The sequence below is a fragment of the Lithobates pipiens genome, unplaced genomic scaffold (genome assembly GCF_037356315.1).
Source record: "Lithobates pipiens isolate NorthernLeopardFrog02 unplaced genomic scaffold, aLitPip1_a1.2 Scaffold_13, whole genome shotgun sequence".
NCBI lineage: Eukaryota > Metazoa > Chordata > Amphibia > Anura > Ranidae > Lithobates > Lithobates pipiens.
The window spans coordinates 61,140,069-61,212,157 of NW_027507718.1; positions in this window are offsets into that span (position 1 = coordinate 61,140,069).

Genomic DNA, 72,089 nt, shown 5'->3' on the forward strand with positions numbered 1-72,089 from the left:
CTTTGGCAAAGATTTTAACATCGGAACATAACAAAGAGATTGGCTGATACAAGGAAGCCTCGTGTTGGTCTTTCCGCTCTTTAGGTATTAAATTAATATTAGCTTCTAACATCGAGGTAGGGAGTTTTCCTGCGTCCAATGCCCACTTCAATGTTTATAAGAGTTCAGGCAATAGTACTTCACCGTAACGCTTATAGATTTCTATTGGCAGCCCCAATTTTGGTAATTGTATAAATTCAATTTGTAGCCATTGGAAGGAACGTTTAAGGTTTGGGATAGCTTCTAGTGGGAGTCTTTACTGCTCTACAGTGGTTGTGTAGTGCACAGACAAGATAAGAAGGGGCATAGGTGACAATCCAATGCTCTGGCACTAAGGTAGTCATGATGGACTTGAACTAGTGACAGGGGTCTTGGACACAGTATGCCATCATTGGGAAGAGAGCCTGAGGCAGATACAGAAGTGAGTAAGATTTGCATAAACCATTTTCATCTGGCTAAGTACCATGTTTGGGCCATTTAGTCTTTTCACTCTGAGAGGCTTAATCCTAAATTTTTTTAAAATAAACCCAAATCCACTGAATGAGAGATTTGGGAATCAGTAACCTGTACTGACATAACAAGTGTTCATTGGTCCAAGATTGTTTGTTCAGCAGCTTTATCTACTCTGATTCTCTCCAGCTAAGGGGTTATCTGCCTATGTATGAGCTTTTACTTTAGGCTGGGTTCACACTAGTGCGAATTGGATGTGGGTTTCCCAGCATCCAATTGGCACAGCAGGAAATTGTGACCGGCTCTCTATGGAGTCAGTTCACATATCTCTGCAGTGGCTTTGGTGTGATTTGCACAGGAGCCCTGTGCATCTTTTGGTCTGTTTCAGGTCTGAATTCAGCCAAAAATTCAGGCTGAAATCAGACATAAAACAGTGAATGAGGACACACCGGACTCCTGCTGTGAGTGGCTGCATGATGGCCACTCCAGCGGGGGGGGGGGGGGGGGGGGGAGGTTCAAAACAGCCATTTGATTCACTTTGTGTGCTTGATTAGCTTGCCTGCTTCTATAATAAATGTCAAGATTTTTAAATAGGGTCAAAATCATGAGCTACTGTATTCCAAAGACAGAAAATGATGCTCACTCCCTAGACCCATGGTCTCATCAAAAATGGACAACAGTGTTGATGGATTAAGTGTGGTACACCTCTTTATAGTTAAGTCTTTAGTTGTGATCAATGGCACTTCATATTAGCTTCTTTATAGTTAGCCCTGCATTTGGCAAATATTTAGTTTGATTTTGATTTGGTAACCCTTGGATCATATGGGGTAAAAGTAGGGTTGGATTAATGGGCGGTCAATAGCTATGTTTTTCACCTTGTCCAAAATTCAAGGCAGATGCTGCTATAACCCTGAACATTTTTGGAGACCCTTTAATAAAAGGGTCTAGCTTACAAGGATCATACATATGTGGCATTTTCTTTCAACTGTGATTATGTGTTGTGACTACAGTTGCATGTCTGTTCAATTCATAACAAAATAGCAAGAGAGGTTTGTAATAATCTGTTAAGGACAATGCAGGAGCAGAAGTCACTGTCTTCAATCAATTCCTGCATCCTTTTTTGGTGCTTAGGTTCAAATTGAAATGACTGTTGGGTTGTAATTATACAGTGCTGTGAAAAAGTATTTGTTCCTGCCTGATTTTTTATGTTTTTGCTTATTTGTCTTACTTAAAAGATTCAGATCATCAAACAAATGTTAATATTGTACAAAGTTAACCCAAGTAAATCCAAAATGCAGTTTTTAAATAATGACTTTATTTATTAAGGAAAAAAAGCTGTCCAAACCTGCCTGCCCCTATTTGGAAAAGTAATCTTCCCATTACCTCTCCACCTTGCTAAATAATGAATAAACTGCGATTAACCACATTTTTTGAAAAGCTGAGTTAATGTTCACTTACCATACCCAGGCCAGATTGCTGCCAGACCTGTTGAATCAAGAAATCACTTAAATAGAAGCTGTCTGAGAAATTGAAGAAAAAGATCGGAAAAAGCAACACATCATACTGCGATATAAATACATGCCAGAACAGAGGTGAAACAAATTTATTGAATGTACAGTAGACCCCCGCTCTATCGCGGTTCAGTTTTTGCAGTCCCGGTATATCGTACTATGTTAATTAGGACCTGTTATTCTGATATCGTGGTAATATTTCGCCATTTCGCGGTTATGTAGCGGTGAATCAGAGTGAGGCTGCGGTGGAGCGCATGCCTCGCTCGTGGAACGCACCAAGTGTGGTGACGTTAGAGGGGGCGGTAACTTTGCCCCAAGCAAGGATAGACACAAGGATGCCACCCAAACATCCATTATCTTAGGCTATGGCTTCTGGTGAGCCAAAAAAGAAGAGGAAGTTCCTTACGATTCTGGAGAAGGTGAAACTTCTTGATATGATAAAGGAAGGACAGAGTTATGCTGCTGTAGCCCGCCATTATTGTATGAATGAGTCAACGATTCGCTACATCAAGAAGGATGAGAAGAATATCAGGGCAACTGCTGCACTGTCCATCAACCAAGCTGCAAAAAGAGTTGTTTCCTTCCACAATAAATACATTGTGAGGATGGAAACTGTGTTGGCCATTTGATCCAAGAGCATCGCATTGGATGGTAACACCATCAGGACTCAGGCAAAGAAGCTGTATGACACTTTTGCCAATCAAGGAGGCTCTGAAGGAGCCGCTGCCGCAGCCGAACAGTCAGACAGCGACAATCCTGATCAGCCTTCTTCATCAGGAGGTTTTTCTGCCAGCAAGGGATGGTTTGACCGCTTCCAGAAACGCTATCAGTTGAACAGCGTCTCATTGCAAGGCAAAGCTGCATCTGCCGACAAAGAAGCTGCTACAAGGTACACCAATGAGACCTTCAAGAGTATCATCAAGGAGGGTGGGTACCAACCAGTGCAAGTCTTTAATATGGATGAGACCGGCTTGTTTTGGAAGAGAATGCCCAAATGGACCTACATCATGAAGGAGGAAGCCCGAGCCCCTGGATTCAAGGCTTATAAGGACAGAGTATCCTTGGTTATGTGTGGAAATGCTGCTGGGTTTATGATCAAGCCAGCCCTGATCTACAAGGCCAAGAACCCCAGAGCACTGAAGCATAAAAACAAGAACCAGCTGCCAGTCCCTTGGATGCATAACACTAAGGCTTGGATGACTAAAATCCTCACAACTGAGTGGTTCCATAATTGTTTCATCCCAGCCGTCAAGGTCTTCCTTGCCCAATTTGGCATTGATTTTAAGGTGCTTCTGCTGATGGATAATGCAGGAGGCCACGCCATGGATCTATTGTGCGAAGGCATGCAAGTTGAGTTCCTTCCACCCAACACCACATCTTTAAGTCAGCCCATGGACCAGGGTGTGATACGAGCATTCAAGGCGCTGTACACTCACAACTCCTTGAATCATCTTGTAGAAGCCATGACCAATGATGAAAATTTCAATTTGAAGGACTACTGGCGTAATTACACCATTGCAACCTGTCTGGAGAACATACAAAAGGCCCTCAAGGAGATGAAGAAGGAGACTGTGCATGCCTGTTGGAAGAAGCTTTGGCCAGAATTTATTCACGATTATGAAGGGTTCTCTCCTGACAAAGTTCATCATTCAGCTGTGGACAAGGCAATTAGGCTGACGAAGTTGCTAGGAGGTGAAGGTTTTAAGGATATGACCCAGGACGACGTCAATGACCTAATTGAAACCAATTCAGCTCCACTAACCGATGAGTATCTGACAGAACTCACCAAGTCAGCGAGAGAGGAGGAAGTGGAGGAACAGGAGGAGGAGGAAGAAGAGGAAGGCTTGTCAATTGAGCACCTTGGCAGGGTCATGTGTACGGCCAATGACCTGAAACAGGTGTTAGCTGAGTGGGATCCTGACATGGTTCATTCACTGCAGTTCCAAAACAGCATTGATGGAGCCATCCAGGTATACAAGGACCTCCTCGCCCAAAAGAAGAAATACGCCCAGCAACTGCCTATATGTTCTTCACAAAGCAGAAGAAGGCCGCATCCACCCCAACTACCTCCACGGCCACCTCTGATGTAGAAGTGGAGGTTCTGGATCAGCAAGAAGATGAGCCACCTACACCTGAAGAAGTGCCTGCTGAACCTGCGCCTTCAGAAGAACAGTAGCTGCTCTTATTTGCTTACATTATTTGCTTATTTACTGCTTATACTGTAGTCATCTTCTTTTCTGTGTGAGTACAGCACATACAATACTGTACTGTACTCTATTTTTTTCCTATACTGTACAGTATACTGTTAACACAATATTTTTGTGTTTTAAAAATCTTCTTGATCTCTCTCTCTATCTTTTATGTGTTTCTATTGCATAAAAGTGTGTTTAAAGACCTTTAAATGCTATTAAAAAATTAACAAAACATGCCTAGGGTGTATTTAAATAGGGTCTTTCTATTTCGCGTTTTTTCACTTTTCGCGGGTGGGTCCCGAACGTAACCCCCGCGATGGAGGGGGCTTTACTGTATTAGTCTGGAAAGGGTTACTAAGCCATTTCTAAGGCCCCTTTATCACAGCCATTCCGTATGTCCATTTTTCATCCATTCGTTGACGGATGAAAAACAGACATACATATATCTCTGTGGGATAGCGGATGTTAGCATATGATCATTCACTGACATTCAGATATGTTAAGCTCAGTTTTTTATAATGGAAGAAATCCCTATTTGATCTGTGATCTGCTGTTTTTAAACCCTTCTTTTTTTTTCTCATTAAAACACACTGTATATAGCTGGTTGCTAAGGAGGGGGCCAGCTGCCGCATCCTTAACAACCGATGGGTCATCAGCGGGGTTCCCTGCTGACAGCTGAATGTAAAAAAAAAAGATTGATGACAAAAAATGGTGCGAGGTCCATACCAGGCCCTTCAGGTCTAGTATGGAATCGAAGGGGACCCCCCAACATGGCGTGGGGTCCCCCCAACATGGCGTGGGGTCCCCCAAAATCCATACCAGACCCTTATCCGAGCATGCAGCCTGGCAGGTCAGGAAAGGGAGAGGACAAGCAAATCTAGCCCTCCCATGTGAATGGGTATTGAGTATATACTACCCCTGGCAGCGGAAGGAGAACACGTTGCAGGAGGAGAATGCATTAGGGAAGATGGCAGTGGTAGGAGAAGGCAGTGACAGGAGGAGAAGCCGGAAGTGGGAGAGAAGGCACCTGCAATTGCCGGCAATTTTTTTTATTACACTCAGCTGCCCTCCTTAGCAACCAGCTATATATATATAGTGTTTGAAGTTCAGTCACTTTTTTTTTTTTGTAAAAAAAACGGATGTCAATGGATATGAAAACAAATGTAAACATTTACATCCGTATCAGTTTTAAAAAAAAAAGTGACTGAGCTGAACAATAAAACGGAATGTCCGTGTGAGCTAACCACATTGAGAGCCATTATCCACAAATGGAGAAAACATGGAACAGTGCTGAACCTTTCCAGGAGTGGCTGGCCTACCAAAATTGTTGATCCGAAATTCATCAGCAAGTCCACCATAAAAGGCTCAAAAAAACAAAATTAAGGTTTCTGAGTGGCCTAGTCAAAGTCCGGACTTAAATCCGATTGAGATGCTGTGGCATGACTTTAAACAGGCCATTCCTGCTCAAAAACCCTCAACGTAGCTGAATTAAAACAATTCTGCAAAGAAGAGAGGGACAAAATTCATCCACTGCAATAAGAAAGACTCAATAACAGTTATCGCAAATGCTTGTTCGCAGTTGTTAACACCAAGGGTGGCACAACAAGTCATTAGGTTTAGAGGTCAAATACTTTTTCATATAGGGCAGGCAGGTTTGGATATCTTTTTTCCCTTAATAAATTAAATTATCATATAAAAACTTATTTGGGTTATCTTTTTGTAATATTACAATATGTTTGATGATTAATTAGGGCAGATAGGTGCAAATACTTTTTTGCAGCACTGTATACAGCAGATCCATCAGCTGTGAGGCATTTTGAGATCCACGCTAGCAATAATACGCAAGGCAAAAAGGGTACTGTACTTAGTTGTCTCACATTTTTGGCATACAATATTATTTTCAGAAGAAAGAATCTATAATCCCACAATCTGGTGATAGTCCCTTACTGGACATATGTGACATGAATTTTATCAAACAATCCTGAATAATGATCACATCTGTATAAATTTGATTGGAAGAAGAAAGTTTGTTGCTGGGGGAGACACCGAATCTCATGCTACTATGGCCTATTTAAATATATCTATGGAGTCTATATGGTTATGCTAACTGTGGGCAGGTATAGGAGAGTTTGATATATCCAGTTTGGAAGGAATGCATATCTGTCCATATGCATTATTGCCGAATCACTTGTTACTGTGGACTGATAACAGGTGGAAGGGTATTGTTTGTTCTACCCTTCTCCTCTCTATTACCCTTCCCCTTTAATTATTTGGATATTCACAGTGTATCTCCTTCCTCCCTTGGTGAACCATATGAGTTTATATTCATATCTATATATCCTTACATATCCTTATATATCCTTACGCCATCAGCCCTATACACGGTTGCCGGTATTAGTAAGAAACTGCCTTCTGATTTACACCGTGATTCCTGTGTGATCATCTGGGAGCTTTCCATGTGGAGATATTTCTATGTTGACAAGTGAGACCTGTTCCTTTTCAACTGCCCCCAAGTTTGGCCTGACAAAGCATAAAAAAGAAAAACGAGTTGATGCACAGGGGCTCACTGTCGTTTATTTGGTGTCAATTCTCTTATTTACACTAGCTACTCATTACTATCATATGCCTATCATATGTTTTTAATTCTTTTTTACTACTACTTATTGTTAATAAAATATATTTTTGTACTATATCATTGTCCATTTTTACCTGTAAAGTCTGATTAAGGGCCATGTGGCCCTTTAACTCTTCTCTCTTCCTGTATAATGATCAACATTGTGTTTCAAATAAAATAATTCATACTGTTATACAAAAGAAATTTTCTCTGTGAAACAAACAGATAAAGTGCAAATGCTGTTGAAAAAAGCGGAAAAGAAAAACTGTTTGCCGACACAGTAAACAAAAAAGTGCTTAGTGTAAAAAAGGAATGTTCATTAATAAAGTGCATACATCAAAAAATGCACATGTATTTCAAATATTTAAAGTCCATTTTGCAGTTCCAGAAAAAAATCCCCAAATAAATGATCAGATATAAATGTCTTCATCATGTGACAAAACACCCAATGTTCTCCTTCACCATTTGTCCAGAAACAATGGCTGGTCAAATTATAAACCAGCAGAAGTGCTCTGTGTTTTGTGTCAGGCTGATAAACTCTCCACTCTGATGCTCCTGATGTACCCTCTTGTCAGTTCATCTCCCAAGTTAGACAGTCATACATAGAAATTTCATTGGAAAGGAAGAAAGATCTCCATAGTGTAATAACGTTTAATATTCTTATTTATAAAAAAATAAAAATTGTAAGAATACTCACATTTTTTAAGTGTCATCCTGACACTAGGTAACAAACGCCTGTGGGTGCAACACAAAAGCTGTGAGCTCGATCACGGCTAAGCTCAATGGTATCAACAGCCTAGCTCTACCCTACTACTTTTGTCATTCAACATGCTCACGGAGTGGTAGGACACATGACATTGCCGTGCCATCTTTATAGTGGGAATTATCCAACCCATACTTTAATCAATGTTTACACTTTATACATCATAATAGCAAAAACTTAAACACATAATTTTAAAATATAAACATTGTAGCTAATATCTCCATCTTTATTATGTGGTATACAATGTCAGCCTGATCTATATGGCATAAAGTTCCCCTCCCAGTTTGTGAAGGTACATATACCCTGAACCTGACTGACCTAAAAATATGGGAACTCCATAAATAATTCTAGTGTAAAAGTACAGTTATCCCTATGTCCTATATGGATCACTGGTCTCTATATGCTCTATACTTACCTACTAATACCAGCCTAAGCTTCGTAATTTTTAAAGGAAAGCTTATCTAAAACATTTAAAAAAAAATTATTTCCACTGCAGACAGAAAAGTAGAAAATGTTTCCCTCCATACTGTTATGACTCCTCTGATTATATTATCAATCAGAAATTGGTCAAAAAACTATTCAGGTCAATGTCAATATTCAACCCAAAAGGATGCAGAGTACCCAATTCATACATCCAGTGGGTTTCTTTGTTGGACACCTTCTTCACCTTATGCATCCCTCTCCAGTGTCGCTCTATCCCATAAAAGTTGAGAATCCTTGGTTCCTTTCTGTGTTTCAGTTTGAAATGTCGGGAAACACTGTGCTTCTCAAAGCCCTTTTTAATACTATTAATATGCTCGCCAATTACGATTTTTAACTTCCTTGTAGTCACCCCCACGTATTGGTGCCAACACGGGCACTCCAGCACATACAAAACGTGGGTTGAGTCACAAGTGATCAAACATTTGATACCATATCTTCTTTTTGTAGTGACAGGTTCCAACTCACTCCTCCTTCTATTTTCTTTCTTTGTTGAATTATATGCTGTACATTGATTCTAAAAAAAAACTTTCAATTTTGAAAGCATTTTAACCTGTTGGGGGGAGGGGGAGGGGGTCCAGTATGTTTTTAACAATCCTGCTCAATACAGATCTGTTTTTTTGTATAAATAAATCTTGGGTGGGACGTAAGTATTTTATTTAATGTTTCATCCTTCAACAAAATCGGCCAGTATTTTTTTTTTGTTTAACTCATTTTTATTATTTTGAAAAATTTTCGTCACTTCAAACAGGGTTTACACATCGTTTGAAATGGCACTTAACAAAAGAAAATATAACAATATTTAACACAAATTACGGGCTATCATATAAAGCATACAAAAATTGTATAATAATGATATCGGTCTCAGATTCAAATTACTCTATCAATCGGTCATCAATAAACTGAACAATCAATCTTTCTAATCTCAAGTGTGTCTACATCTTCCACTAACTTCGACCAGTATGATAATGGATATACATGAAACAGTCATAGAGCAGATTATCACCTATAACCTATAAGCAAAGAATTGTATTACCTTGTTGTGCTACTTGGATAACAGAGAGGGGAACATACAATTGCACTATACTACCCCTGTAAACGCATTCCAAGGGGACCAGGTGACATTAAATTTCTCGGTGTTGCCATCTCTATATGCCAGAATTTTTTTCGTATTCCCTCACTGTGTTCACTCTCGCTACTAGGTGTGTACCAGAAGGAGGATCCGGTGTTTTCCAGTTGTTCAGTATCAGGGATTTGGCCGCTAGCAGAATATGCATGGTTACTGATCTAAGTTGGGGTGGAAATGCATCCAGGTCTATATGTAGAAGGGCTAATTCTGTCTTAGGAACTACCTGTCTTCCCAAGATTTGCGATAGCATCGAAAATACCTCTAACCAGAAGGGTTGTAAACATGGGCATGCCCACAGCATGTGTACCAAACTCCCAACTCTCCCACAGCCCCGCCAGCATAGATTAGAAGTATTTTTAGAAAATTTAGCCACAATATACGGAGTGTAGTACCAACGCACCATAATCTTTTGCATTAATTCGTCATAATTCGTGCATTTGGAGTACATGTGGGTATGTTTTATTGCGGTTTTCCATTGAAGATCTATAAAGTCTTTGCCTAGTTCCCTTTTCCCAGCTAATGGAGTATGAAGATTTCGTAAAGGCATCCTTGGAATCTAAGGCATTATAAAGTATCGAAATGCCCTTTGGTCGTGGAGAGTTTGAGTGTAGGCGGAGCCAGAACTTTTCAAGAACTGGAATACTCAGTACTTTAAGCATTTGAAAGTATGAGGCTAGTTGTGTGTATGTCAAAAATTCAGAGTTGGGAAGATGGAATGTCTGTTGTAAAACATGGAAGGGAACAATTTTGCCCTGTGAGGTTATGTCTGACCAGTCTCTCAGCTCACGAGAGAGCCAGTTTGTCAATCTAATATGTGGTATTATCCATTTCGTAACTTCTAGGGGAATTGGTATGGATTTCGATGGGTAGAATTCATTGCCTTTAGTAGCTATTTCTTTCCAGGCTATCACTGAGGCTTGGATGGTAGGGTGGTTAGGGATTTCCGTACGTTTGTCAATGCACGCTGCAATTAGGAGGGCATCCGGAGACGAATCACGTAACCAAAGCCTCTCCAACCTGCACCATGGCTTAACCTCCCCCTCCGTGAACCAGCACCTCAATTGATCTAATAGAAATGCAATGTAGTAGTCTTTTAAAACCGGGATTCCCATACCCCCTGTGGATTTATGTCTATATTGCATATGCAGGGAACACCGAGATTTCTTTCCTTCCCAAACAAAGTGCAACAACTGTTTTTGTAGCCGAACGGAAAAAGATTTTGGTAGAGGGATGGGCAAGGCTCGAAAATAATAAGTTAATTTAGGAAGCACAAACATTTTATATGCTGCTATGCGGCCTGACCAGGAAAGGTAAAATTTTTGTAGTCTGTTAATATCTTGTTGGAAGATACTTAGCATGGGTGCATAATTCTCTCTATAAAGCGAGTTTGTAGGGAATGTAAGATTCACTCCCAAGTATTTAATTGAAACGTCGGTCCAGGGGTAAGGGAATGTTTGCTTAAGGTATAGTTCCACCGACGGTTTAACGTTCATTCCTAAAATAAGTGACTTAGGCGTATTAATTTTATAATATGAAACATTGCTAAACTCAGTTAATACTGAATGAGCTGCTGGTAACGAGATTGCGGGATTAGAGAGGGACAGTATAACGTCATCTGCAAATAATGAGACTTTGTACTGCTGGTCACCTGCTCGGATGCCCTCAATAAGATGGTTCCTCCTTAGTTTTTCCGCTAGCGGTTCCATGACGAGGGCAAAGATAATAGGGGAAAGGGCGCATCCCTGCCTAGTCCCATTTGTTATAACAAAGGGCTTCGAGTACAAGCCCTCTGTATACACATGCGCTGACGGGTATGAGTAGAGGGCTAGAACTGCATCACGTATCGCTCCGTTTATTCCGAATTTAGTAAGTACCCCCTTTAGATAACCCCAATGAATCCGATCAAAAGCCTTCTCTGCGTCTAATGAAAGAAGCAGAGAAGGCTCCTTTTTGTGTTCGGTTAGGGAGAGCAGATTAATCAATCGTCTGGTAGTGTCGGTGGTGTGGCGACCCAGAACAAATCCCACTTGGTCATAATTAATCAATTTGGGGAGAATAGTTTTCAATCTGTTTGCTATTAATTTGGCATGGAGTTTCACATCCACGTTGAGGAGTGAAATTGGCCGGAAATTTTGTGGTGCGTTAGGCTCTTTCCCTGGTTTAGGTAAGGTAATAATCGTCGCTATAAGCATCTCTTGGGGGAATGATGCTGCCGTGGTCGCCGCATCAAACACCTGCGATAAGTACGGAGTTAAAATATGATTAAACAGTTGATAGTATTCTGATGAAAAGCCATCAGGGCCTGGAGCCTTATTTCGCGGGAGAGAGGTGATAGCTTTGGAAATTTCTTGTAGTGTAAAGGGCACATTCAATTGGGTGAGGTCATCGGTTGAAATCTTGGGTAGTTCGATTGAAGCTAAAAAGTCGTTAATAGAGGACTCGGTGGGTTGAGGCGTGGACGCATCTGCATGTAGATTATACAGTGATTCATAAAAATCACTGAAAATGTCTGCTATTTCTTTTGGGTTGGTATGTTTTTTGTTAGTTCTAGGGTCCAGTAGGAAGGGCAGTTTTTTCTGGATAGTTTTGTTCCTGACCTGATCCGCCAATAATCTACCCACCTTATAACCGTATCTATACGTCCGGGCTTTCAGAGCTCTGTACTGTTTGTCATGTTGAGCAAGCAACAGTAATCTCAATTCCTGCCTAGTCGTAAATAGGGTCTCTATGAGTAACCGAGAAGTTTGCCGCTTATTTTCAGTTTACAATTGTTGTATCTTATCTAATAAACCATTTAGTTTCTCCGTCCTTTGTTTCTTGAGTTTACTGCTCAACTGTATAAGTAAGCCCCTAATAAAGGCCTTGTGGGAGTTCCACAAGATAAATGGATCGGACACAGGGGGGGCATTCCGGGTAAAATAATCTGTAAGTTCTTTTTCTATGAACTGTTTGTGGCAGGGCTGCGACAGGGTATAAATATCATTCCGCCATCTATTAGCCCTCATTTCCAGGCGGCGATCCACTACATCGATTGAAATCGGAGCATGGTCTGACCATGATATGCAGTGGATCTCCGACCTGGAAATTTGCTGCAAGGTAAACTTATCTACCAAAAACAAATCTATTCGAGAGTAGCTCTGGTGAACATTGGAATAAAATGTAAAATCAACTTCGGAAGCATGTTGACAGCGCCATACATTGAATAGTTCAGATTGGGCAAGGAATCTCTCCAAGGACACCCTGTTGGTCTGTGGTCTACCGTGTCTGGAGACATCCATTGCCCCTCCCGCAATTGCATTAAAGTCACCACACCACAACACTCGACCTTGTTGCACCTTAGATACCCTCTTTCTCAATTTGTTGATAAAGGATAGTTGTTTGGTGTTGGGAGCATAGACATTGATCAGGGTGAATCTTACATTATTAATTTCACAAATCAGGATGATATAGCGACCTAGCACATCTGAAATCGTTTCTATACATTTAAATTGCACCGTGTTTTTAATGGCTATAGCCACACCTCTCTTTTTGGATGAAAAGCTGGCCAAATACACATTGGGGAATTGTCTGTTTTGGAACACTGGAGTTTTCTGGGCTGCAAAGTGAGTTTCTTGGAAACATATTATATCACTACGTAGTCGTTTGGCTTCCTTCCAAGCTAGTTGCCGCTTGAAAGGGCTATTAAGGCCCTTTACATTCAGGGAGGTTATACGGAAGGGCATGGCAACAGGGAACTCCTTGTATCCATGTCAGTTGGGATAAGTAGTACCGAATACTGCTTGAATGTGAAAGTAGAAGGAGTTCCCTATGTGCACTGGGCTCTTGAGAGCGTCTCGGTGGGAGATATAATCGTGTATGATCCGTATGTTATCCCCAAAAAGAGAGGTGCGCTCAACACTGAAACCTGAAAACAGTAGTAAAGAAAGGAAAAACAAACTGATAAACCACAGTCCCACTTATGGGAGTCGAATGTGAACATAAATCTGAGTATAACAGAACCGTAATGAACGAATAACTCAAATCGGTCAGTAGAGACAATTCGCTATCTTAACCAGCGAATCGCCGTATGACCTGTGCGGTGAGCTCACCGCTCTACTCGAGGGGGTAATAATGTAACAGTTATAGTCTGCTAACGTTGTCGAAAGTTGTAAATGGCTACATAGCGGCCGGGCACTTAAGGGGGGGTTATAGGGGTGTGATCCCCTTGTAACAAACTTGCTCGTGTCCATGGCTGACACCTATGGAGTGGCGCAAAGTCATCCTTGATCTGAGTCGTCTTCAGGCTCTGGGTTCAGAATCTTCCAATCCTGCAGAAGTCGCATACCATCCTTCAAAGTAGAAATGAGATGTGTGGCATCTTCTCTAACAATTTGCAGTCTCGCAGGTTATATCCACCGATACGTAATTCGATGGTTGTTTAACACTTTTGTGATCGTGGAGAGCTGCCTGTGCTGTTGCATTGTAAACGCCGATAAATCAGCAAAGAAAGACAGGTCCTGAAGGTCATCTGGTAGGGAGTCTCTGCGCCTGGTCGCTGCCATGAATTGGTCTTTAATGTGGTAAAAGTGGATGCGAGCAATTGTGTCCCTGGGGAGATGAGCCGCCACATGTTTGGGTTTGGGAAGCCTGTGGATGCGATCTATTACAAGATCTTCCAGCGGTGCATCTGGCAGGGCCGCTTGCATTATGTGCAGAAAATGCTGTTTCAGATCAGGAGGTTTAACTGACTCAGGTATACCCCTGATTTTGACGTTATTTCTCCTGGACCTGTCTTCCAAATTTGCCAGTTTAAGCTTCATAAGCATCATCTCTTCTTCCCTGTCATTATGGGCATCCACTAAATCATTGAAAGTCATAGCAAACTCCCCCATTTTGGTCTCCACATGTGTCACTCTGTTAGAAACTGAGGCTATTTCTGACTTGAAGTTTCTAGTGAGAGCCTGAATATCAGAGTGAATAGTGGATCTTAGAGACACTAGCAAGTCCTTTAAAGTAGTATCCAGGATAGGGGCATTAGTAGTGGAAAACTCTGAGAGGGAGTCCTGTAGTTCTCTAGTATCCTCCAGCGAGGAATCTAGGCTTACCTCAGCCTCATCTTTGTCCGTGCTGTCCACTCTGGGCTTGCTCTTTGCTGGGCTATTCTCTCCTGAAGGCGGAGGAGTGCTGGTAGCTTTCCTCATAGAGCGGTGTGGAAGCGCAGTGGGGTGGGAGACAGGCTGTTGCTTGCTAGGCTTCTCACGTCCTCCTTGTTCTCCTCCGCCACGTGTGCCGCCGCCATCTTGCTCAGGGTACTGCTGCTGTGTGAAGAAGTAATCCGGGAGTCTGTTCGGTTTGCCACCGCTTTTTCGTTTTCGGTGAGGCATCCTCTGGCTTGCCCGCACCTCCTGGTAGCAATTGCGCCGAAAAACGAGGCTTGTAAGCTGTTGAAATACCCCCTTTTGGCCCGTAGCTAAGAGGAGCTCTTCACTGAGCATCCATCCGCTCCGCCGGCTAGCCACGCCCCCCCCCCGGCCAGTATTTTTTAATGATACTTTCCATCTTTTTAGATTGCATATTACAATCTGTAATAAAACGACACCCTATATCCGTTTGTTTAATCTTTTAGTTATTCCTCTTTTAAAGAAAAATCTGATCTCTTTCACTAATCAAGAAAGATCTAGTGTAGCCCTTCTCTAAAAAGCTTTCAATCAGTTTGTCAGTCTGATCGAAATAGCTTGAGTCCAGTAAACAATTCCTTGTAATTTTGGCAAACTGACTACTAGGAGTATGGTGGCGGCAACTGTTTGTGGGGATAAAACTGTTCCTATCTGTTTCTTTCAATTTTGTTTTCATACCAATATTCCCATTCAACTTAAAAAGAGTAAGGCCGCGTACACACGGGCGGACTGTCTGCCCAACTTAGTCCGCTGAACAGTGTTTTAGCGGACAATCCGCTCGTGTGTGGGCTTCAGCGGACTTTTTCATCGGACAGTCTGACGAACAAAGTCTTACGGAATTTCCGTAAGACAGTCCGTTCAAACTTGGTTTTGTCCGTCCAAACTTGGTTTCAGCGGACAGTCCGCTCGTGTGTAGGCAAGTTGGACGGACTAAGTATGGCGCATGCTCAGAAAGGGTTTACACGGCCGAAAGTTGCATTGCAGTGTATAGGACGTCGTTTTTCTAGTCCCGTCGTATGTGCTGTACACGTCATCACGCACGCTTTCAGCGGACTGTCTGCTCATCGTGTGTGGTCAAGACCGTTCATGCTAATTTTGAACGGACTGTCTGTCGGATTGTCTGCCGAACTTAGTTGGGCAGACAATCCGCCCGTGTGTACGCGGCCTTAGATCAAGAAAGTTAATCTGTTTATTACTATATTCTCCAGTGAACCTTTGCGCTGCTTGCTTTTCTCTTCTTGCCAAATTAACTGGTGATTTACTGGTACTCACGTGGTAGCAATCTAATTTCATTCCTCAGTCTTCCATTAGTATCTTTGACACTCATTTTTTTTTCTTTCGTTCCTGATATTATTTTAAAGCCTTTCTTCTGTTGGATGCTTAGTTCCCTGTGAATGATAATTTCCTAAAAAGGCAACCTTGGTTTGACAAAATTCCATGTTTTCTTTAGTTGCCTTGTTATTGGTTGTTGCTAAATGGCATAACAAATCATTTGTTTCTTTTTTGTTTGCTAATCAATTTTCTTGATCACTAACAAATCATTAGCATTTTGTCTCTCCCTCTCTGACTCACTTGCACTTTTTTCTACTTCAAATATAGCACCCACATACTGTAACATTACCTTTCCTCTTTCATTTTCTACTTACACCAACTGATAACTTTCCATAAATTCCTTTCACAACTTAACATCAAAACACCCTTCGGGTCTAATGTTACATTGTCTGTCATCCTTTTTCCAACCTACCCACCCAGATATTAGGAGGTCCTGTAACCCAGCCATCATGTCTGTTTTTCAGTGGAGCCCTTTCAACAACTTGTTATTCTACATATACCTGTTACCCATGAAAAAAGAAGACATTTCCTTGATAACCCTGCTATCCAATAATACTAACTAGGCAGTCAATCTACACCCTTAAAAGATAATGAGGTAGCTGGCTAACACACTATTTATTTTTTATTTTTCTTGCTATTACAGATTTCAATAAATAATCAGCCAAGCTAGTCTCAAACGGATCTGGAAACTCTCAAAAGTAGAAAGAACAAACAAAGGATTTAAGAATTTATGTCCCTCCAACATCTCCTGGAAGTTTTTGGGATTCAGGTGTTCAGCTATTCCTCTCGGATTTTAGCACCATTGAATGTCCTGGAAATATGAGGTTCAGCAGTAAGCATTAAAGTGGAATTAAACCCCCCAAAAAATTGATTATATTTCCGCTTACCAATTCTTACATGTGATAGCTGCATTACTTTTCTGCTTAAGCTTTATTTTCTTTAATTTCATATGGTAATCCAGTCATTGAGTTTTTTTTCAACAGAGCAAGCTCTCCTGCAAATGTAGTAGTCACAGCGATATAAACCATTTACCATTGACAGGAGAGCTTACAAAACCTTTATCCCAAAAGAAAAAAAAGAAAAATAGTTGCTGTAACTGCTTGTATAATTATAGTGTGAGTTGGAGTTTGGCTTTGATGTTTTAGTGTATCTATATCTGCTAGCAGTCCATCTAACATTACCTACATCCCAGACTTACAATGCTGTTGTCTAAAGGTGTGCCTATGCTGCTTCATCCAGAGTTTGGTAACAGGAGGAGTGTTACTTGCCAAATCAACAGGTGAAACAGAGGGAAAACACCCTAAAAAAAAAAGAAAACGAATTCAGTCACCACATCTAAGGATTGGTAAGCTGCAATATATTACATTTTTGGTTTTGGGTTTAAACTGCTAATCAATTAAGCCCGATTGCTAATCAATGGAGAATTTTCTACAGCAAGGAACATTCTTCACACAGGCACCAGTGATGTTTAGCAGCTGTTCAGTTTAATAAGAAGGAAGGCAGAGGTTATATGGAATGCAGAGAAAAAGAAAAAGGACAAAAAAAATATAGTTGAATATTTACAGAGTAGTTGGCGGTATTCCAAGATCTCATATTATTTGCTTATTTTATTTCTCTTCTCCTGTTAACCCTCTTATCCCTTTTGATTTGGGTTAGGTCCCATGTTGTTAGTGCATTTAGGGTTTCCTGTTATCTATTGCCAATACTTAGGACCCGCACCTTAGGTGAGTCCATGTAATCTGCGAGGGTGACTTGCTTGTATACTTGTGCTTGGCATTGAATAGAACAGTACCTTTTTGTGTTGTATCATATATTACCTCTCCTGCACCACGCTCCATGAAGGCGTTTGTTGACTGTCATTGGCGGTGATTACCTTCTGTCTCCAAATTGGATGCTTATATAATTTTGGATGGATGAAGTTATTAGCATGAATCGCAACAATATATATGCAATATACCTGAAAAGACCCAAAGGACATGGTATGGATTTGGGGGGGCACACCATTTTTGTTTTCTTAATTCTGTCATAGAGTTCCCCTTAACCACTTCAATACAGGGCACTTTCACCCCTTCCTGCCCTGCGTATTGGGGATGGATGTCAGGGTGGAACCGCAGGGGGTGTTGTCCGTGCAAGGGCTGATGGGTTGTCACTCTGGAAAGATCTGTTGATTGAAGAGTTGCTTCTGTTCCCTGTGGAAAGAATAACAGACAGGATGAGCGACATGGAGGCCTTATGGGACCAGGTCAGGGCTGCAGCTGTAGTACGGGGTCCACAGTGGCTTCAGCAGCAGCTGATGGGCATGTTAAGGGGGTCGGGGGTTGATTCAGCTCCTCCTGGACCCCCCCATTATCTAAACGTGCTAAGAGGGTTCGCCCTCCTGAGCGCTTGAGCACGTCTTATGCCGCGTATACACGGTCGGAGAATCCGTCGGAATGCGTCTTATCGGACCGTGTCGACAGATAATCCGACTGTGTGTGGTATGCATCGGACTGATTCCGTCCGAATCTCCGTCGGACCCAATTTTCCAACATGTTGGAAATATTTCCCGACCAACTGGGCCGGTCGGACGTAATCCGATCATGTGTAGAGAATTTTGATCGGACCAAGTGCCACGCATGCTCAGATCAAATTCCTACATCAAAGCTATTGGCTACTAGCCTCAATGTAGTCCCATCGTAACGAAATTACGTCATCACGTTCTGAAAGATCGGATTTTTCGACAACTTAGTCAGACCGTGTGTATGCAACAGTTTCGGACACAATCCGTCAGACTAAATCTGACGGACAAAATCCGACGGATTTGGTTGGCAGAATCGCCGACCGTGTGTACAGGGGCTTACACCCCCCGGGTCTGGCTGCTGCATGGGAGCTCCACCAGGAACTCTCCAGTGTCCCCTGCTGTGCCACTTGCCTCTGGCTCCAGTGGTGGGCCTGGGAGGAATCCCCTCCACCGGCAGGACCCGTGGGAGGAGGGGACACCGTGCTCTCACCCCCCTCCTCCCCCTCTTCGCTAACTCAGGAAATGGCATCCGGCTCTCCTGCTGATGCGCCTAGCAGGAGGTCCACCCGGCGTCGGAATCTTACGGCTGCGGGGAGGGGCCGGAGCCCTGTCCCCTCTGGTGCTGGGATGTCTACTTGTGGATCCGGAGCCCGCCGTGATATGAGACACTGCAGCTTTTTGCCTGAAGTACCTGAAGTGGACAAAGATATGTTGGGGCACTCTGGGCCTGAGTCTGCAGCGAGAGGGGTGCCTGTGGCAACTTCCTTCCTTCGTCCGAATCCAGCAAGGTATGCAGTGATGACGGCGACAGGCAGTAAGTGGCTGTGCGCCCTGCTCTTCAGAGCCAGCTGGGATCCGGAAGTGCAGCTGCTCAGCGTCCGAGATGCAAGCATTCTGGTAAGTCACGTTTTGTACCTACTTCTTTAGCTCAGGGTGTTGGGGTTGGTGCAGGAGAGCAGGGTGGGTCCCAGGGAGGTGTTACGGTAGGTCTGCCGGTAAAGGACACTGGGGTTGCGTTGGGCTTGGCAAAATTTAATGATTTGTTGGATCGTTGTGCTCCGCCTGGGCCTACTGGGCCCATTTTGGGGCCGACGGGGGCGTGGATCCCTACCGTGGCAGCATCTGATGGCTTAGACTGTGATGTCTCCATAGTATCTAGTTCTGCTCTGCCAGCGACGGTGAGCGCGGCGTCACAATATGATGAGCTGGGGAGGAAGGACACAGCAGTGGATACTGAGGTTGCTTCATCCTCAGCTGTAGTCGAGTCTGCTTCCCAGACAGTGAAGGCCAGCGGCTCTGAGTCGCATAAGGCCAAGAAGTCTGCTGATGATGGCGTTTGGTGGATAAGGAGCAATGCGTTGTCTATGTGTGCTTTGAGGGTCCGTTGGGGGTTCATCTTAAGCCCGAAATTGGGGAAAAGATTTGGCGAGGAGAATATGTGGAAATATTCTCCCTCTTGCCCTTAGAGAAGTTTAACATAGACAAGGGAAAGGCAGACGAGAGCAAGAAGGAGGAGGAGGAGAGCCGTCGCTGGCGGCTTATCCCTGTGACTTTTTCCAATTGGCTTCAGGCCTTTGCTATATTGGCGAGCGTCACTGATGAAAGGGAACTGGAGAACTGTTCTCTGCTCTTTTGCTACTTGGACGCTATTGGGGAAGCCCATAGGGTCTACAGGGAATTGGCGTGGCTTCGCTATGACGAGCAATTTCATCAGTGGAAAGCCGTGAGGCTTTCCCTATGCTGGGATCATAAGGATATTGGGCTTTGGATGAAGCTCATGGTGCAGGTATGGGCTTCGGGACAGCCCTTTTGGGGAGGGGGGGGGGGCGATTCAGGTGTCGCTGGAAGTCTGCCATACACCGAAAAAAATACTGTTGGCAGTTCAACGAGGCTACGAGCCATTTTGGCGCGACCTATCGTTTCTGCCATGAGTGCTCCGGCTGCGGGGGCTACCACAGTTATGCCTTTAAAAAAGGGAAGCAACAATCAGGGGATACCGCTTCGAAAAGGGAGGACTCCAGTAAACCTGTCCGAGATGCTGCCATACCTAAATAGGTATCCCAGGAGAGCGGAGGCGATTTTCCTTGCCGCTGGCTTTACCAATGGCTTTCGGATTCCCTGTTCGTTACTTTTGACTGGACCATCTGTGCCCAAGAATTTAAAATCCATGTTTCAGTTTCCGCAGGTAGTGACTGAGAAATTGGCTAAGGAGGTCGATATGGGCAGGATGGCCGGCCCTTTCGATCAACCACCCATACCTTTGTTGCATGTGTCACCTTTGGAGGTGGTCCCTAAAAAAGAACCCCACAAATTTCAGCTGATTCATCATTTGTCATATCCAAAGGGAGCTTCGGGGAATGATGCTATTGAGCCTGATTTAACTTCTATGTCCTATACCTCTTTTGATGTGGCAGTCAGTTGGGTTCAACGGTATGGCTGGGGGGCATTGTTGACAAAGACAGATATTGAATCCGCTTTTTGTTTTGTTGCCGGTTTATCCGGAGAGCCAACTGTTGCTGGGTTGTTTTTGGGGTGGGCAGTTTTTTGTTGACCATTGTTTTCCCATGGGCTGCTTCATTTCTTGTTCCTATTTTGAGACTTTTAGCACTTTTGTGGAATGGGTGGTATGGGAAGAATCGCAAATGCCCTCCGTTCTGCATTACCTTGACGATTTTCTTTGTATCGGACCCCCTAAGTCCACAGTTTGCATAGTTCTGTTGCAGACGTTGGAAGGCATCGCTCAGCAGTTCGGGATCCCTCTTGTGCCGGAAAAAACAGAAGGCCCTTCCACAGAGATTAAATCCTTTGGTATAATCATTGACACTCAGGTGATGGAGTGTGGCTTTCTGATTGCAAAATTGGAGGACCTGCGGTTGATGGTTGGTGCGGCACTGCAGGTGAAAAAAGTTAGGCTGAAACAGTTGCAATCCTTGTTGGGGAAGCTTAATTTCACCTGCCGCATCATACCTATGGGGCGCATTTTTTTCCGTTGCCTTAGTGCCGATACTTCTGGGGTATGATTGCCGCATCACTACATTAGGCTTTCGGGTGAACACAAGGCTGATCTGCAGGTGTGGAATGAGTTTCTGTCTTCTTATAATGGGAGGTCCTTGTGGATGGCCACGGTGGTGTAAGCCTTTGACTTTGACCTGTATACCGATGCTGCTGGCAGCTTGGGTTTCAGGGCTTACTGTCAGGGGGTGTGGTGCGCGGCTGCATGGCTGGAGGAATGGCGAGCCGTGGGATTTTGGAGCAACCTGGTACTATTGGAGCTTTTCCCAATGGTGGTGGCGGTAGATATTTGGGGTCCTCGCTTTCAAAATCATCAGGTTTGCTTTCATTGTGTCCCGCACATCTGTAGAGATTAGCATTGGAATAGCTGGGGCCCTAGTGTAGCGCTCGGTTAGTGAGGGTACATGGGCAGCCTACTCATCTGTTTGGCGGGACTGGTATGGATTGGTAAGTTCCATTGGGGGTTGGTCTTCGGATCGGGACAGACTTTCCCTGCTGTTGTATATGATTGGGACGCAGTTCTCAGTGGGCACATCCATATCCAACATGAACCGGAGGTTGGCTGCTCTAGCTTTCCTTTTCCAGCTAGAGGGCCTGCTTGGTGTTACAAAAGACTTCATGGTGTGACAGGCGATGAAAGGATTTCGGCGCGGATGTGTGGTACCAGATACCAGGCGCCCAGTGTCATTTGAGCTGCTCCAGGAGCTGGTAGAGATCTTGCCCAGAGTTTGTACCTCCCTTTATGAAGTACAACTGTTTACAGCGGCATTTGCCTTGGCCTTTTTCGGGGCCCTGCGGATTTGGGGAGTTAGCGAGCAAAAACAAGCGTGGTATGGGTGGGTTGATGTTTTCGGATGTGCAGGTCGTGGCTGACTAGGGATGAGCTTTGTGTTCGAGTCGAACGTACGTTCGACTCGAACATTGGCTGTTCGTCCGTTCGGCGAAATCCGAACATTTTGGTCCGTTCGCGTCAAATTCGTGTGCGATGGCGCAGTGCATTGCTGGCTCATGATTGGCCAAGCATGCACTGTGACCCCGCATGCTTGGCCAATCGCAGTGCCAGCAGCGAGGAGAGCCATGATTGGCCACAGGCAGGATGCCATCGCGGCGGCCTCGTGTAGTGTGTTGGCGTCTGAAGCAGTGGGTGTTCTGTGTACCTTCAACACAGTACACACCGATCGTTTTCGGCCGATTTTTCTATCTTGCTGTTGTGTAGTGGTTATTGTCTGTGTGCCCTGACCGCAGTATACACCGCTATATTCACCTCACCTATATAGCTAGTGATCTATCTTTTATAATAGAGCTTGCAGTCAGTAGTGTTAGGAGATAGTGCGTGCTGAGTTAGAGTAGGATTTTGCAATATCAATCAATTGGATCGCTCTGCAAATGCTGTCTCATGTACCCCTTAAATGGACAAAGCCTACTTGATCTTTATGCGCAGCCACTGCGCCCATCAAGCGCAGCCACTGTGCCTATCAAGCGCAGCCACTGTGCCTATCAAGCGCAGCCACTGTGCCCATCAAACGCAAGTACTGTGATCATTAAACGCAGCTACTGGTGCCACTAGCGGCTGGTGCTCAAAATTTTTGGGGAGGCGCAAACAAACTAAAAAAAGAAAATCAATTGCGGCCATTGTGCCATCAAACTAAGCCACTGTGCCCATCAAGCCCAACCACTGTGTCTATCAAACGCAGCCACTGTGCCCATCAAGCGTAGCCCCTGTGCCCAGCAAGTTCAGCCACTGTGCCCATCAAATGCAACCACTGTGCCCATCAACCACAGCCACTGTGCCCCTCAATTGCCACCACCGTGCCCATCAAATGCAACCACTGTGTCTATCAAACGCAGCCACTGTGCTCATCAAGCGCAGCCACTGTGCCCATCAAATGCAACCACTGTGCCCATCAAACGCCGCCACTGTGCCCATCAAATGCAGCCACTGTGCCATCAAACCCAAGCCACTGTGCCCATCAAATGCTGCCATTATGCCCATGAAACGCAGCCACTGTGCCCATCAAAGGCAGCTACTGTGCCCATCAAGAGCAGCCATTGTGCCAACTACCATACCTATCAATTGCTGCCAGTATGCCCATCAATTTCTGCCAGTGTACCCATCAATTGCCGCTCCTGTGCCCCATCAAATGCTGCCAGTGTGCCCATCATTTGCCGCTGCAACTGTGCCCCATCAAATGCTGGCAGTGTGTATCACTCCGGCACTTGCCTGTCTCGCAGCGGGTCAGTGGCGGTGTCCTGCGTGCTCCTTGATGTCTTCTTCCGTCCTCTCTATCAGGCGTCCAATCACAGCGTCTGATGTTTCAGCCAATCAGGTGACAGATAACAGACCCGAGCACCTGATTGGCTGAGAGGTGGTTCAGTGTTAGCAAAGTGAATTCCTTCGCTTTGCTAACAAACAATTGAGTGAGCAGCAAACGCACAGCATTGCACCCGCTGTTCACCTTTTTGGGTGCCTATTAGAGTCTACGGCTCTAATCAGGTGCTTCCAAAAAAAAAACCATCACTATAATTCAGGTGCCCAGCGCCAGAAAAGGGGCCAGACACCTGAATAGGGGGTGCCAGCGGGGACTATAAATAGATTCATGCAAGGCATGAATCTATCTATGGTGATAGAGCGGTGACAGAAGAGAGGGGGCAGCGCTCCTGCGCCCTTTACCGACGCACTGCCACTGTATGTTATACTTTTCATTTAAAGCCCCTCTCAGAGATAAAATCCACACCCCTGCCTGTTGTAGCCACTTGCTATTGGATGGGCTATGGTAAAAAAAAGGTGGACCTCAGCAGAGAGGATTGGAGGAGACTGGTGGTGCCCTGGGTCGGTGGTACTCCTAACAGTGGGGATGTGGGATCTAGTTTGGGGATTTACGTGGGTATATCTGACTTCACACAGTAAGGGGGAAAAGGCCTAATAGAAAAAGATAGTGGGTATTTAAGTCAAATAATGAAGAGGTAGAGAAAACATTTTGGGAGCCCAATGGATCCAGCAAATTATGCATTCTAATTATTTTCCTATTGCATTCTTCTTTCTTTTCTCCAGTACCACTACATTAAACTCCCACTTAAATTAATATTTTATTGCTTCATAGGCAGAACAAATGTCATTTGTAATTATATGGCAGAGGTTGCAGTGTGGTGGCACCAGCACCAGTGCCTAAGGCCCAATTTTTCTGCCCCTGTTTAACAGGGGCGTTTAAGTACAATTTTTGATGCAATGCTTTGCAGCAGGGCTAATTCCTGCAATAAAACTAGAGTATATGGAAGAGGTTGCAGTGTGGTGGCACCAGCAGCAGTGCCTAAGGCCAAATTTTTCTGCCCCTGTTTAACAGGGACATGTAATTACAATTCTTGATATAATATTTCACAGGAGGGCCCCTTCCTGTGCCCACCCAGAGTAACGGTGAGGACCACAACCACCAAAGGTCAATTTTTCTACCACTGTTCAACAATGGCATGTAATTACAATTCTTGATATAATCGTTCACAGCAGGGCGCTCCAGCGCCCACCAAGAGTCACTTTGAGGGCTTACAATGTTGTGGCAAAACCAACACCTTGTTCCGCCATTTCTGCAGAGCATATAGGGCAGGCCCCTACTTTCAAACATCCAACTTACAAACATCTCCTACTTGCAAACGGAAGGAGACAACAGCAAGTGAGATGAAAAAAGATGGACGACAAAACAAATTATACAGGGGTGATAACCCTTCCCTATGTTTTCCAAAAAGCTTAAAAATAGTTTTTTGGACTGGAGCTACACTTTAAAAATTTACCAGTTGAAAATTACAAACAGATTCAACTTAACACAACAAACCTACACAGTCCCTGTCTTGTTTGCACCGCCTGTATACTGCTGTTCTGAGTATATAGGGCCTGGGGGCCACACGCATTTCCTTTTTTTAATATGGGTACAGGGTTCCCCTTAATATGCGTACAAGACCCAAATAGGCTGGTAATGGGCAGGGAGGGCTACCCATGCAATTTTTCTCAATGATTTTCAACCATATTGCAAGAACCAGATATAACATTAAAACCGCAAGCAGTTTTAAATGGTGTTATTTCCGTTTAATGTCATTTTGTGCAGGGACTGTTCTAAACACGGGAAAGACATGGCACTTCACAGGCATACTACAGACACCCCCCAGGCACGATATTTAAAAGAATATTTCACTTTTTTTTTTCACTTTAATCGTCATTAAAATCAGTGCTCCCGCCAAAACGGCCGTTTTTAAAACTTTTTTTTGCATTGACCCATGTCCCCTAGGGCAGGAGTCAGGTCCCCAAACCCTTTTTAGGACAGTATCTTACATATTAGCCGTTAAAATTAGCACTTTTCATTTCGAACATTCGAGTCCCATAGACTTTAATGGGGTTCTAACGTTCGTTCGAATTTGGGGTCCGTTCGAAAGTTCTGGTGCGAACCGAACCGGGGGGTGTTCGGCTCATCCCTATGGCTGACAGTGTCCAGCTTCATATCAGCAGATCGAAAATTAATTAGCTGGGCAAGGGTGTTACCGTGGCATTGTTCAAAGTGCTTCCAGAGACGGTGTGTCCAGTTCTCGCTGTACAGCGTTTCGTGCAGATCCGGGGGGAGAGCAGGGGCCTTTTTGCAGCATGTGGATGGATCATCCCTGTCACACTTTCAATTTGTGGTGATTTTTAAGCACTGTTTGGTTGAGGTTGGCAGGACAGCTACGCAGTTTAATACTCACTCCTTCAGAGAGGGGGCAGCTACGGAGGCAGCTCGCTGGGGATTGAGTCAGCAGGTGGTGAGACGTATAGGGAGGGAGGTGGGAGTCTGACCATTTAAAAATGTATGTCCGCCCACACATGCTGCAATGTTCATTGTTCTGTACGTCTGCTTTTTGGGTGTTTTCCTTGGCTCTACGTTTTTTACTTTAGTTTGTCTTATTACAGGTTTTCTTCAGGGCCTGGTGTGGATTTTGGGAGACTCTTACGTCTTCTGGGGGTGATCAGAGCGGATGCACATCCCGAAGGGAGACAACTCAACGTTCTGAGGAGTGAAATGGTCTGTAAATGGCTGGGCATTAGAGGCATGATGTGGGGACGGATTCTTCCTAACTTTCATTATTATTCAAGGGTTGACAGGCCCGATGTTCTGGTGCTCTCCGTAGGAGGGAATGACCTGGGGGTTTGGGCCGCCAGGGACATCGTCAGAGATGTAAAGTTTGACATTTTACGCTTAATGCATAGTGCTTAATGGTATAGTCATTGTGTGGTCGGACATAGTGGCCCGACACAATTGGCATCATGCTTGCTCTGTTGAGCACTTGAATAAAGCCAGGATTAAAGCCAACTGGGAGATAGCACTCTTTCTGTCTCGTCTCGGGGGCTTGGTGGTTCGCCATCGGAATCTGGGGGACCTGACCATTCGCTATTGGAGGGATGACGGTGTTCGCTTGAATGCCCTGGACATGGATTTCTGGTTTTTGAGATTACAGGAAGGGGTGCAGAGGGCTCTTTAGATATGGAGGGACTCGCTTGAGTTAGGTTTCACTCAGGCTCATTTGGTGGGTCAGGGCGTCTTTGGGGGGGTCAAGGATTAACCAGATTGTAGAAGAATTGGGGGCCCATCTAGGGTATGGCGCTCCCACCTGGTTGGTTGTTGGTGGTTCTCCCAGGAGCTAGCTAGGTCCCCTGGGGGAAAGTCAAAAATGTGGAAGTCGCAACATCTTCGAGCCAGATGGGGAACGACTGAGGACATGGTCGGTAATAATCCAAAATGAGATTTAGGGACACCCAAAGACCCCCTCCTGGCTTTAAAATTGTTTTTGTTAATTTGTTAAATAAAAGGGCTGTTTAAACCCATGGCACGCAGTGTTGTGTTTTTATTATAAGTTCAAGGACCGTAAGTTGAGGAATCCTATAGTCATGTTTGTGTGCACTTTAATAAGTATGATTTCTGCATGTGATTACACAGAAATTGAATTGTCTATTTATATATTTTAATTTCTTCACATTGGGGGTTATTTACGAAAGGCAATTCCACTTTGCACTCCAAGTGCACTTGAAAGTGCAGTTGCTCTAAATCTATGGGGCAGATCTGAAATGAGTGGAAGCTCTTCTGATTTTATCATCCAATCATGTGCAAGCTAAAATGCTGTTTTTTTATTTTCCTTCCATGTCCCCCTTGGATCTACAGCGACTTTACTTCCAAGTGCACTTGCATTGTGTCACATAGAATGGGTTTAATTTATAAATATATATATAGCCGACTCTTGACTAGGGAGACAGCAGAACACCCCCTGGTTCAGTTCGCAGCAGTACATGCGAACAGGCACAAAATGTGTTCGAACACACAGACACAGTTAAAGTCTATGGGACACGAACATGAAAATTCAAAAGTGCTAATTTTAAAGCGTCAGAGGGGGCAGGGCCACCCGGTTACGTAACTGGGTGGCCCCTCATCCTCTGACACTACGGGAAAGCCATGTCCCTGTGCATCAGAAGGGGCAGGGTCACCCGGCGATGTCACAGCGTGGCCCCGCCCTCAGTTATATAAGAGCTGTCACCTAATAGGTCCTAAGTGGACGGTCATTGCAGCCATGTCATGTCATTTTTACCATTTTCACACTTTTTTTGTGAAATGGTAGGGGTACATTTGTACCTCATTACCATTTTACACAGGGGGGAGGCGGGGATCTGGGGGTCCCCTTGTTAAAGGTGGCTTCCAGATTCCGATAAGCCCCCTGTCCGCAGACCCCCATATTCATGGGCATAGGTTTTGGGAATGAGGTCCTTGTTCCCATCAACATGGGGACAAGATGTTTTGGGGGCTACCCCAAAGCACCCTCCCCATATTGAGGGCATGTGGCCTGGTACGGTTCAGGAGGGATGGCGCTCTCTAGTCCCCCATCTTTTCCTCTGGCCTGCCAGGTTGCGTGCTCGGATAAGGGTCTGGTATGGATTTTTGGGGGATCCCCATGCCATTTTTTTTTTATTTTGGTGAGAAGTTCCCCTGAAAAACCTTCAGGTCTAGTATGTATTTTGAGGGGGACTCTCACACCATTTTTTTTTTCGGCGTGGGTTCCCCTTAATATCCATACCAGATCTAAAAGGTCTGGTATGGATTTTGAGGGGGACCCCCCACGCATTTTTTTTTTAATTTTGGTTCGGGGTTCCCCTTAATATTCATACCAGACCCGAAGGAGAATCCCATGCCATTTTTTTCAATGACTTTTATGTGTATTGCCAGGACCGTCAATTCATTATAGCCACGAGTACTTTTAAATGACTTTTTTTCCTTTAGAAATTTAGTTTTGCTCTTGGACTGTTGTAAACACGGGGAAGATGCACCACTTTACAGGCATACTATAGACACCCCCCAAGTACAAAATTTAAAGGAATATTTCACTTTTATTTCACTTTAAGCATTATTAAAATCACTTGTCCCGAAAAAAAACGACAATTTTGGAAACTTTTTTTGCATTGATACATGTCCCCTGGGGCAGGACCCAGGTCCCCAAACACTTTTTATGACAATAACTTGCATATAAGCCTTTACAATTAGCCCTTTTGATTTCTCCCATAGTCTTTTAAAGGGTGTTCCATGGCTTTTGAATTTACCGTAAACACCCAAAATTGTTCGCTATTCGGCGAACAGGCGAACACCAGATGTTTGAGATGAACTTACATTCGACTCAAACATCAGACTCATCCCTACTCTTGACCCATGGGTGGGAACTCCATCTGCCATGGAGTCCATCAGGAAAGGAAAATTACGGTGTTTGATAATAAATTTTCAGTTTTTCTGACAGACTCCATGGCAGACTAAGTGTGGGAAATAACTAGGTGGGTATGCTGAAAAGAAAAATTTTAATTTGACTCGTCAACCGACAGGATTTTTAAACCAAAGTTCACAGAAGACAGAGAAGCAGACTCTATACAGTAGCCAATCTCAGAAACCCTCTTAGCTGAAGTGATGGCAACTAAGAAAGCAACTTTTGCAAAAAGGTCTTTAATAGAGAACGGGGTGGACCCCGTGGTATTGAGTTCAGACAGTGAGTCGAGAACAAGAGGAAGATCCCATTTGGGGAATCTTGGTTGTCTTTGGGGCCTGAGACTTTCCCCCCCACGGATGAACCACAGGGTGAATGGCCCATGATGTCTCGGAAAAGGCCGACAAGCCTGAGACTTGTACTCTAAGAGAGCTGATGGATAGAGATAGATCTAGTCCAGTTTGATGGAAGCTAAGGATACACTGGATTTCTGGGTCTCTGACTGATTTGCCTGCAGCTGATAAGAATTTGACGAACTTAGCCCAGATTCTGCCATAGACTTTATTTGTGCTCACCTTCCTAGAGCTCATGAGGGTGAAAATCACCCTTGAAGCGCACCTGAGGGATTCCAGCCTTTTCCTCTAAAGAACCAGACCATCAGTTTCAGTTATGCTGGACAAGGGTACAGGGCTGTCCCCTGAGAAAGAAGGTCCAGCCTGGGAGGAAGTGGCAATGGGTCCTGGAAGCTGAGCTGAGTCAGAAGGGGAAACTATGGCCTGGTTGGCCAGAATGGTGCTATCACCACCACCTCGACTGCTTCCGTTTGAAGTCTCCACAAAAACCTGAGGATGATTGGGAGCAGGGGAAAGGCACGTGCCCTTTTGAAGTTCCACTGATCCATCAGGGCATCTATTCCGAAGGCCTGACTGCAACTGCTCCAACTGTAATATTTCTTGACCTTGAAGTTGCAGTGGGAAGTAAACAGGTCCACCTCGGGACTGATTCCCAGAGACCAAATCCAATCGAAAGTCTGCCTGTGAATAGACCACTCGTTGTCCAACTGTTTGCGTGGCAGAAAGTCTACTTGGACGTTCTGGACTCTGGGGATGAAGACCACTAAGATATTGGAAAGATTTCTTGGAGCCCAAGACATGATTGTCTCGACTTCCCGAAGTAGGGTAGAACTCCCATGTGCCCCCTTTCCTCTTCACATAGGAGACTGCTGTGGTATTGTCCATCCTTAATAACACTGACCACCCTTTCAGGAGGTGAGAGAAGGATTGAAGGGCACAACAGGCTGCTCGCAGCTCCAGAATGTTTGAGCCTGGGTAGTGAAGATGGGCATCCCACTTGCCTTGGGCAAGTTCTGATCTGCAGAGGGCTCTCTGCTCTCTCTCTTAATATTCATACCAGACCCGAAGGGGAATCCCATGCCATTTTTTTCAATGACTTTTATGTGTATTGCCAGGACCGTCAATTCATTATAGCCACGAGTACTTTTAAATGACTTTTTTTCCTTTAGAAATTTAGTTTTGCTCTTGGACTGTTGTAAACACGGGGAAGATGCACCACTTTACAGGCATACTATAGACACCCCCCAAGTACAAAATTTAAAGGAATATTTCACTTTTATTTCACTTTAAGCATTATTAAAATCACTTGTCCCGAAAAAAAACGACAATTTTGGAAACTTTTTTTGCATTGATACATGTCCCCTGGGGCAGGACCCAGGTCCCCAAACACTTTTTATGACAATAACTTGCATATAAGCCTTTACAATTAGCCCTTTTGATTTCTCCCATAGTCTTTTAAAGGGTGTTCCATGGCTTTTGAATTTACCGTAAACACCCAAAATTGTTCGCTATTCGGCGAACAGGCGAACACCAGATGTTTGAGATGAACTTACATTCGACTCAAACATCAGACTCATCCCTACTCTTGACCCATGGGTGGGAACTCCATCTGCCATGGAGTCCATCAGGAAAGGAAAATTACGGTGTTTGATAATAAATTTTCAGTTTTTCTGACAGACTCCATGGCAGACTAAGTGTGGGAAATAACTAGGTGGGTATGCTGAAAAGAAAAATTTTAATTTGACTCGTCAACCGACAGGATTTTTAAACCAAAGTTCACAGAAGACAGAGAAGCAGACTCTATACAGTAGCCAATCTCAGAAACCCTCTTAGCTGAAGTGATGGCAACTAAGAAAGAAACTTTTGCAAAAAGGTCTTTAATAGAGAACGGGGTGGACCCCGTGGTATTGAGTTCAGACAGTGAGTCGAGAACAAGAGGAAGATCCCATTTGGGGAATCTTGGTTGTCTTTGGGGCCTGAGACTTTCCCCCCCACGGATGAACCACAGGGTGAATGGCCCATGATGTCTCGGAAAAGGCCGACAAGCCTGAGACTTGTACTCTAAGAGAGCTGATGGATAGAGATAGATCTAGTCCAGTTTGATGGAAGCTAAGGATACACTGGATTTCTGGGTCTCTGACTGATTTGCCTGCAGCTGATAAGAATTTGACGAACTTAGCCCAGATTCTGCCATAGACTTTATTTGTGCTCACCTTCCTAGAGCTCATGAGGGTGAAAATCACCCTTGAAGCGCACCTGAGGGATTCCAGCCTTTTCCTCTAAAGAACCAGACCATCAGTTTCAGTTATGCTGGACAAGGGTACAGGGCTGTCCCCTGAGAAAGAAGGTCCAGCCTGGGAGGAAGTGGCAATGGGTCCTGGAAGCTGAGCTGAGTCAGAAGGGGAAACTATGGCCTGGTTGGCCAGAATGGTGCTATCACCACCACCTCGACTGCTTCCGTTTGAAGTCTCCACAAAAACCTGAGGATGATTGGGAGCAGGGGAAAGGCACGTGCCCTTTTGAAGTTCCACTGATCCATCAGGGCATCTATTCCGAAGGCCTGACTGCAACTGCTCCAACTGTAATATTTCTTGACCTTGAAGTTGCAGTGGGAAGTAAACAGGTCCACCTCGGGACTGATTCCCAGAGACCAAATCCAATCGAAAGTCTGTCTGTGAATAGACCACTCGTTGTCCAACTGTTTGCGTGGCAGAAAGTCTACTTGGACGTTCTGGACTCTGGGGATGAGATACTAAGATATTGGAAAGATTTCTTGGAGCCCAAGACATGATTGTCTCGACTTCCCGAAGTAGGGTAGAACTCCCATGTGCCCCCTTTCCTCTTCACATAGGAGACTGCTGTGGTATTGTCCATCCTTAATAACACTGACCACCCTTTCAGGAGGTGAGAGAAGGATTGAAGGGCACAACAGGCTGCTCGCAGCTCCAGAATGTTTGAGCCTGGGTAGTGAAGATGGGCATCCCACTTGCCTTGGGCAAGTTCTGATCTGCAGAGGGCTCTCCAGCCCGCCCCGCTGGTGTCGATCGTGACTGTGATCCATGAGACGGAGGGAATGGAGTGGCAGGTGAGCAGATGTTTGTGCTGAAGCCACCAGAAAAGGCTGTTCCTCATCACTGCTGTTATCTGAATTGTCTGATTGTTGTCCCCTGATTTCCATTGCTGAAGGAACCCTGACTGAAAAGGGCGTAACCTCCACAGGGACCATTTGACCATGGAGGTCATAGAAACCATCGTGTTAAAACCAAGTTTTAAAAATGGCAGTTTTTTCGGGAGCAGTGATTTTAATAATGATTAAAGTGAAACAATAAAAGTGTAATATTCCTTTAAATTTCATACCTGGGGGGTGTCTATAGTATGCCTGTAAAGGGGTGTATGTTTCCCGTGCTTAGAACTGTCCCTGCACAAAGTGTAATTTCTGCAGGAAAAAAAGTAATTTAAAATCACTCGCAGCTATAATGAATTGTCGGCTCCCGTAATACAGAGAACACTCATTGAAAATCATTGATAAAAAAAACCCTTCAGGTCAGGTATGGAATGGATATTAAGGGGAACCCCGTGTCAAATTAAAAAAAAAATTGACTTGGGGATCCCCCTAAAAATCCATACCAGACCCTTTATCGAGCACGCAACCTGGCAGGCCACAGGAAAAGAGGGGGGGACAAGAGAGCGCCCCCCCTCCTGAACCGTACCAGGCTACATGCCCTCAACATTGGGAGGATGCTTTGGGGTCCCCCCAAAGCACCATATCCCCATGTTGATGGGGACAATGGCCTCATCCCCACAACCCTGGTTGTGGGGGTCTGCGGGCGGGGGGCTTATCAAAATCTGGAAGACCCCTTTAACAAGGGGACCCCCAGATCCTGGCCCCCCCTGTTTGAAATGGTAAGGGCCTACCATTTCACAAAGAAAGTGTAAAAAATAGTTAAATAAGACAAACACACTTTTGAAAAAGTCCTTTATTTAAAATAAAAAAAATAAAAAAAGATTCCAGCGGTGGTAATCCACTCTTGCTATCCAGCGAAGGGATGATTATCTCTCCGGGGTCCAGCGATGGCTGATCTGATCCAGCTTTTGTTCTGATCAGGGCCACCATGGCCAGAATAACCTTCGAAAAAACTCGGAGTTAGCTTGTCAGCCCGAAAGGGAAGCAGATGAACTGAAGATGTTTTTGCCCGACTTGGAACCGGAGGTATTTGTAGAATTCCTCTGCCATTGGTAAGTGGAACTAAACATCGATTGAAATTAGCTAATTGCCTGGCTGCACAACTTGCTGGATGGTAGACAAAGTCTCCATTTTGAATCTCTCATGTTTTATAAACTTGTTTAGATAAGTTAAATCTATCACTGGGTGCCATGAGCCGTTTTTCTTTTGAACTAAGAGAGGGGAGTATAATTTGGAATTTTTCGCTCTCTGGAACAGGCACTGCCACTCCTTGTGTCCTCAATGAATCCACATAGGACAACAACACCTGCTTCTTTTCTTCTGACCGTGGTAGCAGGGTGGAAGTAAATCTGGGGGGGTGGAGTACTGGTGAAGGACCATGTGTGGCCTGAGGAAACTGTCTTGATGGTTCAATAGTCTGAGACTGAGGCCACCCAGACATGCCGAAAGAGAATCAAGTGTGCCCCCACCCGACCTGCCTCGGAGGGTGCAATCTCAAAATGACTTTGCCGGCTCACGTCCACTGGACACCTTGCTTTAGCAGACTTTCGGAAGGGTGCCTGCCCCCTGCTCCAATTCTTTCTGAAGTCCTAGCCAGGCCTGTAAGAGTGTGCCTCTTTTGAATGCTCCGAACTGCATGTTCTATGCTGAACGAACAGACGCCTATCCTGGGGTAGGAAGCCCAACCTTTCACCCGTAGCTCGGGCTATAGCTTTGTCCAGCCTATTGCCTAATAACGAGGACCCCAACAAAGGGAATCCTGAACTAGACTTACTTAGACGCCAGATCGGCGAGCCAAGGACGTAACCATAAGGCCAGCAGGCAGATAAGATCAATAGACGCCTCTCCCAGGAAAGCAGCTGCCTGTTTCAGCTCCTGAACTGCTGTGACCAGGTCTTCTGAGACACTCCTGAGAACGGAGTCCATGTTTTCTGTCCAGGCTTTCATAGCCTTGGACATAGCTGCTAGGGCCAGAGCGGGTTTACAAGCCATACCGGCTAACCCGTAAATTCTCTTGAGTCTCTTGGTCTATTCTCCTACAACATCTTCTAAAGGAAGAGTAACGTGTTTGGCTAGACGCATCAATGCTGCGTCTACGAGAGGAACATTTTCCAGGTATGTCACCTCCTCTCCCTTGAACGGGTATAATCTGGAGGTTTTGTTTGACAATGACGTTTTCTTGTCTACCTTGTTCCACTCATGATTATTGATATCCTTTAATTCAGAAAGGAGCAGAAAGTTAGAACGTTCCTTTACCAAGTGTTTGAAAAACTTTTTTTGCTTAGCCAGAGGAGTAGAAGGGTCTTCCCACTTAAGGGCCTCTTTAACTGTTTTGACTAGTGGAGAAACCGAAAGAATCGGGAGAAGCACCATAGGGCTGGGATGGGCCTGGATCCTCCTGGGCTTCATCAGCCATGGAGCCAGATAGGGTGGTGGACTGGCTCTTCGTGTGGGTTGTACCCCATTCTTTTAGGAATCTTAACAAGGGACTCCATCTGTTCATTTTCCATCTCTTTTTCCCCAACCGCTCAGGCGTAACATGCATCAAACAATGACTTGCCCTGCAGGACTCGCGTACCACATCCCCAGCAGGCTCTGTGATCAGAGCAACTGTCATGGCAGTGGGTGCGGTGACTGGAAAAGGAATGGGAGCATCTCCTCTGTTTGGAGGAGGAATGGGAACGTCTCTTCTGTTGGGTCCTAGAGGGAGAACCACGTCTGTACCTAGAAGATGAGTGATGTTGTTGAAGCCTGGCAAGGTCTCTGTCATCCCCAAACACAGACTGCTGGTCTGACCTGGAAGGGCTAAGGGAAGAAAGCGGAGGAGGAGGAAAAAACTGAATCCAGTGTTTATTCACTCAAACCACAAACAAAAAACAGAAGTACAGTTCCTCCCCCTCATCTGCACATACCTTGTGCGTGAGGGCTGGCCGCATGAAGGCGATGACTTGTCCATGATCCCTGGATGGAACGTCATCTCAAGGCAGATTCAGGTAATAAGCCAATACCCTAAATAGCCAGAACAGACGACAACCCCCAAATGCTCAATTCATTTTTCTCAGTTTTTTTTTTTTTAAATAAATATATTTTATTTATTATATATATATATATTCCCCCCCCCCCCCTTTTTTATTTTAATAAATAAATTTTATTTTATTTTATGTTATTTCATTTATATATATTCTCCCTTTTTTTTAAATAAATATATTTTATTATTTATATATGTAGCACTGACCCCCAAATGGGCTGCTGGTTTGATTGGGCCTACCGTTACCTACCGTTAAAATAGTTTATTGCACAGCTCCGGGGGTCTTCCGTCTTCGGGGGTCTTCTCGCCGAAATCCTCCGCTATCTTCTGCTAGCTCTTTTACTAGCGGAGGAGCCCGACTTTCTTCTTCGCGGCCGCCGCCCTATTCTTCCGACTTCGGGGGTCTTGTCCCCCTCTTCGGTTCTTCTTGCCACGCCTTCTTCTAGCTCTTTTACAGGCAGTGGCCCGGTCTTCTGTCGCTGCTGTCGCCACTATTGCCGCTGTTGCCGTCTTCTGTTCTTCTCTTCTACTCTTCAGATGTTGCCTCATCGCAACTTATATAGGGACATGATGCTGGGACTGTGACATCATAATAGGCGGGGACATCATCCGGTGATGTCCCTATATTAGTCGCCGCGCGCAGTGTTCCTGTCATTGTGAGCGGAGGATGCGACGAAGCAACATCTGAAGAGAAGAAGAGAAGAACAGAAGACGGCGACAGCGGCGACAGAAGACCGGGCCGACACCTGTAAAAGAGCTAGAAGAAGGCCAGGCAAGAAGAACCGAAGAGGGGGAAAAAACCCCCCGAAGTCGGAAGAAGAGGGCGGCGGCCGCAAAGAAGAAAGCCGGGCTCCTCCGCTAGCAAAAGAGCTAGCAGAAGATAGCAGAGGAGTCCGGCGAGAAGACCCCCTAAGATGGAAGACCCCCGGAGCTGTGTAATAAACTATTTTAACCCTTGTGTGTTGTGTTTTATTTTTACTTTTTTCCACAGGTGAATTGGTAGGGGTACATTGTACCCCATACTCATTCACATAGGGTGGGGGGCCGGTATCCGGGGGCCCCCTTATTAAAGGGGGCTCCCGGACTCCGATAAGCCCCCCGCCCGCAGACCCCGACAACCAACAGCCAGGGTTGTCGGGAAGAGGCCCTTATCCTCATCAACATGGGGACAAGGTGCTTTGGGGTGGGGGGCCACGCGGCCCCCCCTTCCACAAGGCACCCCCCATGTTGAGGGCACACGGCCTGGCACGGCTCAGGAGGGGGGGCGCTCGCTCGTCCCCACCCCCTTTCCTGGCCGGCCGGGTAGCACGCTCGGATAAGGGTCTGATGTGGACCTAGGGGGACCCCCCACGCCGATTTTTCGCGCAGGGATTCCCCTTTAAGTCCATACCAGGTGGCGGGGCCAGCGACGCCTCCTTCGCTGGCCCTGGCTACCTGGAGACGCGCTCAAAATGAGCGGACTTTCCTCCGCATGTGTGGGCCAGTCCATTCATTTCAAAAGTACGGCGGATAGTCCGGCGGACTTAGTACGCCGTATTAGTCCGCTGAAAAAGTGCTGTGTGTGGGCAAGTAGCTAGTTCGGAAAGTCCGCCGGGAAGTCCGTCAGACTAAGTCCGTCGGATAGTCCGCTACATGTGTACGCTGCATCAGTGTCAAAGTCCATAATGAAAAACTTACTTACTTTGACTAAATTCAGAGAATAGCCATGCACAATTGGATGTTCACCCAAGTTGGATAGTCTCTCTCTCACAAGGCCTAGCAGCCAACAAGGTGCTTTACTCAGGAACAAGTCTCTGCCACAGACGTTGTTGTAGAACATACAGGAATACGTCTCTGCCACAGACGGTGTTATAGACTTCAGGAAACTAACACTTATGGAACACTCGTGTCATACCTGGATCTTTCAGCCAGCTTGGCGATACCCACGAGACTGGATTAACTGAGGTACTTCAGCCCCTTCAGGCTCTTGCTAAGAAACCAACCCGTACGTGGCCTGCTTCTAAAGAGTACTCCTCTGGATAGCTATGAAGTTACTGGTTCACTCCAACTACCGGATTCAGCACCGGACCACCTCGGAATCCTGCTTTCGTTTCCTTGCCTCATGCTAGCCAGCCCTGAGACAATAAGTTGGGTGGATCCGCACCCCAGGCCATAGCCTTCCTGGGGGCTGGTCAGGAGGACCAGGACCATGGAATGAAAACATCCTTCTGGACTGGAACCCCGAACCACATGACATCCGCATCTTAAGTACCCTCTCCCAGAAAGCAAAGCAAGAAGTGACACTCCCACTGGGCGGGCTCCGAGAGTTAGTAAACTTAAAGCACCCAACTGGACTGTGGTGCTATGCCTACCAGAAGAGACAGTGCCCCTTGTGGCCAGGCTAAACATCCTATAGTCCAGTCAGACTGATGCTGAGGTCCAAATTTAGAACAATTGTACCCAAACCAAACTGCAGTTCAGGTGTAACCTTAACTTTCAAAAAGAATAGCGTGTGCTCTTCGGGACCCGGCACTACGTATACATATTTGGTACCCCTTTAAGGAAGCCAGGACCTCCCAGCCAAGCTCATCTGACTAGCACCGACACAGACTCCGGGAAGTTGTCGCACACTGCCCGCAGAAATCCCGACATAACAGTGTGCTGACAGCTTTTTGAAATCCCCACCTGGATTACGTCACCACCTCTGCCACCTCACGCTTGCACAGTGGGCAATGACTAGACAGTGCCTGCGTGGCCGTCAGGGAAGCCACCGAACAGCGCATGTGCGAACCAAGCCTCAATATCACCGAGGCCTCGTGCATGCACAGACGTACCATGGCGGCCGCGACCCAGAACAGCGTTGCATCCTGGAACACAGGACGTTCCAGAAATCATAGGAGGCACCAAAAAAACTAGCAAAAATGAAACAAAATAATTATTAAAACAGAATAAAGGGGATTTACTGAGGGAAAGACAAACGATAGAAGAAAGTAGACCTTGCCAGCGGTGATGATCCTACAAACGTATCTCTTGTTTCCAGATGTCCATCCTTTGGCATACCACAAAAGCAGCTCCCCTCACCACCGGGGTATCTGTGCCTAAATATCCGCTTGCCCGCCCATGGCTGGGCCCTGGACTGCACCGCATAGTCGGTATGCCCGTTTCCAGAAATCATTCCGACTGGACGCCAAACATGAGTATACATGATCTAGGTCCATGAAGGAGGACAAAAAAGGAATGCAATCCCTAGCGGTTAGCTGAAACTTATGGGAAGGGGGTTCTATAGCATTGGAGAGGAGGCGGGTTAACCCACACATAGTCTGCCATAAAGTCTGTCAGGAAAGGAAAATTACGGTAAGTATTTGATAATAAATTTTCCATGTTCTGTGTACTATGGGAGACCAGATATAGTGAATACAGGGTCCTGGGTTTGGTATCACATTAAGACTCCATTCACACAGGGGCAACTTTGGATCCGACTTCAAGTCGCCCCAAGTCACCCCTAGTCGCCTCAAGTTGCGCTACATGTAAAAATCAATGTAAGTGAATGAGAGCCATCTTAATGCACACTACTGAAGTCGCTCCGACTTCCGAAAAGGTTCCTGTACTACTTCAATCCTACTTCTAGGCGACTTGTACCCATTGATTTCAATGGACGTCGCCTCCAAGTCGGATCTCAATCTATATTGAAGCGACAATGTCACCTCTCTCACAAAATAATCAGCTCTAGAGGGGGAGCTCCACGCCAAATTTTAAATAAAAAACCGGCATGGGTTCCCCCTCCGGGAGCATACCAGGCCCTTAGGTCTGGTATGGATTGTAAGGGGAACCCCCCTACGTCGAAAAAACGGCGTGGGGGTCCCCCCAAAGTCCATGCCAGGCCCCTATCCGAGCATGCAGCCTGGCCAGTCAGGAAAAGGGGTGGGGACGAGTGAGCACCCCCCCCCTCCTGAACTGTACCAGGCCGCGTGCCCTCAGCATGGGGGGTGGGTGCTTTGGGTAAGGAGTGCCCTACGGCCCCCCACCCCAAAGCACCTTGTCCCTATGATGATGAAGGGCCTCTTTCCGACAACCCTGGCAGTTGGTTGTCGGGGTCTGCGGGTGGGGAGCTTATCGGATCCGGGAGCCCCCCTTTAACCACTTAAGGACCGCCGTATTGCCATTGTACGTCATCACAATGGCACAGGCAGGCACAAGCACGTACATGTACGTGCCTGCCTTCCAGCGGGTGGGGGGTCCGATCGGACCCCCTCCCGCTGGATACGGCAGTTGGTTTCCCTCCGGGAGCGATCCGTGATGAGGGGATGGCCGTTGGTTTCTGGCCACCCCCTCTCGATCGCTCCTGGCCAATGACGAACTTCCTCCCACTGTGTATTGTTTACACAGGAAGGAGGAAGTGATGTCATTCTCCTCGGGGCGGTCTTTTTGACCGGACTACGAGGAGAAGACTAAAAGTAAGTGCACCAAAACACTACACTGACACATAGGTACACATAGGTTCACCGCCAGGTTTTTATATCGCTAGGTACCCCAATATACTACCCAATAATGGTTTTAACATCCTGATTGCCCCTAGTTAACCCTTTCACCCCCTTTTGCCAGTGTCACTAAGCGATCATTTTTCTGATCGCTGCATCAGTGTCGCTACTGTCGCTAGGTAGCTAGTTATTTTTTTAGGTTCACCGCCAGGTTTTTATAGCGCTAGGTACCCCGATATACTACCCAATAATGGTTTTAACATCCTGATTGCCCCTAGTTAACCCTTTCACCCCCTTTTGCCAGTGTCACTAAGCGATCATTTTTCTGATCGCTGCATCAGTGTCGCTACTGTCACTAGATAGCTAGTTATTTTTTTAGGTTCACCGCCAGGTTTTTATAGCGCTAGGTACCCCAATATACTACCCAATAATGGTTTTAACCCCCTGATTGCCGCTAGTTAACCCTTTAACCCCCTTTTGCCACTGTCACTAAGCGATCATTTTTCTGATCGCTGCATTAGTGTCGCTACTGTCGCTAGGTAGCTAGTTATTTTTTTAGGTTCACCGCCAGGTTTTTATATCGCTAGGTACCCCGATATACTACCCAATAATGGTTTTAACATCCTGATTGCCCCTAATTAACCCTTTCACCCCCTTTTGCCAGTGTCACTAAGCGATAATTTTTCTGATCGCTGCATCAGTGTCGCTACTGTCGCTAGGTAGCTAGTTATTTTTTTAGGTTCACCGCCAGGTTTTTATAGCGCTAGGTACCCCGATATACTACCCAATAATGGTTTTAACCCCCTGATTGCCCCTAGTTAACCCTTTCACCAGCGATCACAGTATAAGTGTCACTGGTGACGCTGGTTAGCCAGTTAGTTATTTAGGTTCCCCGTCAGGTTTTTATATAGCGCCAGGGACCCCCATATACTACCTAATAAAAATTTGAACCCCCTGATTGCCCCTAGTTAACCCTTTCACCACTGATCACCGTATAAGTGTTACGGGTGACTCTGGTTAGTTTGCTTTTTATAGCATCAGGGCACCCACCATTTATTACCCAATAAAGGTTTAACCCCCTGATCACCCGGCGGGTGATATCAACTAGGTTTTAGGGTCAGGGTCTGCGTCGCCCCAGGCAGCGCTAGGTTAGTGCCAGTACCGCTAACACCCACGCAGAAAGCATACACCTCCTGTAGTGGTATAGAATCTGAACAGATCAATATCTGATCTGATCAGATCTATACTAGCGTCCCCAGCAGTTCAGGGTTCCAAAAAAACGCATTGTTAGCGGGATCAGCCCAGATACCTGCTAGCACCTGCGTTTTGCCCCTCTGCCCAGCCCACCCAAGTGCAGTATCGATCGATCACTGTCACTTACAAAACACTAAACACATAACTGCAGCGATCGCAGAGTCAGGCCTGATCCCTGCGATCGCTAACAGTTTTTTTGGTATCATTTTATATTTAAATCCGGAAGGCAGTGCTTGGTTTTCGGGGTCCCGTACGTGGCTAGGCTCCCAAAAAGTCCCCCACATGTGGTATCCCTGTACTCGGGAGAAGCAGCAAAATTTATTTTGGGGTGTAATTTGACTTCTGCCCATAGCATGTGTGAGCAATATATCATTTAGTGACAACTTTGTGCAAAAAAAAAAAGTTTGTAATATTCCCGCAACTTTTGGCAAAATATAAAATGTTCCATGGACTCAACATGCCTCTCAGTAAATAGCTTGGGGTGTCTACTTTCCAAAATGGTGTCATTTTGGGGGGTTTTGTGCTATTTTGGCATTTTATGGCCTTCGAAACTGTGATAGGTAGTGAGGAGTTAAATCAAAAATTTGCACCCTTAGAAATCCTGAAAGTGGTGATTGGTTTTCGGGGTGCCGTGCGCGACTAGACTCCCAAAAAGTCCCACACATGTGGTATCTCCATACTCGGGAGAAGTAGCGGAATATATTTTGGGGTGCAATTCCACATATAACCATGGCATGTGTGAGCAATATATCATTTAGTGACAACTTTTTGTAAAAAAAAAAATTATTTTTTATTTTTTGTCATTATTCAATCCCTTGGGACAAAAAAAAAAATATTCAATGGTCTCAACATGGCCCTCAGCAAATAGCTTTGGGTGTCTACTTTCCAAAATGGGGTCATTTGGGGGGTTTTGTGCCATCTTGGCATTTTATGGCCTTCAAAACTGTGATAGGTAGTGATAGGTAGTGAGGAGTAAAATAAAAAATGTATGCCCTTAGAAATCCTGAAGGCGGTGCTTGGATTTCGGGGTCCCGTACGCGGCTAGGCTCCCAAGAAGTCCCACACATGTGATATCCCCGTACTCAGGAGAAGCAGCAGAATGTATTTTGGGGTGTCATTTCACATATGCCCATAGCATGTGTGAGCAATATATCATTTAGTGACAACTTTGTGCAAAAAAAAAAAGTTTGTAATATTCCCGCAACTTGTGGCAAAATATAAAATATTCCATGGACTCAACATGCCTCTCAGTAAATAGCTTGGGGTGTCTTCTTTCCAAAATGGGGTCATTTTGGGGGGTTTTGTGCTATTTTGGCATTTTATGGCCTTCGAAACTGTGATAGGTAGTGAGGAGTTAAATCAAAAATGTGCACCCTTAGAAATCCTGAAGGTGGTGATTGGTTTTCGGGGTGCCGTGCGCAAATAGACTCCCAAAAAGTCCCACACATGTGGTATCCCCATACTCGGGAGAAGTAGCGGAATATATTTTGGGGTGCAATTCCACATATAACCATGGCATGTGTGAGCAATATATCATTTATGTCATTATTCAATCCCTTAGGACAAAAAAAATAAATATTCAATGGGCTCAACATACCCATCAGCAATTTCCTTGGGGTGTCTACTTTCCAAAATGGGGTCATTTGGGGGGGGGGGGTTTGTACTGCCCTGCCATTTTAGCACCTCAAGAAATGAGATAGGCAGTCATAAATTAAAAGCTGTGTAAATTCCAGAAAATGTACTCTAGTTTGTAGACGCTATAACTTTTGCGCAAACCAAAAAATATACGCTTATTGACATTTTTTTTACTAAAGACATGTGGCTGAATAAATTTTGCCCTCAATGTATGACTAAAATTTTTTTTTTTTTTTAAATTGAACAAGTGTGTATCTATCACAGGGTGGTGTCTGTGGATACACTGATAGACAAAATGCCGCGTCCTAATTATCACTTTGTGAATGTAAATATTGACAGGGAAAAAGGGAAGTAAGGAAGAAAAATAAAAAAAAAAGGAATAAAAGAACCTTCACATAAAAGACCTCAAAAGAAAAAATGTGGGTTCAGTTGGACTTTTTAGGCACAAAGAAAGTTGTAAACACAACCAGTATATTCAAAAAGAATTATTTCTATTTATTTAAAAAAAAAGAAAGACAATTTTTTTAAAAAAACAGGGAAAAGTTCAATTTCCTTTTTACACAAAAAAAAAGGAAAATGTTTCCTCCTTAAAACTACACATTTAAGACCTAATTGACATCCTATCAAACATAGTAAAATCCATTTCAAATTTCCAAAAAGGAAAGAAAAAAACAAAAATATATATCTATACAAATATAGGATCAAGGATATCAATCATACAGTCAACGATTACATATATTTTTGGTGCTCTACATGTTTCGCGTCTACGATGACGCTTCTTCAGGAGCTGATAATAATGTTCTAAATTCTAAGGAGAGAATATAAATAAGTAAAAGAAGAAAAACATATATGTGTATAAAATACTAGAAAGAAAAAAAACACACATCTATAAACATTCGTATACATAAAATACATATATCCAAATATATATAACATATTTCGTTATATCACCCATCAAGGTACTAAGGTGAAAAAAAAAAAAAAAAAAGGGGGGAAAAGGGGGGAAGGGAAATTTCCTGAGACCACAATGTGGGGGCGGATATAACATTCCTATTTAATACCATATAGTATCAAACACTCGATACATTCCTTCGTAAAGTGTGTCCCAAATAGGGAGATCACCGTTTCCAAAGGAGGAAGTTGGTACGATTGATTACACAAAACTTTTCTCCACAGAGGGAAACAAAAAAGGAAGAGAAAGAGGGGGAGGGGAAAAAAAAAAAAAAGAAAAAATAATTGTTGAGCAAATATATGAAAAGAAAGAAAAAATGAATAAAGAAATATATTTTTTTGAGCTTAGTGGAATCACTATAAAGGTGTATTCACCTCATAAAGTTTAAAACTTCAGTGTTTAGTAAAAATTCTTGAGGCGTAAGTGAGCACAAGTAAATCCGTGATGGATACTGTTTAGTATCCCCTGAGCTGTATAATTGGGAGATAAAGAAAAAAACATAATCAAAAGAAGTGGGGATTTTTAGGATATATAGATAATATCCAAAAACATAAAGAAATATATCCTTAAGGATAAGAAAAAATATATATGGACTCACTATGTAGGTGAAACACCAATTATTTAAACAGCAAAGAAAGAAAGAGAGCCAACAAAGAAGAATTGTGCAGTGTATGCTAAAGCTAAACTATTAATAGTGCCTACACCATAATGAATTTAAAAGAGATGAAAAGAATATATCGAATAAAAGCATATATAAAATTGTGTAAACCAATTACCTCAGGTTGCAAAAAACGGATCAAATTCCCAATGGGTAAAGAAGGAAAGTAAAGGGGGAATCAAAGAGGCAGACTATTCGGCCCATTCACCCCTATCATATTGTTTTTTGCCTTTCCCGTCTCTCGCTTATATACACAATAATCCAATGCGGAATTTAAATACTTTTTGAATATATGGATGTTTTCTTGTTTGTTTTGAATTTTATACATACCGCATTTGGATGTAATTAAAAATTAATGATCTGGCTGATCAACCCAAATCTGATCTACCTTTTTGTAACAGTTTAATTTGCTTATAAACAACTATGTATATTTAGAGTTCACTGTAATTATTACTTCATCAACGCTTAGGTGTTTTTTTTTTTTCTTCTTCTTCTTTTTTTCCTTGACCACAATGTGCGACCACGCGAGCGCGACCCCTAACCAACCCATTTGGGATATGGGGTTTGGCGCTCCACCATAGGGACTTGTGGGTTGTTCTCACAGTCCCTTCTGGTACTGTCCCCATTCGTTGCATCGGAACGAGGCCCCTTATTCTACCTCCGCAGATCGGGGAGGAACCTTTGAGGTGCTCCTCCCCTATCTAGTGCACGTCTGTTTGTTATGGCGGCCAGACGTATGTTTTTGGCCTTACGAACGTACACACGTGCTCTATGCGAGGACGCTGCACGTTCGTGTGTAGCGTCGGTATCAACCGAACGCATCGTAGGAGACGTTGGTCGGGTAGGTGAACGTCACTTCCGTCGAGTGCGGAGTGGCGTCACTACCAGGACGGATGTATATAAAAGGACACACGTGGCTGGTGTCCATGAATGGCGGCCATCTTCTACACACAAAAAACAATATGATAGGGGTGAATGGGCCGTATAGTCTGCCTCTTTGATTCCCCCTTTACTTTCCTTCTTTACCCATTGGGAATTTGATCCGTTTTTTGCAATCTGAGGTAATTGGTTTACACAATTTTATATATGCTTTTATTCGATATATTCTTTTCATCTCTTTTAAATTCATTATGGTGTAGGCACTACTAATAGTTTAGCTTTAGCATACACTGCACAATTCTTCTTTGTTGGCTCTCTTTCTTTCTTTGCTGTTTAAATAATTGGTGTTTCACCTACATAGTGAGTCCATATATATTTTTTCTTATCCTTAAGGATATATTTCTTTATGTTTTTGGATATTATCTATATATCCTAAAAATCCCCACTTCTTTTGATTATGTTTTTTTCTTTATCTCCCAATTATACAGCTCAGAGGATACTAAACAGTATCCATCACGGATTTACTTGTGCTCACTTACGCCTCAAGAATTTTTACTAAACACTGAAGATTTAAACTTTATGAGGTGAATACACCTTTATAGTGATTCCACTAAGCTCAAAAAAATATATTTCTTTATTCATTTTTTCTTTCTTTTCATATATTTGCTCAACAATTATTTTTTCTTTTTTTTTTTTTTCCCTCCCCCTCTTTCTCTTCCTTTTTTGTTTCCCTCTGTGGAGAAAAGTTTTGTGTAATCAATCGTACCAACTTCCTCCTTTGGAAACGGTGATCTCCCTATTTGGGACACACTTTACGAAGGAATGTAAGTATCGAGTGTTTGATACTATATGGTATTAAATAGGAATGTTATATCCGCCCCCACATTGTGATCTCAGGAAATTTCCCTTCCCCCCTTTTCCCCCTTTTTTTTTTTTTTCACCTTAGTACCTTGATGGGTGATATAACGAAATATGTTATATATATTTGGATATATGTATTTTATGTATACGAATGTTTATAGATGTGTGTTTTTTTTCTTTCTAGTATTTTATACACATATATGTTTTTCTTCTTTTACTTATTTATATTCTCTCCTTAGAATTTAGAACATTATTATCAGCTCCTGAAGAAGCGTCATCGTAGACGCGAAACATGTAGAGCACCAAAAATATATTTAATCGTTGACTGTATGATTTATATCCTTGATCCTATATTTGTATAGATATATATTTTGTTTTTTTCTTTCCTTTTTGGAAATTTGAAATGGATTTTACTATGTTTGATAGGATGTCAATTAGGTCTTAAATGTGTAGTTTTAAGGAGGAAACATTTTCCTTTTTTTTTGTGTAAAAAGGAAATTGAACTTTTCCCTGTTTTTTTAAAAAAATTGTCTTTCTTTTTTTAAAAATAAATAGAAATAATTCTTTTTGAATATACTGGTTGTGTTTACAACTTTCTTTATGCCTAAAAAGTCCAACTGAACCCACATTTTTTCTTTTGAGGTCTTTTATGTGAAGGTTCTTTTATTCCTTTTTTTTTTTTTATGACTAAAATTTAGTTTATTCGATTTTTCTTATAACAAAAAGAAGAAAATATATTATTTTTTCAAAATTTTCGCTCTTTTTCCATTTATATCGCAAAAAAAAAAAATCGCAGAGGCAATCAAATACCATCAAAAGAAAGCTCTATTTGTGGGAAGAAAAGGACGCAAATTTCGTTTGGGTGCAATATTGCATGACCGCGCAATTACCAGTTAAAGCAGCGCAGTGCGAAATTGGAAAAAGACCTCTGGTCCTTAAGGTGTTTATTGGTCCGGGGCTGAAGTGGTTAATAAGGAGGCCCCCCAGATCCCGGCCCCCCACCCTATGTGAATGAGTAAGGGGTACATCGCACCCCTACCCATTCACCTGGGGAAAAAAGTGTCAATAAAAAAAACACAAGTTTTTTAAGTAATTTATAAATCATCTCCGGGGGTCTTCTTCCGACTTCTCCGCTCTGTTCGGGCCTCTTCTCCCGGTGTCCGGCCTCTTCTCCCGCTCTCCGGCATCGTCTCCCGCTCTCCGACGTCTTCTCCCGGGCTCCTCCACTATCTTCTTGCAGCTCTTTTACTAGCGGAGGAGCCCGGTCTCCTCCGTCATTCTTCCCTCTTCTCTCTTCTTTCTGCTTTCTTCTAACGATGTTGACAGCATGCTTTCTTCCACTGTAATGGCTTGTGCGACGTGCGCGGCAAATTTTATAGGTATGGGGCGTAATCACCGGGTGATGTCACACGGTGACCCCGCCCCTTATGACCAGCATGCCCTGGGACTTGACGTAATAAGGGCATAAGTAGGGGGTCACCATGTGACATCACCCGGTGACTACGCCCCATACCTATATAAGTCACTGTGCACATCGCACAAGCCATTACAGCGGAAGAGAGCGTCATGTCAACATCGGAAGAAGAAAGAAGAGAGAAGAGGGAAGAAGGATGGAGGAGTCCGGGCTCCTCCGCTAGTAAAAGAGCTGCAAGAAGAAGTCAGAAGAAGACCCTCGACATCGGAAAAAGACCCCCAGAGCTGATTAATAAATTACTTTAAAAACCTGTGTTGTGTTTTTTTTATTGACACTTTTTTCCCCAGGTGAATGGGTAGGGGTAAGATGTACCCCTTACTCATTCACATTGGGTGGGGGCCAGGATCTGGGGGCCCCCTTATTAAAGGGGGCTCCCGGATTCCGATAAGCCCCCCTTCCCCAAAGCACCCACCCCCCCATGTTGAGGGCACGCGGCCTGGTACTGTTCAGGAGGGGGGCGCTCGCTCATCCCCACCCCCTTTCGTGACCGGCCAGGCTGTGTGCTCAAATAATGATCTGGTATGGATTTTGGGAGGACCCCGCGCTGTTTTTTCGGCATAGGGGGATTCCCCTTACAATCCATACCAGACCTAAGGACCTGGTATGCTCCCAGAGGGGGAACCCATGCTGTTTTTTTATTTAAAATTTGGCGTGGAGTTCCCCCTCAAGAGCTGATTATTCTCTGATGAAGTTGCCTGGCCTGGGGCGACTTAAAGTCATGTTGTAAGTCGCGTCAAGTCGTGTTGAAGTCACTCCAAGTCGCGCTGTTATTCATACTCAAGTCCTTTCCAAGTTGCCTCCAAAAGTCACGCTGAAAGTCGTGTTGCCCCTGTGTGAATGGAGTCTAAGTCAAGGCCTTCCTGAGGCTGATATGATACACCAGAAAATTTATTATGGCAGATCCTTGGTAAATTGACACTATTTAGGCTTTGCTCAAGTAAATGCACATAAAAAAAGAGGGGGAAACGGTCATAAGGATCCCCACATATCAGGATTCATATCAATTTAATGTTCTTAAATACAGGGTAATGATATCCTTGAGCCATTGTTTTTGAAGATTATGTCCATTGATTACACTGTACAGTGATGCCAATACATACAGGTTAGGTACTGCCCTTACTTAGAACTGGGAAAAAATAAAACCAAAACAAGAGACAAAACTCAAACACCTGTATGAGTCATTCTGCTTGGATATGTTGTGTGTGATTTGGCCAGTAACACAGAGTTTTACTAATCATCCTGTTGAAGTCACCTTCTCTAAATTTACAGGCATAACTCATTGACCTACTCACAAAATGGTAAATTGGGGGCCATTGGACAACGGTGGATGGTTTGGTTCTCTAAATCACTTCATTAAAAATGTTCCCGGCAATTAACATGCCCAATGCATATGCTTTTTCTTGCCATCATATTGGGAAATGCATGAAACCCTGAAGGATCTAGACATTTTCTTACCTATCTGCTAGGGTAAAGAGGTTTTGGTTAACTCCCAGTTAAGTGGCATATCTACATATAAGAAAGGATAATTTTGGAACAGGACAGGGCTCAGCTCTAGAATAATGAGTTGTTCTCAACCCACTTTAAAAGAATTAGCCACCCTGAATGATAAGCATGCCATGGTTACATGTCACAGTGTAATTATGACCCGCTACTGCAAGATCACTGAGCATTTCTGTCTACAGTTTCCACACAATGGGTAACAAGACACACTCTTAGGAGAGCAGACCACTGGAGGCTGCTAATGCTCTGATTTGGGCCCAGGAGTCTATTTACTGTCACATCCACTATTAGCTGAGCATACCTGAAATGTAGTGCACTGTGGTCATTTTAATTATAGAGAACTGTCTCCCCCCACAGCTGAGAACTTTCTCTGCATCCCCATGTCACAGTACTGAGACCATGGTCATGCACCAGTGCTGTCACATGAAAGAAAATAAATGTACTTACAGTATATTCTTGTCACGAATGTCATGTCTACCTCAATGCAGGTGGTCAGACACTATAGCTAACTACCGTGTGCTGCACCTATAGCAGCCCCCTTTCCCTTAAGGCAAGCAGGCCTACCGATACTTGGTTACCCATCAGGACTTATACACCATGCTATAGTGCCTGGCCCCCACATCAGGGTTGACGCAAACAGAGCAAACAATAGACTCCTTGCAAATTAGCAGACAGATAGCATGGTTCTAAGGTGGCCCAGGTAATAAGGCAGGCGGAGTTCAGAGAATAGTCTAATATCCGATCCGGGTCATACACAGGGAAATCCAGAAGCAAAGCAAGGCAGACAAACGGGAGGCTTGATCACGAATAATGCAGGTAACCGTCTCTATCACAAGCAAGAGATAGAGTGTTTGGTTTGATCAGGTGACTGATCAGATCAATCACCTTGCGGGTGAACACAGACAGGGGAAAAGCAACAGCCAACACCTGGGTGCTGGAATGAGGAACAGGAGCACTAAGTGATCCTGACAATGCTCCTCTATAAGGCGAGGGGCTATTAAATTGAATGTTGACAACAAGAGAACACAACAAGATATATGGTGGGATCGAACACTGTCATCCATAACAGGACGTACCTAGTCAAGGACCTTCATGACCGGTTCACAGGGTATTATTTTCATGAAAGCAGCTATTTTGAAGAGATTGAATATGACTTTTGAAATTATAATAAGGGTCTATTCACACAAAGTCTATATATTGAAGGTCATTAAATTTGACACATGTTAATGCAAATCATTCATTGAATAGGCTGCCAAAGCACCACAACAAACCAAAAACTGGACTTGTACCATTTTTGGTAATGCAGCACATGGTATTGCATTACTATGAGGTACATTTCCATAAAGCATTAGTGTGGAATTGAAAATGAATGGCACCTTAATACATTATCGAGTACATGATACATTTCCTTGCCTTGCGGTAACGCACATGTTATTGCTCTGCATATTTGTAAGAGAGGTGCTGCCACTGTGAATTATGTGAAAAAGATATAGTATTGCTTACCTTTGCTTTATTTACCCATTTTATCTATTAAAAAGAAAACTGTCTGATGCGGTATGTCTGAATGGCTTTCATTCTTGTTGTGTTTATTCTTTTTGCTTTGTCTGTCAAAGCACTAGAGGAGCCTAATGATACTGCATACATATACTAAATGTACATTTGAATACATATTCAGTATACATGCAGTTAATCCACTCAAGGTAACTAGTTCTATTTTTACAGTGTCACTTGTAAGGAGTAATTTCTGCTGTCAGCTTTCCAATGCATCATATAATTAAAAGAAAGTTATTCTTGTTTTGATGATAATAGGATAAAAATGAAGAGCCATTTCTCTAGATTCCACATGGCATAAAACAAACGTATTTCATTTAACTAGAAATTGTGTTGCATGTCCCCCTTAGGTAAGGTTTCTAAATGCAGCACTGAAATGACCAGTCAGATAATGCTGGGAACAACATAAAGGTCAAAGCAGGTATGCACACAATTATAGATGACAGCATGGATAAAACATTACAATAGCAATGTTTTTCTTCTGTTGCCAGTGACTGTAATTAGAAGAGAAAATGGCACACTTGGCATGTTATGACAGTGATTTTAGCATTTTGAAATTGTATAAAATTGTACAGCATAAAAAAATGCATACAACAAAATACATTATGCTATCTGTAAGATACAAGATAAAAATATGATGTGCCCTTATGGACTACAGTGGAGTGAGATAAGAAGGGTGAAGATGGATTCCTCCAAAGCAAAGCTTAAAAAACAGAAATATAGATATGAATAGTGCAACCGTAAAGTATATTATCTATAGTATGCAGCTTGTGCATCGTGGACACTATAAACATAGGCAAGCAGAAAGAGATGGTCTAAGACTGAGAACTGCACGTATATCACTAAGCTCATTCTTCTCATCCAGCACTATTTATCAAACCCATGAAGTCTAATAGAGGGGTCACAGGTCAATACACAGAGTGGAGGTAAATGAGTATGGTTACATATACACATATAATCAAGTTGAAAAATCACTCGTTCATCAAGTCAACCCACAACTTCTAACTTCGCAGCTGTCATCCTCTGGAAATGATAACATATTCGACGTGTACGTGTGTAAATCGGGCACTTACATCCTAGTCTGGGTGCCCCCTTTGCATGCGTCACTCATGGTCCCCTCCATGTCCCTTCTCTTCCCATTCCCCTCCACCTCCCCTGTTTTGTTGTTTGTTTTTTTTCTTTGCTTTTCTGGTGTTTGGATATATGTGTATTCTCGGGTAGCATTCACAGGGGGGTCGCTAGTGGTCCGTGACCGCACCCCCACACCTCTCCCGGCATGGTAATAAGGCATACTTGCTACCAATTAAATCCCCAAGCTCCTGGGCATTAAAGTCTCCAGTTACCTTAATGCTCGACACAAGATGACCCACTGTTGAGTACATTACGCATCCTTGGGCCTGTACTTTTCCTGTTTTGTTCTATTAATACGCATTGCTCAAATTTTCCTTGTGTCTGTTTTTGAACTAGAGGAGCTTTTAGGTAAACAGGTCAGTTTGTTCATGATCCTCGTCTCCTCGAAAGGTATTTGCCTTAACTTGTAGACATGTGTTTCGTTTCATTCATTGTTCCTTGGTTATTAATCGACTTGAACATCACTGTGCTGTATTGTTCTGATGTGCTGAATTGTCAGTTTTATGCAACATTTACAATAAAACTTTTCTTGGAAAAAAAAAAAACTTCTAACTTCTTCACAATTTTATGTTGGTCCAAAGAAAGCAAAGCAAAACTCCCAGAGCAACTGGTTACTATTTTGCCACGCAGGGGAAAGAAAATTATTGACCCTGTAACACTATTCAACATAATTTACATAGATCAAAATACTGATCATTGAGACTTCAGTAAATTGCTTATTATTATTTGCAAGAAAAGCTGTATTTTTTATATTATATTATTGTTTTGGTCTTTTAACGATTTCATATGTTAAAGTACATCACAGTTTAACTGCTGTAACTGTAAAGAACCCTACCCTAAACTGATGGTATGAAAGTAAGATACATTTCTTTCCACACCAACTGCACCAGTCCATGACTAGAAGCTCTTATTAGGAATTTCCAATCCAAAGTTAAAACTTCAGTTATAAGTGGATGCCAGTGGGTTGAATCACCCAACTAGGTTATTTTATTTTTAAAGGTGAAAATTTGCTATTAGTTCCCAGATCTCCACCAAAACCATTAAAAAAACAAAGCATGTATCTCGCTGTATTTTCTGTAATGTAAAATAGATTTAGAAAAAAGGTACGGTAGTGCGACTCTTTGTAATGGTAATGGTAGGCATACAGACCTAGAAGCCTCTTTCTGCTTTCATCTTTCCAGAATGCAAAGATTTTAAATTGGGTTGCCTCTCCTGATGCAATTGTTTACTTCTTATGCTGTTAAATTTTCATGATCTTTGCTTATGCATGTGTGTAGGAAGGTGGTGGTTAATGCTGCTCCAGCCGAGAAGAAAGCAGTTAACCAGTTTCCTGCATTTTCTGCTGAGCTCTGCCTCTCTATCCCTGTGATGTGAATAAAAGGGGGAGGGCTCTGCAGACAACACTTTGTATGGGAGGAAAGACATTGCCAGCCAACAAGATGTAGGAGAGTGTTCCTGTTCCCGATCCCAGCAAAGCTGCTACTCGCCTTTGTCCAGGAGCTTTCTGCAATTGCTGGAACTTGTAGTCCCTCCTGAATGCTCTGCCAAGTATGCACTTGACCGGAACAGATTTGCTGGGGCAATAGCATGCCTTTGTTAGGGAATAAGGATGTTAGGAATGTGTTTGCATTCATGGACTGCCAATGTCATCATGTTAATTTACTCAGTAAAGCTATTGAAATTTTGCTTCTGCCTGGTCTGAAGTAACTAAAGGGGTATATTGCAAGTAGTGATGGGCCAAACACCCCCTGGTTCAGTTCGCACCAGAATTCCAGAACGTGGAAAAAATTCAGACCCAAACCGACAGAGCAGACTTTGGAAAGAAGTAACATGTGTGGAAACATTGGGCTTTGGGTGTTGGTGTGCCTTCACACCATAATCCTATAGAGGTACTCTTGATGAAAGCAAGAATTGGCCCTGCTTTAAAGAACTGAAATCCTATTCACCTGTCAAACAGGTGTGAAAAAATTTGGCCTTGGATGGTAATTGTGCCCATGAAACCTATACCGAAAAAAATCACTTCAAAATAAAATCAACAACCACAAAGCTAGGCAGCCTAGACAGTCTTGCAGAGATTGCAGATCCCAAACATAGCAACATCCCATGAAACCTATACCAAAAAAATCACTTCAAAATAAAATCAACAACCACAAAGCTAGGCAGCCTAGACAGTCTTGCAGAGATTGCAGATCCCAAACATAGCAACATCGGCATCAGGGGTTTGATAGCTGCTGCTAATCCAGAACTGATTAATTTTGAGAAATGTCAGCCAGTCAATGGACTCTACGGACTCTCTGCTCTGTCACAAAACCCACGGCAGCACTGAATGCCCATTCGGAAAGCACTCTGGTTGCAGGGCAAAGCAGCAGCTCAATTGCATACTGGGCAAGTACTGGTCAGTGGTCTATGCTCATGATCTAATAAACCAGTAGATCCTCTTTTTTAAAGCTCTCTATGTCTGGATAATCTTCCACCATATTATGCAGATGATGCTGATGGGATGTTAATGCTGACAGCCCTGGGAGCTGAGGACTATCTACAGACTCTCTGCTCTGTCACAAAACCCACGGCAGCACTGAATGCCCATTCGGAAAGCACTCTGGTTGCAGGGCAAAGCAGCAGCTCAATTGCATACTGGGCAAGTACTGGTCAGTGGTCTATGCTCATGATCTAATAAACCAGTAGATCCTCTTTTTTAAAGCTCTCTATATCTGAATAATCTTCCACCATATTATGCAGATGATGCTGATGGGATGTTAATGCTGACAGCCCTGGGAGCTGAGGACTATGTGCAAAGAAATAGTGACTGGGAACCTGCCACTGTGGTACAGCACATTCTGCAAATTCACAGAAGGGGGTAGAATCCAACAGATGAAAAGACAGGAGTTGTAAAGCCAGAAATTTGGTCAAGCTGGAATTTATACGGTAGGCATGTGGGTGGCAGAGAGTGTATTTTTCTTTTCTTTTTTGCTGCAGCAGCTGGGGCGAGAAATTTGCATGCTATAGTCTACAGCTGGTGGTATGCTGCTGGCATGCTTGTTGCAAGGACCTGTGACACTTTGCTATACCATCATCCCTGTCATTGGAGTCTGCTGAGAGGTCACTATCACAAGCTATAGCGGGGTAGGGATGAGAGGTAAGGAGTGAGGAGAAGACTTGTGTCCCTTTTGTCTGGCTTTCGAGTGCTATTGCCAACGGGGCCTTGTTGGGTTTGTGCCTCCCCCTCAATTTTTTCTTCTGCTCTATCAAGCACCCAAGTCGAGTCAGTGACCTCATCATCATCATCCTCTCCATCCTCATCATCACTGGAGCCAACCTGGCAATATGCTGTGGCTGGGGGAGCATGACTGCCAATTTGTTGTTTATAAGGGTTCTCCCCTCTCTGTGGGCTCATGTTACTCCCTTCCTCTACCTCAGAACCAACATCAGCATCAAGTAGTGCCTGTGCGTCCTCAAGAAGCAAGTGGCTGATGCTGTGTTCAAATAATTCAGCTGACTCCTCCATGCATGATGGTGGAGCTATTGCAGGAGTAGCTGTGAACAAGGAGGCAGAATAAGGGCAACCTCACTAAACAGAGACAAATGTGCCCTGCCTGAGGATGGACCACGTCCACCTTTGCCTGTGTACACAGATGCTGCTGGCCCCCTCATAATGGCATGGAAACATTTGCCTCTTCTTGATGGCCTTCCAGACATGATGGGGGTATTTCTCAAATGTAATAGATACTAGGAAATGGGTGATTGGGTACACTTTATTGAAAAGTTGTGTTTAGTGTACTTTAATTTATGACTTGCCACTTACAGAAATTGAAAAACTATAAAAGAAAGAAAGGGGAACACCAGCATCAGGGCTGACAGTTTAAAAAAAGGGGGCAGGTAGGGGACCAAAAAAGAAAGATGCCGCAAGCTTAAAAAAATGTGTATACAGCACTAAATGTAATGTATTCCTGTTAAACACTGCTCTACACTCACACTACACTATACTCACAATATACTGACACACTATATTCACACTACACTGACACACTACACTATACTCAAACTACACTAACATTACACTGACATTACACTGACACTCTACACAAAAACACACTATCTAGCTAGTAGCTAACTGCGCTCTTCTCTATCTATCTACCCTCCAACAGCACACTGAAAAAGGTTCCTGTGGGAAGGAACCTTTTATAGTGTGAGGTGGGACTATGAGCACTGAGCCATCATTGGGCAAAGTCAAGCAGGGCTCTGACGGTGCTCTGTGCCCTGACTGGGAAAAGCCTTGAACCTGACCAGCAGAGGCCCCCAACCTGTACATAGGTATGGAAGAGTTAATTGAAGTGCACGCATAGAGTCCACCATAGGTGCATAGCGGCAGGGCCATCTTTAATATAGATTGGACCCTGGGCAAAATTTTTCTTGGGGCCCCCCATGCAATTTACCTCTCCACCTACTGTGAGACATACAATAAATAGCAGCTAGATTTAAAATCAGTTTAAGATCAGGCAGCAATTGCGATTGGTTGCAAGCAGTTACAGCATATCCTTACTGCTTACTGACTAGTTGCTAGAGGTTACAGCACACATTATGGCTCACTAATTAGTTGCTAGAGGTTACAGCACATCACCTCCTCACAGCAGGGGACCATGATATACATAGGAATGCCGCCTTTATTTACATATCAATGCTGCCGGCCGCAGCTTTTTACTTAGTATTGTTGCCGCTATTTACATACGAATTCCAGTTATTTACATGTAAACACAGGGTCTGCAGGTGAGTCATCTGCACACAAAAAAAAGGCAGAGCTGGGCAGCATTAGTACCAGCACTTCGCACTGAGATATTGGGACACAGCACAGGAATAAAACTTCAAGGGACAAGGGAATTTAAACCTGGATAGTTGGCAAGTATGAGGCAGCTGTTTGGGCCCCCCAACAATGACAGGGCCCAGGGTAGATGCCCCTTTTGCCCTGCCTTAAAGACCGCCCTGCATAGCGGGACCCCACCATTACTGGGAGTCAGGTAGTGGTGATTAGCGATGAACACGGTTAAAGTCTATGGGACGCGAATGTGAAAAATCAAATGTGCTCATTTTAAAGGCTTATATGTAAGTTATTGCCATAAAAAGTGTTTGGGGTCCCGGGTCCTCCCCCAGGGGACATGTATCAATGTAAAAAAATGTTTTAAAAACAGATGTTTTTTTGGGAGCAGTGATTTTAATAATGCTTAAAGTGATACAACAAAAATTAAATATTCCTTTATATATCGTGCCTGAGGGTGTCCTTAGTATGCTGGTAAAGTAGCATATCTTTCCAATGTTTATAACAGTTCCACAGCAAAATTATATTTCTGAAGGAAAAATTTAAATTTAATTTAAAACTGCTTGCGGCTGTAATGTATTGTCGGATCCCGGCAATATAGATAAAAATACCAAAAATACCAAAAAAAAAGGTGTTGGTTAGGTATTGGTGGTGCCAGAACACTGTAACCTCCCACAGTTACTTATGTTTGGGGCAGGAACGGGCCCTGCTGGGAAATATTATATCAAAAATTGCAATTACATGCCCCTGTTAAACAGGGAAGAAAAATTGTGCCTTGGGTGGTGGTAGTGGTGCCACAACACTGTAACCCCTCGCAGATACTATTGTTGGGCACAGGAACAGGCCCTGCTGTGAAATATTAGATCAAAAATTATAATTACATGCCCTTGTTAACCACTTCAGCCTCGGACCAATAAATACCTTAAGGACCAGAGGTCTTTTTCCAATTTCGCACTGCGCTGCTTTAACTGGTAATTGCGCGGTCATGCAATATTGCACCCACATTTGCGTCCTTTTCTTCCCACAAATAGAGCTTTCTTTTGATGATATTTGATTGCCTCTGCGATTTTTTTTTTTTGCGATATAAATGGAAAAAGAGCAAAAATTTTGAAAAAAAAAGATATTTTCTTCTTTTTGTTATAAGAAAAATCGAATAAACTAAATTTTAGTCATACATTGAAGGCAAAATTTATTCAGCCACATGTCTTTAGTAAAAAAAATGTCAATAAGCGTATATTTTTTGGTTTGCGCAAAAGTTATAGCGTCTACAAACTAGAGTACATTTTCTGGAATTTACACAGCTTTTAATTTATGACTGCCGATCTCATTTCTTGAGGTGCTAAAATGGCAGGGCAGTACAAATCCCCCCCAAATGACCCCATTTTGGAAAGTAGACACCCCAAGGAAATTGCTGATGGGTATGTTGAGCCCATTGAATATTTATTTTTTTTGTCCTAAGGGATTGAATAATGACAAAAAAAAGTCACCTCTCGTTTTTTTATTTTTTGTGCTATAAAAGAAAAAAGACCGAAAATTCTGTAAAAAAATGAATTTTTCTTCATTTCTGTTATAAAATTTAGCAGATTAGTAATTTTTCTTCATAAATGTTGGCCAAAATGTATACCACCACATACATTCCAAGGTATTTAGTAAGAGGCATGATGAGTTTTTTGAAGTTATCATTTTTTCCCACGATTTTTTTTTCCACAAAATTGTCATATTATCAGTTTATTTTTCACACACAGCATATGCATACCACAAATTACACCCAAAAACACATTCTGCTATTACTCCCGAGTATGGCGATACCACATGTGTGAGATTTTTACACAGAGTGGCCACATACAGAGGCCCAAAATGCAGGGAGCGCCATCAGGCGTTCTGGAGCACCCAGGACAATTCTGACATTTCTCTCCTACATGTAAAAATCATCATTTATTTGCTAGAAAATTACAAAGAACCCCAAAACATTATATATAATTTTTTTAGAAAAGACCCAAGAGAATACAACGGTGGTCGTTGCAAATTTTTATCTCACACGATATTTGCGCAGCAATTTTTCGAACGTGTTTTTTTGGGGGAAAAAACTGTTTAGTGCTTAAAAAAAAAAGAAAAAAAAACAGTAAAGTTAGCCCAATTTTTGCATAAAGTGAAAGATGAAGTTATGCTGAGTAAATAGATACCTAACATGTCACTCTTCAAAGTTGCACACGCTCGTGGAATGGCGCCAAACGTCGCTACTTAAAAATCCCCATAAGCGACGCTTTAAATTTTATTTTACTGGTTACATGTTTTGTGTTACAGAGGAGGTCTAGGGCTAGAATTATTATATGATCATAATAATATAGTGGTATAACATCACAAATTATTAGTAGTACAGACATGCATAGTACATGCATAGTACATCTCTAACCCGACGCGTTTCGCGAGCTTTCCTCGCATCTTCAGGGGCTGATGTGCATATCTAATATCTGTAACAACAAATAAAATATATATTGGAGTAAAACTTATAATTTGGACACACGCATGAGGCCTGAACTGATCATCCCATACTTACTTGTCAGATAATTGGCCTCGATGGCCGGTCCCAAAGAAAGGTCAGCGGGAGATGTCTCCCAAGGGAGCTGAATGGATGTAGACCACAGCATGGAGGACCGAAGCTGGACACAGGGCAGACATGGCAAAGATGTGAAAAAAAGATGTGAACCCATACTTCTCCCATAGACTTGTAGGGCGTACTCACTGTATACAATGTATATTAAGGTAGGTATGAGTATCTAAAATAACCATAAATCAGGGCGTACTTACTATATAACAAATGTATAAAAATATGAGTTTGTGTATCTAAAAAAGGGATATCTTACATGTTTAAAGTCATATATACAGTACAAGATGTTCCAAAGTGTCCTGCAAACCATGGGAGAAATCTGATGTGAAGGAAAAAAAAAAAAAAAACAGAAAGAATGTGTGTGTAAGTGAAAAATAGAAAAGAAGTACCATAAGGTGCAAATGTAAAAATAATTAAGTGTGCTCGTAGTATAGTGGTGTTGTAGATATGTACACCAAGTATAACGTGCTTACCAATATAGTTAAACCTCTCAAGTGTGTGTTGGAAGTTTGCCATGCCACAAACCCCTGCTTAAAAGCCCGGACATCCGCTGCAGCCTCCGCCCATAACGTCATGCGATTGGCGGTCAGGAGGGGGGGCCTGCGACGCGCCCGCCAACCACAGCAACGCGGCGGCACGCCACCGCGAGCCCCACCCATCGCCCAGATGACCCAATGCGCCCGAATGCGTGGAGACATCGCATATGACACCGATGCACTGGTGGCTCCGCCCATCCAAATGAATAGAGGGGCGGAGACAGCAGGGGAGAAAACTTCCCATTTGTGCATCGCAGCTCCCGTCTGGGAAACAAACCACCGTCCCTGATCCAAGGGAACTGTACAAGGGGGCCAAGTCCTCAAGTAAAAGGATTATTCAACTTAAAATTAACAAACTTGTATATTATAAATACATCATAAGACGGTATAAACCATTAAGATCTGGGGGCAGCAGCAGACAAGGGCATTTGGGTGTCTTCCACCCGGATACGTTTAGAAGAAAAAGGTCTGAATGCTGACCCCTGGACATGAAACACTTCCATCCCTAAATTGCATGCAAAAACAGAGAAATTATTGCCCATGGGACTTTAAATGAAGTGTTCATGCTGACCAGAGAGTAAACAAATATGAGTAAAAAAGTAACCAAGTTTATTTAAATGGTACCCAAAGTATCCAACATAGCACATAAGCATGGGTGGCAGATACATCAGCAACATAACATAATTGTCCTCTAGGTATGATCATAATAATATAGTGGTATAACATCACAAATTATTAGTAGTACAGACATGCATAGTACATCTCTAACCCGACGCGTTTCCCGAGCTTTCCTTGCATCTTCAGGGGCTGATGTGCATATCTAATATCTGTAACAACAAATAAAATATATATTGGAGTAAAACTTATAATTTGGACACACGCATGAGGCCTGAACTGATCATCCCATACTTACTTGTCAGATAATTGGCCTACAAGTCTATGGGAGAAGTATGGGTTCACATCTTTTTTTCACATCTTTGCCATGTCTACCCTGTGTCCAGCTTCGGTCCTCCATGCTGTGGTCTCCGTCCATTCAACTCCCTTGGGAGACATCTCCCGCTGACCTTTCTTTGGGACCGGCCATCGAGGCCAATTATCTGACAAGTAAGTATGGGATGATCAGTTCAGGCCTCATGCGTGTGTCCAAATTATAAGTTTTACTCCAATATATATTTTATTTGTTGTTACAGATATTAGATATGCACATCAGCCCCTGAAGATGCAAGGAAAGCTCGCGAAACGCGTCGGGTTAGAGATGTACTATGCATGTCTGTACTACTAATAATTTGTGATGTTATACCACTATATTATTATGATCATACCTAGAGGACAATTATGTTATGTTGCTGATTTATCTGCCACCCATGCTTATGTGTTATGTTGGATACTTTGGGTACCATTTAAATAAACTTGGTTACTTTTTTACTCATATTTGTTTACTCTCTGGTCAGCATGAACACTTCATTTAAAGTCCCATGGGCAATCATTTCTCTGTTTTTGCATGCAATTTAGGGATGGAAGTGTTTCATGTCCAGGGGTCAGCATTCAGACCTTTTTCTTCTTGTAATAGGAATATGGGATGACAGGTCCTCTTTGCAGTGAGATCTGGGGGTCAATAAGACCCCACATCTCACCTCTAGGCTGGGAAGCCTGAAATAAAAATTTAAAAATAAATAAAAAGATTCTGGCTTTGATCGTAATGGCGAGTTGGTAGAAGCACCGGAGGGCGGTGAGGGGGGGGGAGTCTATGGCTGGGTATTGCAGGGTATCACCGAGTATGGCTGGGTATCTCCGAGTATTGCAGAGTATTGGTGGGTATTACAGAGTATTGCCAGGGTATGGAGGGGTTAAATTCGGTGAGCAGCGATGTGGGCACTGCAGATGCAGCCCACATCGCTGCTGACACCGATCTCTTCCCCCTCCGCTGTACCGATCGGTACAGAGAGGGGGAGGGAGGAACCGGCGTCATAACATGACGCCGGTTTGTTTACAAGTGATCACTCCGTCATTTGACGGAGCGATCACGTGGTAAACGGCCACGATGAGCGGGCGTTTACTGTGATCCGTGATGCGCCGGGTCCACTGGACCCGGCGGTCACGGATGCTCTCGAATTCTGGGAGGCTGTTAATTAACGGCCTCTCAGAGTTAAACAACCGCCCTGAAGCCGTTAATCGGCTATGGGCGGTTGTTAAGTGGTTAAAGGCATCGGTCAGCTGGCCACCTTCTCCATTGCTCTTCCTCCGACTGAACAAAGCCTCAGCTGTCCAGCTTCAGGAAATGGTAACCTCCCAGGGTCAGGAAATGCAGTAACAAACCTTTCTTAAAGGCCTCCTGAAGGTGTCTCGCTCCCTCTCTGAAGGCAGGATGACTTCTGCAACTGTACCTTTGTAACGTGGATCAAGAAGGGTTGCCAGCCAGTAATGATCCAGCTCCTTGATAACACGAATCCTAGGTTCCTTTCGCAGGCTTTGCAGAATCAGGGAGGCCATGCAATGTAAGTTTGCAGAGGCATTCAATTCTGACTCCTCTGGGTCACTAAGGATCACATTATCCATAACTATCTCCTACCAGCCACGTGTAACTCCTTGGTTTTCTAGGGACTGAAAAACATCCCTTGAAGAGTGATGCTGAATGTTATCCTCTATATCCATGCTGACACAATCCTTCTCCTCCTCCTCTTCTTCTTCCTGTGTGTCTGGTGGGCCCACAGGAATTCTATCTGGATAAAGGGGGCCTTGAGAGGAAAGGAAGTCCTCCTCTTCCTCCTGCTGTTCTGCCTCAAGTTACCTGTCCATGACACTTGTGTGCTCTAGCAGGATGACTAGAGGGACAGTGTCACTAATGCATGCATTGTTACTGCTCACCATGCTTGTGGCCTCCTCAAATGGTGACAGGACTGTGCATGCATCCTTGATCAGTAGCCACTGGCGTGCTGAAAAGAAGTCAAGCTCCCCTGACCTTGTCCTGGTGCCATACTCGCACAGGTACTCACAACAAACTCCAATAACACCGAACCATGTCCTGCATCCTTCCCAGCTGCCAGCTGAGTTACCCAGTGTGGAGGAAAGGTAATGTCCTTACCCATAGAAAAAGGAAAAGGGAAAAACCGCGCTTGTCAAAATAGTCAAAGATAAAAGAAATAAGCAAACCCAAATGTTATACTACATTTGGCATTAAAGAAAAAAAGGTGGGTTGCGCTAAAAAAAAATGTAAGCAAAGTTATACCAATGTGAATAACTAAGAAGGATATTTTATCAATCCTATACTGAAAGAAAATTAAGTTGTGTAAGGATGTACAATAAAAAAATCAATTAAGATAGCAAGTACAAATCCCTATTGCTAATAGAAGCAACATAGATAGTAGTTAATTGATTTTATAACCACTAACCAGCCAATCAAACTGTGTATGTAATAAAAAAAAATTTTTTTACAATAAATTCATTTAGCTTAATAAATTAAATTAGTGAAACATAATTATAAACAATATTATAATGTCCATATAGAGTCTTTGGTTGAAAAAGAAAAAAAGATTGTTTTCAATAACTCCACGGTGATACAGTGACAGCAAACCATCCAAAATTACTGTGAATAGTGCACGACCTCCACCACAGATATTACTGCCGCTTACCGAAGGTATATGGTTCTTTGTTACAGAGAACCATACAGCGCAAGTGACTGATTCCCCCAGTCCAGGGTATTTACAGGTGGATACAGGAACCTGTTACTTCTCCCAGCCTCCAAAAAAGCTTCCTCTCATCAGTTTACATAAGGGAAATAAAACTCGCAATAGTGTAAAACCCAAGTATTTTAATAAAGTAGAAAAAACAGATTGCGCACTTACAAAATATCGATTGTATAGATCGCATAACAAATTCGAGCCGGCCGGTCTCGATATGCAGCGCCCAATACTTCCGGAACAAACACGTGAGCTAGTGGCGTCAGGACGTCGCTCCTCCTCCCTACGCGTTTCGTCACTGTGTCCTGCAGGCGTGTGACAGTTCCTCCAGCACCGCTGTATCCGGGCGGCCTGAACTACCTCCTCCTGCTAAAAGCCAGCACGGTCCTTCTTAATGTCCTTACCCATGCCTGCTGGGCCATGAGTCAGCGGTAATATGAACCTTACTGCTGACCGCCCTGTCCAACGAGGCCAATACATTCACTTCCACTTAGTAGAGAGCATAAATGGCCTTCTGTGGAAAGAAATGGCAGAGTATACAAGCTGAAAAGGCAACAGTTGCAGTGCTAGCAATTTGGCCAAGCTAGAATTTAGATGCTGAGCATGTGGATGGCTGGGGATGAATTTTTTTATGGTTCAGCAACTAGGGTAGGGAAATTTGCCTGCTAAAAGTGATTGGTGGTGTACTGCTAGCAAAGTGGCTGTAAGTACTTGGGACACCTATTGCTATACCTTCATTCCTCTCAGTGCAGGTTTTTGAGAGGACTGGAGGTATAGTAGGGTTGGAGATCCCAGATGAGGAGCAAGGAGAAGTCTTTCTTTGATGTGGGTCTTTCAAGTGCTGTTGCCAACGGACTGCATGGCAGGTTGTCATATGTCTGGTCAAGCATGTAGTGCCCAAGCGGCTGCTGTTCTGGCCACACTTGATCCACTTCAGACATAGGTTGCAAACAGCAGGCCCACACCAAGGAACTTTTGAAAGTCAGTGGGGAGTCAACAGCGCCCTGCACCTGCGGAGCTCTGCGATGTGATGCAATAGGATGGCTGCCTTTAAGCTGCCCCCTAGAGGACATCCTGCCTCTTTAGAGTTGTGCCTCCTCCTCCTCACTTTCCTCCTCTCTTCTCTCAGGCACCCAAGTCAGTGACCTCATCATCCCCTCCCTCTTTGTCACTGAAGCAAACTTGGCAGTATGCTGCAGCTGGGGGAACATGACTGCCATTTTTTTTGTCCTTATGTGGCACCCCCTCTCTCTAGGCTCACGTTACTCCCTTTCTCAACCTGGGAAACAATTCTTCAATTGGCCTTTCAATCACTGTGCATCCTCCAGCAGCTTGTACCCGACACTGTGGCACTGTGGTCGAATAATTCTGGGGACTCCTCTGTGCATGATGGTGGGGCTACAGAAGGAGTGAATAGGCCGCTTTGGCAGCTGTATTGGAAGGCAAACTACTCATTGTCTGGGTGACAGAGGATGAGGAGGATGAGCTTCATTATCCACTCCACCAACTCTTCTGCATGTTGTGGCTCAATAACACGGCCAGCAGCAGAAAAAAAGGACAAGCATGCCCCACGGCCATTTGTAGAGGATGCACCATGTCCACGACCACCACTGTTGACTGTAGACACATAGGCTGATTTCCCCCTTTTAGAAGCCTGTGAGGGTCTTTCTCTCCTTAGTGGCCTTACGGACATGATGTATTTTTTGTTGTGCAACACCACACTACACTGTATTAGATACTGTGTGAAAGGTCGTTCTTATCGCAGCCCCTCTTTCCTGTGCTCAAGTTGGACTTTGATGGTCAATGGAAAAACTCTCTGACCGGTCGGGTAGTCAAGACACCATACACAGGGTGTGGATGATCAAGAATACAAAGGTTTATTTCGGCTTCACAGAATAATATGCAATAAACAAAAAGGGGTCGTATTGGGGGCCCCATGAACAACCAATCACATTTAAGCATTATGTTAATACGATATACAATTAATATTAACCTAAAAGATATTCATAGTAATTCTGCCTAGAGACAGCCTCAACATCACAATGTTTGATCTTATCACCCTGGCTTGAGACCAATGTTCTCAACACACAATATATGTGCTTAGCGTGCAATAGATAAATATCAACTCTAACCGCAGACGCATCCTGCTTCACACTTCGCCTTAGCACTTCTAGTAATTTTTAGCACAAGCTTAGCATGGGATGAAAACATTTTCAAAAACATTATCTTCTAAAACAGACCTACGGAGTAACTCTACCTTGACTTACAATATCTAAAGAGTAACTATACATTTCCTTACAATCCCTCCTTTGATCATGGGAGACCCTTGTCTCCCCTTGATCACTCACTGTACCACTTATGCTCTGAGTAGAACATAGTCATGGCGGTTATGATAATTGAAAAGAGGAAAATATTTCCGGGTGGTACACCTTTTTGGCTCACGGGGAAAGTTTATGGCAAAAATGGTTTGGGTGGCTAAGGGGTCTCGTGGGAGGGGACAGGGGATAATAGTGGCAGAGTCTGTTCTTGAACAGTTACTGGCGGGAGCTCCTTCATCCCTTTTTCTGATTCCTTCATCTGTGGGCTTTTCTTCAACCTTGATGCATGGATCCAGGCTTTGATCCATCAGCACTGCTGTCCTGGAGACCTTGAGGACTTCAAATGGACCTTGAAAGACCGGGCCTGGTTGCTTGCAGACTGCAAGTTGTTTGATCAGCACTTTGTCCCCTGGGGTTGGTTCTGCGGAAAGAGGAGGAAAGGTGACAGCAACCTTGTCATAAGTTTCAGCAAGGCTACTTACCAGGTATTTCACATGCTCTTCCTGCAAGGAATATAAATTAGATTCCTCACCTATCTTGGGGGCTCTTTGGGCGGGTTTTCCCATGAGGATTTCAAAGGGGGAGAGTCCTGTCCTGTCATGGGGGGTGGTTCTTATCTGGAAGAGTACCCCTGGCAAGAAATGGAGCCAGTTATTCATAGTACCCTGTGTGGCTTTTCTTAATTTGTCTTTAATGTTTCTGTTCATTCTTTCCACTACTCCTGCACTCTGGGGGTGGTAGGGAATGTGGAGCTTCCATTGTATCCCCAGAACTTTCACTAATTCTTGGGTGAGTTTTGCTGTGAAAGCGGGTCCCTGGTCAGAGTATATGGTAGCGGGTAAAGCGAACCTACTAATCCAATGATTGATTAAACACCTAGTGGCTATCCCTGCAGTCTCTCCTGTGACGGGAATAGCTTCCGGCCAGGAGGAAAATTTGTCTACTATCACGCAAAGATATTTGATATTACCTTTCTGTTTGGGCATGTGTGTGAAATCAATCTGTAAGTCCTGTAATGGGCCCAAAGGCGCCGGTAAGTGACCATGAAGGCCATACTTTGGCCCTTGAACATTATGCTGGGCACAAGTTAGGCAGAAGTCAATTAGTTGTTTGATCAATAGGTGAGTGGTGTTAGTGCAAAAATTCTGGTTATACATTTGCTGTAGGGGTTTCTTTCCTATGTGTCCGGGGCCATGGAGATAAGATAAAATCAAGGGAGCTACTGTTTCAGGAATGCCTATAACTCCCTCCTTGTTTGACCACAAGCCTTTCCGGGTTGTGTGTCAAACCATGCAATTCCCAACAAGTTAGGACAATTGGGCTTTCCTCTGAAGTAATGCAGCTAGAGCTGGAAAATCTGGAGAGGAAAAATCTGTAGAAAACAGTAGGTGGGTTGATTCTTTGACTGCCTCTACAGCTGCAGTTTTGGCTGTCCTGTCTGCTAAGTTATTCCTCCTGGTAGCCTCAGATTTGTCATAGGAATGACCCTTTACTTTATTGACATTAATTTTAGAGGGCAAGTGAAGTGCACATAATAAATCCTCCACCCAGGATTGATTTGAGATTTGCTTATTATCTGCCGTTTTGAAACCGCGGGACTGCCAGATCACGCCATAGTCGTGTACGACGCCGAAAGTGAATCTGCTGTCAGTGTAAATGTTTACTTTCTGTCCTTTGAACAACTGACAGGCATGGGTTATGGCAAAGAGTTCTGCTTGCTGAGCAGAGGTGGCTGCTAGTGGTTTTGCTTCCACTACTACGTCTGGTAAAGTCACTACAGCGTAACCGGTTTTGTAAGTGTCATCGCTTGGTCTAAAACAGCTGCCATTAACAAAAACCTTTATATAATCAGGCTCGGGGTTGGGTTGGTCTGTGAGGTCGGGTCTTGGTGAGGTAGAATGTAGCAGTTGTGTGGAGCAGTCATGCTCTGGGGGGACTTCAACTGACGGGAGTCTGAGTAATGCATGTAGTAATCTGATTGCAGGTGTTGTTTCAGAGCAAGATTTGACAGTGAGACCATGTGTGTTAAGGAGATTTTGATTAATTTCATAACCACTAGAGCATTGTGCTGTCATGTGCTGTGTAGAAATGTTTTGTAAAAGCTGCACTACAGTATGTGTGGTATACAAAGTAGTCTTGGTTCCTAAAGTGATTTTAGAAGCTTCTTTTACTGCCATGGCACAGGCAGAGATAACTTGTAGGCAAGCTGGCATTCCCTGCACTTGAACTGGGAGCTTTTTGGACAGGAAAGCCACACGTCGGTAGTGGATGCTGTGAGTCTGGCCCAGAACGGCAGCAAATGCAGGGCCCCTGACTATGCAGTAAAGCATGAAGGGTTTCTTATGATCTGGTAAACCGAGTGCCGGGGCACTGGCCAAAGACTGTAATAATGAATGGAAGGCTTGTGTCATTTTCTCTGTGTACATCACTTGCTTGGGGGCAGTTGCTGCAGTAGAGGGGCGCAAGATTGAATCATAAAAAGAACAATCTGGGATCCATTGCCTGCATTAGACAATAGAGCCAAGAAAAGAAAGGAGCGCTGCCTTATCTTTAGGTGGGCCGAGACAGGTCAGAGTCTTGACTCTTTCAGAGAACACTTGCCTTGTCCCGCCTGAGATAATACATTCTAGGTATTCCACCCTCACCCTGCTCCACTGGATCTTTTTCCGAGATGCCAAGTGGCCCTTAAGAGACAAGTGAGTCGTCAGGCTTGCAGAGTCTTCTGCACACTGTGCCCCGCTCTCACTACATAACAGTAGGTCATCTACATATTGCAGGAGAACTGATCCCTGTGGGGGCGCCCAGTCATCCAGGATTACCTTTAACACCATGGAAAACGCTGCAGGACTGTCCACAAATCCCTGAGGAAGATGGGCCCAAGTCAATTGGCCCGAGCCCCAGGCAAAGGCACATCAATGCTAAAGAAAGTATTGGACAAGTCTAGTACCGTATAAATTGTGGAAAAAGCAGGGATGTTGATAAAAATTCCAGTGATGTCTGAAACTAGTGGTGGAAGTGGTTGAATACATTTGTTTACCCCCCTTAAATCCTGTAATAGCCTCTACTCCCCATTGGCTTTCCTTACCGGGTTAATGGGGGTCTTCCAGGTGCTGATAAGGGGTTTTAGAATGCCTCTTTGTATATATGTGGTAATCTGTGGTTCTATACCCTGTACTTTGTCAGCATGAAGATGATACTGTTTCTGAAAGAAGGGTGTAATGTTAGATTTGAAAGTCGGGACATAGGGAGTACATTTGACATGTCCTACATCTGTCTGGGACTTTACTATATTGGATGAGTCTCTAGAGGAGCCGGTATGGTCATAAAGTAAAATGTCAAATCCCTTCTTTTTGGCATTGCCAGGTCACATGTGGCTGATTTAGCAGCCATCCCCCCTTGTGTGTCAAATGTAATGCTTATCCTTAACGAGGACATGAAGTCCCTTCCCATTAGACATAAAGGGCAGTCAGTGAGGATGGCAAAACTTTGCATGGTTAAGGGTCTATCCTGCAAGTCTGACACCTGAAGTGGTTTGGTTATTTTGTGTGTAACATCTGTCCCATTTATTCCCATAGAGCAGCCCTCTGTACAGTTATCAGTGATGAAACGGAGGTCATTAAGACAGCTGGTACTAGCCCCCGTGTCCACTAGGAAACAAACCACCCATCCCTTGACTTTGAGGACTATCAGTGGAAGTGTCTTCCAGTGGGAAGAGAAGAAATTAATTACCAAGGAGGGAATCTGCTCTGGGCAACCCTATGGTTGTTGGTGAAAGGGGTTGTGGGGTTGTTATCATTATACCCTGGCCAGTCCATGTGTATCAGGTCTATAGTGTTCCTAGGCTCTCAGGGAGGATGGGCGTTGGCTGTGGGCTGCCTGTCCAGCTGTATTTGGTTTTGGGTATATTGGGTATATTGTTGGGGGGGTCTAGTTTGCTGTGTCTGGTAGCTGGGGGAGTTATGTTGATATCTCCCTCTGGAGGCTCCCCCGCCCCTCCTTTGGAACCTGCCCCGTGCGCCTCTCCTGTGTGGGTATTCTGATTTGCAATGAGAGGGGTCCTCACACTGAAAGCATCCTTGAGCCGGGAGTCCCTGTGTTTGGAATGAGGGGAACATGGGGGTGGTAGTCCCTGAGACCACCTTTGTAATCAAAAAATCCAGAGGAGGCTCTTTTCTTTACATCCTCTAAAACCTGTGGAGGGGACATGGTCGCCCACTCAGGGTAGACCAGTTTCATTACTTGGGTCACCTTTGGGTCCCCATTATTCATGGCTGTACTGACAAAAAGTTGTGGACTATCTACATCGCAGGCTATATAGATCTTAAAAAGCCGGGACACAAAAGAATAAAAATCCCCTCCTGTCTGCTGCTTACATGAAATGAAAAATTTAAATAGCAGATGCGAATGTTGGTGGCTCCTGAAAGGGCTTTTCTAGGGGATGAGGGAACCATTTTCTATATTCCTTCAATGCTTTAGACCATATTTTATAACATTCAATCATATATTTTTTATCATAAGGGAACGGTGGATAATTATACTTTTTATGTTGCCCGCACAATTTAGTAACCTCCTCCCATTCTTCTGAAGAACATGGTCCGCATTTGTTTAGCCCCGAAATTTGTAGAGAATGTGCTCTACTTAATATGTTTTTCCAGAAAGGTTCAGTATAACGTTTTCCATAGTTTCCAGACACTAAATCTAAGGGAGTGGGCTGATCCCGTGTCCTATCATATATGGTCCCCCATCTGATAGTGTCCGCTGTGTACTGGTTCTGTCACTACGTCATGCTGGATCATGTTGGTCAGTCTGGGTAAGACGGAGAAAAAGTCTCTATTTTTGTACACAAACACCCTAAAGTCACTTTGTTGTGCCATGGACAGGGAAACCGTTATGGGGACATCAGGTGTCACTGGTACCAAGTCTGTTTGAGGCGGGGATGCGGCCAGTAAAGTCTCTCTGTCCTTCCAGAACTTTAAGAGATTCACATGATAAATTTGGTGTGGTTTCCTTTTCCTTGGCTGGTAGACTTTATAGTGTACCTCCCCCACCCATTGGACAAACTCAAAGGAACCCTGCCACATGGCTAGGAACTTACTTTCCACCGTAGAAACCAGTACCACCACTTTGTCCCTGGGGCCAAAAGTACAGACCTTGCCACCCCAATCATAGACCCTCCTCTGGGCCTCCTGGGATCGCTCCATATGTTCTTGTACCAGGGGAAGGACAGCTGAGATTCGATCCTGCATCAAGGAGACTTGTTCTATGATGTTTCTATATGGGGTGGACTCTCCTTCTGACATCTAGTAGCCCTCTGCGATGTCTACCATACAAGAGCTCAAAGGAGGAATAGCCTGTGGATGCCTGACATATGGCAAACATGAGATATTGTAGCAAAAAATTCCAGTTTCTCCCATCTTTGTCAACCACCTTTTTCAGCATACTTTTCAAAGTTTTATTAAATGTTTCGACCAGACCATCCATTTAGGGGTGGTAGATAGAGGTACGGAGATGGGAGATTTTGTATAACTTACACAGTTCCTTGGTAACCCTGGACATAAATGGGGTGCCCTGATTGGTTAAGATCTCTTTTGGGATCCCAACTCGACTAAACACCTGGACTAACTCCTTGGCGACAGCCTTAGCTGAGGTTTTACGCAAGGGAATGGCCTCAAGATAGTGTGTCGCATAGTCCAGGATTACCAAAATATGCTGGTGACCCTGGGCAGACTTCACTACCGACTCCACCAGGTCTTTGCCAATCCTCTCAAATGGGACCTTGATTATTGTTAGAGGAACAAGGGGACTGTGAAAATGTGGTGACGGTGCCGACATTTGGCACTCAGGGCATGATTCACAGTACTCCCTGACATCTGCATACAATCTGGGCCAGAATAATCTCTGGGCGATTCTGTCCATGGTCTTTTCGATACCAAGATGTCCCCCCATTACATGACCATGGGCCAGGTCTAGGACCACCCTACAAAAGAGTTTGGGAAACAGTAGCTGTTCCACTTTGTCCTCTCCCCGTTTTACCACCTGATACAATAAGTTGTTTTTAAGGACCATGTAGGGAGGAGAAACCCCCTAGTTAGGGTCCACCGGTTCCCCATTCACCATCTTAATGTTTTCTCTGGCTCTCATGAGGGTGGCACCTCAGGGTTACTCGGTACAGAAATCCTCTCTCCTGACCTCTAAGTCGGGTACCACATTCTGGCTACTCTCACTGTCAGGGTCAGAGATGCTCTCCTGTTTATTTTCCCTCGGGTTGGGAGCTAGCTTCCAGGTACTCCACAGCC